Below are 68,323 nucleotides of genomic sequence, written 5' to 3'. Positions count from 1 at the left end.
AATGAGTAGTCATCAAGGATTCTAAATTGCCTTGGGCTGTTTGTGCAAATTCAAGTACTGCGCTATGGAGGTTTTCTATATATTTTGAACGTATTTCTAAAGTGTCCTGGAAGAAAGCTATACTTTTATATGAAAAGCATGTCATTTACTACTTCCACTACTCATAGTACTCTTTCTTGTTGTCTACCAGTTGTGTGTGATGTGTGTGTGTACGTGTTTAAATGAAACACAGAGAGACTAGAAGTTGGTCACAATTTAATTTAGCCTGTTTATGAAAATTTTTATTTCATAGACTACACTTTTATATAATCTAGAACTTCGAAAAGACAGAAAAGGCTATGGCTCTTTCCAAATTCAGTAAATAAAAGAAGAAAGTGCACATACAAGGAAAGATATTTATTCAGCCAGGGGAAAGCTTTTTTGAGTTTTTGAAATTCCCTTGCTGGATGCTGTCAGTTCTCTGTGTGTGTCTCTATGTTTTGACTTGTATCTTTATGCCCTGGCCCCTAGGCTGTTACCAGGTGGAAACTTGAAATCAACATCTGTGAAACATGAGAGGATAACCCTCCCATCCTCCAACCTCCCTCCTTTCCTCCTCTGGCCAACTAAGTACACAATTCTACAGCACATATACTTTTGCTTTTAGCAAACGTTATGAAATTAAATTTTTGAGTACCTAGCTAAGGGAGGGGGAAGGGTGCTATCACACCATACTTTGCCTTGTTTTCCAAGCCTGGTCTCCATAATTTTAACACCCTACCCTACTCCTCTTTCTGGTATTTAATAACCACATGCTCCATTCGTCTGATGGTTTAGAAAAAGGCAAATATTTTTCCTGGATGTTGGTGCAAAATCCATGATCCCCTGACCTGGAATCAATTAATTTTTTTCCCCTTGAACTCCTCTTGTATTTATCTCTTTCTTATAATGTGCAATCACTTCTTCATATTATAGCTACGCATGTACATTTCTCATCCCAAGGAAGAAAGCACATCTTCTTCGTATTTGTAGAATCCCTGCACCGAGCACAGTCAATGTATGTAATAAATTCTCAAGAAACACATGGTGAGCGACTATTGCGTGGGGACAGTCAGTTCATTAGCTATGGATCACACGATGATTATTGTTTTGTTCAAGTCTGGTCCACTCCTTATCAAAACCCAGTCCCATTATAGTGACTGCAGTGTATATGATGAGTAATAGCAGTAATTGTTGGGGGGGAGAGGGAGAAGGGGCATAGGATGCTAAAGGAGAAGAAGAGGAAGTAGGCCAGCAGGAGAAGACACGTTATCTTAATAGGTAGGTCATCTTACTTTGATAAAGTAAAACCATGTGGGGCAAGTTTCCCATCCAGGTTCTTCTCTATGGCCGTAAGCTGTATGAACTCAGCATACATAACCCCTCTGTGCCTTAGTCTCATGATGGTAAAATAGGTAAAAAGTATTACCTAAGTCACACTGTTGGAATAAAGATGAAATGAGGCAAAAGGTATAAGGCATTTAAGTCAGAACACAGCCTGGATAAATTCAGCTCTCTGCAAATGTTAGCCTTTCTTGTTTTCTGGTGTGTATCACAGCAGTCCTTTCAGTTGGGCAAGAGAAATCATTTTTACTACTTCCATTTTACAGATGAGAAAACTGAAGTCCAATGATCTGCCCAAGCTCAGAGAGTGAGTAAGAAGCCCAACAGAAACAAATACCCAAGCCCTCTCCAACCTAATCTAGTTTACCATGACTATACTATAGTATAGGAAAGATCAAACTCTTAAGTTATAGAAAATTAACAATATAAATTCTTGGGTAACACATCTTCGCACACTGGTTTAAAAACCGTGACCAAGTTTTATAATTTTTTGGAAATATCTTTGTACAGGAACAAATAATACTCTCACCTCCAAAACCCAAGGATTTTACCAAATACACCTTATTTAAAATGTGTACCTTTAATCAGATTTATTGCATACGTTGTCATACCCACTTTTAGATAGAAAACATTAAGTCACAACAAAGTTATATACAGCAAATCACCAAGCAGCCTGGGCCTGTCATCAGAATTCAGGTCTCTTGGAATCAAATGGGAAAGACGACAGTTTTGAGGCTAGAAGCCATGCTTGTGCAGGGAAGGCTGAAACTTATCCTGGCTTGGAATGTTCGGGGGTAGGGTTTACAGAAACCTTGGCTGCTGTATAGCTATTTCAAATATTTAAATTCAAAGCACATACCACATCTGCTGTTAAATACCCCTTAAACTGTGATTTCTACTGACAACCCACTAGTTAGCACGGTGACTCTTCTACATGTTGTCCAAGTTCATTTCAAGGCTTGTCACTCTTTCTCACTGACATCAGCAAGTGATTTAAATTGTACCTGAATACTAGGATGTGAAGAATGCCAGAGCTTAGAAAGTTCCCCTTCTAACACCTTTTTATTTTCCAAGAGGTCTGGAAGCAAGTGATTATCTTCACAAACCTGATGGGACTGGTTTCTTCTCAGACTAACTCTTCAAAGGAAGGTCAGGGACTGGAATAGGTTGTCTGGCTCTTTATCTTGCCACCCTGGGCAGATTTTCTCCCTCTGCCAACTTAAAGGCGGCTAGGGTGGAATTCAGGATGGCCTAGAATGCAGGATGGCTACCAAACTTTGGTAGCAGAAAACTATTACCATGGGCGTCATCTTTCTTTCCCATACGCCTCCAGTCTTCCAACCCACTGCCACTGTGTTCAGTGTCCTTGCGCCTTGCGTAAGTAACATGACCTCTGTTTTTCAGTTTTTTAATCTATAAAATGTGTCTACACTTACATTATAGGTTTATACTGAGGTTTACAAAAAGATGACTACATAAAGCATTTAAAACTGCACCTGATACATCTCAAACAACGTATGAGTGTTTCTTGCTGCTTCTGCTGTTGCCACGCTTGTGGAGGTTGTTACAAACATTTCCTTGGACACTCCAGTCAAGGAAGCAGACTGCACTGTGTCCTTGTCTCAGATGCTGCCTGCCTAGCAATGCAAGAAATCACCTCAACAAGGATATAGTTGGAAACACAAGGACGTTGTGATCTAGATTGATAAATATAAATAACCGTTTAGAGTTGTAATACCAGAAAACTTGTACTGTACGGTATAATTCCTTGCCTAAGTGAAGTATGATATAATTAAAGGTAATTGTCTTAGCAAGTCAGGAGAGGAATAGGGGAGAGATCACTTTACACATGGGTAGGTTAGGTAAGTGTTTACGCAGAACACAGTAGTTTGAGCTGAATCCTGAGGGATGAAAAATGTGTGACGGTAAAGGGATAGCTTTTTGGGCGGGAGAGTAGTGCTGCCATAACTTTGGCAATGGGAAAGTAAGCGACAGCAAACAAATCAATTTGGCGTATAAGGACACTTCAAAGAAGCTGTGAGCTCATTTATTATCTCTGAATATTCAACAACTGCCCTAGTGTCTGACATGTGGAAGTCACACAATAAAAGAATGTTCCATGTCTATGGTAATTACTAAAGGGAGATAAGGGAAGAAATGAGGATAGAGTCTGCTTGGGGAAGGATTTGAAAGTCTCCCATGGGGCATTTATTTATTCATTCATTTGTTCAGCCGATATTCATTTCGTGATGAATATGTGCCAAGTTCCTGTGCTAGCAGCTGGATGTCATCAAATGTACTTGAATTGGGTAATAATAGAGAAAGGTTTTAACAAATCAAATCTAGCAAGTATATGCCAGGTGGTGAAACTGGAATCAAAGGAACTAGTTAGGAGGCTATTGCTTTAGTCTTGAAGTATTAATAACTTATAACTTAGTAACAAGAAGATGAGCATGGCAAAAATATAGGGTCGCTATTCTGTGCCAGAGACTGTGGTGTATTCTTTTTTTTTCTTTAAATTTTTTTTTTTTTACTAAAGTATAATTGATTTACAATGTTGTGCCAATTTCTGCTATACAACAAAGTGACCCAGTCATACCTGTATATGACTGGGTCATATTATCACCCATGCGTGTTCTATCCCAAGAGATTGGACACAGTTCCCAGAGTTACACAGTAGGACCTCATTGCCCATCCATTCTAAATGCAACACTTTGCATCTACTAACTACAAACTCCCATCCATCCCACTCCCTCCCCACACCCCCTTGGCAACCACATGTGGTGTGTTCTTTAAATTCATTATCTCAGTTAAGATTCATGATACCGCTATCAGTTAAGCATATCATAATTAATATTCATAATCAACTTTAAAAACCTGGAACTAAGGACTGAAGAAGCTATGTACTTCACCCACTCTTCTCTTTACCGCTCCAATCCACTGCTTTTGTCATGTAAGCAATGGCAAGAAAAGAGTTACTTCTTTGCTTGCATCTTTATCTCCAAGGAGAACATTGTTTAAATGGAAAAGAGCAACAAACAGAAGTGATTAACTAAAGCTCTTGATGGCTGCAAAAATCAAACCAATTAACCATTTTATTGGAGTTTGACTTTTAAGGTACTAAAATAATCTGTAGTCTTGATAATGACTCTAGTGTGCATATGGAGAAAACAAAATCAAAATTATGGAATAAAAAAAGAAAGGGTTTATGCAGAAAATTTCCCTGTAAATTCTCACATGGGAAAAGGCCTGGGTTGAATGAAGGTTTCCTACACTGAATGTTGGCAGAAATGTTGACATTTTACAGAGGAGACCACCTTTGGAGATGTACCTATGGAATGTAAGTGGAAACTACACAAAGGAGAGATAAAAGCCAGACATTATCGGAAAGACCACCTCCTAGATGTGATCTTACCTGTTTATTAGTTAACTAGGGCTGCTAGAAATAAGGCCTGTTGTCATGAGCCCACAAAAGTTTGGCAATGCTAATATTTCACTTTCAAACTAAGAAAAACAACCTGTATGAAGACGGAAGCTGAAGCCAAACAGAAGATGAGATAGAAGAGAATAATGCGCGATGCCTGAATTGTGACTTGAGCACACAGACCTGGGGCTGGAATGCACAGTTTTGATTCTTGGCTCTGCCACTGATTATCTGGGTGACCTCGGGCAGTTTCCCCATTAAGAACCTCACCTTGTTGCACAGAAGGATAGAATGAGTCTGTATTGGCAAATTTAGTTCAACCCCGTCCTATAGGATGAGCTACGTAAACTTAAGTCAGGTTACGCAGACTTCAGAACAAACAGAATTTTAAGAGATTATTTTCTTCTTAGTCTTGCTTTTTTTTTTTTTTTCATACTCTCGCCTGAAAGTTGTGTCCCGTTCAGTTTGGAGCATTCAAATGCAGGTCATGTCGGTGCAGTGTGTATTTACTGCAGGGTACCTATTTGGTCTATAAATATCCCCTTTTCAATTTATTCTGTATCCTAGGAAAAATAAATTCTCTACCACAGAATACAGCCCTCCAGAATTTAAGTAGGCAAATGAAGGAAAAGTTTGGCGTTCATGTCTGTACTGCAAAATAAGGGCTTCGTTTAGGAACTTTTTCTGAAATAGTTATAGCCATTTGAGAACTCTTTGATTTGATTCAGGTTGTCCCTTCAACAGCAATAATTCATCCCTTATAATTTTCCTTGTTGAGGTTATTTCTTTAATAATTCATGAGATGAATTTTTTGATGCAGATAGATATTAATGTGACAAGGTGAATCATGCTTTCCCATTTAAATCTCATGAGTGTTTTTATTTTTGGAAACAATTCTGTATTTTGAATAAATCCACTTTAAATACTTGAGGAAATATTATATTGTTTAGAAATAATTTATGTGCCCTTTTTTTTGGAGAAAGGTGTCTGGGCATATTATTTATAAAAGCATTAAATCACAAATATGCAAGCTTGCTTTATAAATATGAGTCTATGGGTCTATGGGGTAAAAACAGAAAATGGAGGCCTGAGCACATTTGGTGCTTCAGGTTTAAATCTCTTTGGAGTTTTCTTCTTCAAAAGGTTGGCTTCTCATGAAACATCTTCCTTCCTGGAGGCAAGTTTCAATAACTTCTCTGGCATTACTCATGATCTGAGACAATACAAAATCCAACTAGAAACAGTGTATTTAATTCTTCCCACAGGCCAAGAATCATACAAGCTGGTGCTATCAAAACAGCTCTTAGGATTTGTTACCTTCTGAATGATAAGAACATTATGTGCCTGTCTGAGAAGAGTCAAACCATAGTGAAAGCTGCTGAGAGATTATAGGAAATACTGTGAAGATTTTTGTTTGTTTGTTCTTAAATCCATGTAGTTGCAAAATTTCATGGTTGACAGCTGGCAATTAAAATGTAATGGCACCAACATGACCTTTACCAGTACTTAATGATGCCATTGCAAACCTGGTGGTGTCAAGGGCTTTTTTGGGGGGAGGGGGTATTTTTATTATAGTAAAAATATACATGACACCAATTTTAACATTTTACATTTTAAGCATTCAATTTATTGTCATTAAGTCTATCTCCAGTGTTGTCCAACCATCACTACTATCCTTTTCCAGAGCATTTACGTCCTCCCAAACAAAAACTCTGTATCCATTAAACAATAATTCAACATTTCTTTCCACCTTAAGTCCTCAGTAACCTCTTCTCCACTATCTCCTTGAATTTGCTTCCTCTAGATAACGCATATAAAGTGGAATCATACAACAAATTTTTAATTTAGGGAAAAAAAGCTTTCTATTTTTTTTCTTTTCTTTCTTTCTTCTTCTTTCTTTAATATATTAAACAGAAGGAGAGTAGAATGGGAGAAAGTACCAGTGGCAATGAAAGTGCTAGAACCATGTTGCTTCAACATGGTTATTTCAGAAGCAACACCCTGGCCTCAGTCATTAAACTGATAGATGGACCTGGGAGCTCACCATGATCATGTCAAAGATATAATTTGAAAGCATCTAACATTCTGTTATTAAGATCAGCATGAAGCAAAAACATAGTTAAGATTATTAATTTTCTATAAAAAGTAATTCATAGAGTTCCCACTGTGGTGCAATGGGATCTGCAGCATCTCTGCAGCACTCAGACACAGGTTTAATTCCTGGCATGGCATAGGTACAGTGGGATCCAGCATTGCCGCTGCTGCAGTGTTGGTTGCAACTGTGGCTAGGAGCTGATTCCTGGCCTGGGAACTCCATTTTCTGCATGGTGGCCAAAAAGAAAAAGAAAAAAAAAAAAGATAATTCACCAAGGAACTTTCTTATCACCAAATGTTTGTTTATAAATGTTGAAGATGTACAGTGAAGGCCAGCTAATGCATTTGGAATGATGGTACTGACTCCTTACTAGTAGACATGTATTTTCAGTTCTTTGCTCTGTACGGGTAACTGAGCTTTAGAAAAGTATCTGTTTCTTGTCACAGAAGTTCTGTGAAATAAGGAACATAGTGTATGTTTTTTTGACTATAAAGTACACTTAAACTAAAATGGCATAGTCAAAAAAAACCTTTAATCTTGGTCTTATTAGCAATATTTTAATGAAAGTCCTAAAGACAATTTCTTCCTGAAATAATAGCATCTATTTCTGTAAAGTACTTTTAAAATGCCTTTTAAAATATTGAGTTAGTTAAAATTAAAAACAAACCTCTTAAATGTTTAATTCCAAACAACAGAAATAATTTAAGCACTGTGCAAAGATTTTTACAAAAAAGCTACCTTGGGAGAATTGAAGTTACTTTCATTCATAATTTAAAAATCATGGAGTTCCATTTATGGCTCAGTGGGTTAAGAACCCACCTAGTATCCATGAGGATGCAGGTTCAATCCCTGGCCTTTCTCAGTGGATTAAGGATCCAGCATTGCTGCAAGTGCAACATAGGTAGCAGATACAGCTCAGATCTGGCATGGCCATGGCATACGCCAGCAGCTGCAGTTCTGATTCCACCCAGCTGGGAACTTCCATAAGCCACAGGTGTGGCCCTAAAAAGAAAAAAAATCATAATTCACTTTCCTGCAAATTTAATTTATATTTAGGCATCCTAGATGTGGGTACCAGAAAGAAAGTTTTGTCAAAGCAGAGATATTTGCCTACTTGTTTTAGTGCTCTATCTCTTGTGCTTAAAACAGGCATGGTGCATGATGGGCCAAGGTAAATAGCCATTGAATATTAGCCCTGTAGGATCTGAGGTTCCCCAAGTTTAGGGCACACAAGACTCAATTCTTCCATGTTATATCCCTTAAACAACTTGAAGAATCTGTCTTCACTGGTAAAGACCTCTTAGACTGGCACAGAATCAAGTCCAAAGTTTCCCTTTCAGACTGGTCATTTTGGAGATCTCAGTCCTTTTGGTTTTCCTGCCACGTTCCAGAGTTCAGCCTTCACCATCCCAGTCTGCTCTCCAAAGCCCCACATATGATCCCCAGGTGTCTACACACAGCATTGCAAAACCTCCTCTGTTTGAACATCCTAATGTGTCTCTAATTCCATTTCCATATCCCAAGTTTTTTTCACACCACATCCTTTCCATCACAACTGTCACTTTCCCCCATAACTCAGTGATCTTCAAAATTCAGTAAGTTGATTACCAACATCATAACTTTTTATCATCTTCTCTGATTACTTAATGATTATTCATTTTACTTGATGAGTAATTATTTACTGAATGACTATTATCTAAATAAAAATAAAATCTAATAAGGCACATCTCTAGATAGTAGTATATTTTCTGTTACATGTTCAAATAAACAATAATAATAATATAGGAAAAATATTTATCAGTGATCCCCCTAAAATTGCACCACCTACTATCAATGAGAGAGATTATACTTTTTGGAAAATATTTAATAATATCTAACCCAATGCTCTTAAAGCAAAATTCTAATTTCTATATTTAATTTAATGTTAATGATGATTGACCCATAACAGATAACAGGCATATAGATATTTGAGGGCTTCCTACCTGAGGTCCCTTTGGTTTGTTGGGATTGAATCATGTCTGTGAGGGCTTTCAAACCGTTTTCCCAAGTGTCACAGAGATTCCCAACAACAGCAGTCTAAAGGTAACACTAATCTTATTTTCTTTGTGTTAAATCTATTCTGTATGTGTGGAGTTCCTGTCATGGCTCAGTGGTTAACGAATCCAACTGGGAACCATGGGGTTGCAGGTTCGATCCCTGGCCTTGCTCAGTGGGTTGAGGATCTGGTGTTGCCATGAGCTGTTGAGTTTATCTTTGTGTATGGTGTTTGTTAGGAAGTGTTTACTTTCATTCTTTTCCATGTGGCTGTCCAGTTTTCCCAGCACCACTTATTGAAGGGGCTGTCTTTTCTCCATTGTCTATTTCTTGCCTCCTTTGTCATAGATTAGTTGGCTATAGGTGTGTGGGCTTAATTCTGGGCTTTCTATCCTGTTCCACTGATGTCTATTTCTGTCTTTGTGCCATTACCTTACAGTTTTGATGACTGTAGCTTTGTAGTATAGTCTGAAGTGAGGGAGCCTGATTCCTCCAGCTCCATTTTTCTTTCTTAGGATGTCTTTGGCTATTCTGGGTCTTTTGTGCTTCCAAATAAACTTTAAAATATTTTGTTCGAGTTCTGTGAACAATGTCCTTGGTGATTTGGTAGGGATTGCATTGAATCCATAGATTGCCTTGGGTAGTATAGTCATTTTGATAATATTGACTCTTCCAATCCAAGAGCATAGTATGTCTTTCCATCTATTTGTGTCATTTTTTGATTTCTTTCATCAGCCTCTTATAGTTTTCAGAGTACAGGTTTTTGTCTCTTTAGGTAGGTTTATTCCTAAGTATTTTATTCTTTTGGATGTGAGGGTAAATGGGATTGCTTCCCTAATTTCTCTTTCTGATCTTTCATTGTTAGTGTACAGAAATGCCATTAATTTCTGTGTATTAATTTTGTCCTGTGACTTTGCCAAATTCATTGATGAGCTCTGACTGTTTTCTGGTAGCATCTAGGATTCTCTAGGTATAGTATCATATAGGATGATTCTTTTTTTTTTTTTTTTTCGTCTTTTTGCTATTTCTTTGGGCCGCTCCGGCGGCATATGGAGGTTCCCAGGCTAGGGGTCCAATCGGAGCTGTAACCCCCGGCCTACGCCAGAGCCACAGCAACGTGGGATCCGAGCCGCGTCTGCAACCTACACCACAGCTCACGGCAACGCTGGATCGTTAACCCACTGAGCAAGGGCGGGGACCGAACCCGAAACCTCATGGTTCCTAGTCGGATTCGTTAACCACTGCGCCACGACGGGAACTCCCAGGATGATTCTTAATAAATAGCTTCTAACTGATCAAATGAATGAATTTACTCACATATCAGGTTGAGGTACGAGTGTTTAGTATAGAGTTCTGCTCTAGAGTAGAAGTCAGGAAGCTTTTTCTAGGTAAAAGTCCAAGTATTAAATATTTTTGGTTTGTAGGTCATAAATCCCTGTTGTAACTATTCAGCTCTGGCATTGTAGAGCAAAAGCAGCCACAGACATTTGTAAATGAATAGGCATGACTTTACGAAAGTAGGAAGTGTCTGGATTTCAGCCATGCATCCTGGTTTGGCTAACACTACACTAGAGTTAGACATTTGACCTATGCTCTATAATTTTTATTCCTCTTTCTACTGAATATTCCTTCTGAGATGTCCTATAGCCACCTCAATCTCAGCATGTTGAAAACTGAGTTTATCATTATTCACCAACTTAAGTGTTCCCCATATTTTCTGTCTCACGAAATGACAAGACCCTCTCCCCAACTAATCAACAGTCTAAAAATTCTTCGTGTGATGCTGTTCACCATTTCTTCTTTATCTCCACCGGGTGCCCCCTTGATTAAGGTTTTTCTCTTACTATGGCTCCAATAAACTCTTGATATAATTTGCCTTCAATATTACCTTCCTCTAATCCATAATCCAATAAGCTACCAAAGTGATATGTGTAATTCAAGAATCTGATTATGATATTTATTGCTTAAAATTCTTCAAAACCTAATAGAGATCAAAATCTAAATAAGAGGCTAAATTTTGGATATGACCTTCAGTTCAATTATTTTATTCAACTTGTGATTGGAACATCTAGCAATGTTGGATCATGTATTTCTTTGCATAATTGAAAATGGTTCTCTCACTTTTTATATACACATATATATGTATATGTATGTGTATGTATAAATATTAGGCCAGCATCATTTATTTTTCAGTATATGTCTGAACACTGTAGACAATGAAACTGGGATTCCTATCCTAAATGATACAGGCTATCCAAGAGAACTTTCTGTAATGACAGAGAGACTTATATCTGAACTCTCCCAAATAGTAGCCACTAGACATGGTGTCTGTTTGGCACTTGATATGTGACTAAGTGACTTTGAAATTTAATTAATTTATTTATTTTTTGCCTTTTCCAGGGCTGCTCCCCACGGCATATGGAAGTTCCCAGGCTAGGGGTCTAATCGGAGCTGTAGCCACCAGCCTACACCAGAGCCACAGCAACATGGGATCCGAGCCAAGTCTGCAACCTACACCACAGTTCAGGGCAAGGCCGGACCCTTAACCCACTGAGCAAGGCCAGGGATCGAACCCGCAACCTCATTGTTCCTACTTGGATTCGTTAACCACTGAACCACGACAGGAACTCCAGAAATTTAATTTTTAATTATATTTAATTAATTAAATGGCCATATGTGGCTAGTGGTTATCTCATTGGACAATACAGAAACAAACCACACCACCTTGAATATGAGATGAATGTCAGGTTGTTGCTGAGGTCTCCAGCCTCATATCTTAACATGTTCCCCCATGCCCCATGTGAATAGCAGTCACACTGAACAACCTGGAGAACTCCAGACACAACTCAGTGTTTCATACCTTCGGCTAATTGCTTATGCTTTGTTTTCCCTTCCATCTATTAGTGGAATACGCTTAAGTTTCAATACATATTTAAAATATAACTTCTTTAGAAAGTCTACCTTGATCTTTGCCATTTTTCTGATCCTTAGAAGTGGTTATTAGTTCACTGTCATTCACATTATCATGTACTTAGAACAGACTTTTCTCAAATTAGCATTTAATTGTGCTTGTTTATGTTTCTCTGCCCTTATAAGACAGTGCATTTAGTATAGTTCTTGATAATGATGATATTGCATCATCATTTTTAGTACCTAGCACTGTGGGTACTATATATATGCTAAGTAAATATTTGTTGAATGAATGAATAAATATGTAGATGTTTAGGATTATGATCCTAACCGAGTTAAGAAAATGGACTATATGATTTTATAAATAGCTATTCTGAAAAAATTATCATCTACTAAATAAAAGCCATATTATCAGAGTCTCTAAGACTTTGATAGAAACCAATATCCATTTCATCTTGTGGGATAACATTTCATAAATTAAAATGTATGAAAATAGGATTTAAAATCCGTTGTGTTTTTAAAGACATGATCATGGTTTCCTTTAAATTCCATCAGTAGATTTCTATGGCAGTGCACATCTATCACTCTATCTGGAGATGGAATCAAAAGTCAAAATTTGGAAAGCTGTGAATATTGAATCTAGACCCTTGTGGTCCAACTATATACTTTGTCCCCATGATAAGCTTTGATTTTTATATGTGAAAACATAGAAGGGATATATTTATTCATGTATATGTAAAATTCATAGTATGAAACTTTTATGATTTTTCAGTGAGTGAACACAAAAACTGATTTATAATTCTGTTTTGAGCATAATACATGTTATTTAAACTGTTAATGCAAGATTTCCAAATTTATTACCAATTTTCTTTTTTCTCCTCATTGCTTTATTTTGTAAGTAATTATTGACCAAACCTGATTGTTCTCTAAAAGAAATTCATTTCTCCATAATGTTTGTGTGGACTTCCGGGCTATGAATCATAGGAACACAAAATTTATGTATTTGGAGGGATGCAATCCTGCATGTTTTCACTTACTAATAAATTATACCCTGAACACAACAGTAAATATTAACTCAGCTGCTTTCATTAACATGCAGAGTTCCTTGATCTATGGATGCAGATTTGAATTGAAAAGTTATTTTTTATTCTTAAAAAAGAACATTAGCTTGCAGGAAGTAATTCACTTGTTTTAGGATAATTTCTATTTATGAACAAAAAAATTGCAGTAGCCATAAAATAGCTCTGCCAGACACTTAATTAACTTTACTGTTTTAGAGATTAATTTATTTAAGTCATCATTACTCTCACATTCATGCCAGTAAAGCAGAATCTGTTGACAGCTACATATTTTATGTGATATGGACATTATCAATGAGGGTAATGGTCCTTAATCACTTAGATTACTTGATATGATCTCATATCTGTTTCCCCACTCTGTTCTTATCAACACAAATATATGTCCATTGGTTTTTCATGACTAATGGGAGGGAATTTCTTCTGTTTCAGCAAATATTCCATAGGAAAACTCTTCATTGGGAGAGGCAGTTCCAAGAATTAAGCTACTGCTGTAAACAGACAAACAAAAACCCTCTAATATTTGGAGCTTAGTGGAAGGCAAGAAAATTAGTTTAAAAAGAGACTCAAAAATGGAAAGGAAAATAATACAGGCAGCTGGAAAAACTCATAGTAAAAATGTGCTGCTGTAACTGAAGTGATAGTAAATAGACCTAGTTAACTTATAGGTTTGGGCAAGATGGTCTCCAGGAAAAATGTTGAAACTGGAGCCACTTGCTTTTAACAACTTATATGATAAGTTACTACAAGAACGATGGTCTTTGTATTAGTCAGACTTGTATATTAATCATAGCTTCACTGTTTCATGGTTTTTAAATTATGGGTGAGTTTGCCGTTCTGAGATTTTATTTGTAAAATCATGTTTAACATAAAGATCATCATCATCCCAACCTCAAAGAGCTGTTGTGGTCCTTTCATTTTTAGATAAGATGTGCCATGTGCTTGCCACAACACCTGGAATATTATAATTAATAGATACCCAAACCCCATAATATTAAAATTAATAAGTATGCTTTAAGACAATTGCATATGACTTTTTGCAATGGAATATAATAGAGTCCATCAAGCACCATCAAAACCCCCATCCACTAGAATGAAAGTTCCATGAGGGATGGAAATTTGCCTATCTTGTACATTGTTTTACCCCATCCTCAAAACAATGCACATAGTAGACACTCAATAAATATCTGTACATTAGGAGAGAGATTAAAGCAAATGCTAACTTCTATATGGGTGAGAAGAGGGAATTGCTTAAAGCTTACTGACTTAAGTGCATTTGTCTATGTTGATTTAGTGGTAGAGATTGTTTGTGTCCCACTGAAAGGGCACGCAACTTTTCTGAAAGGGTCACTAGTACTCACTTCCAACAGTCCAATGCCATTTTAGAATATCATGGGTGAAATCTGAATTTTTATATACAGTTTACCAATTTAAATTTACCAATTTTTCTGAATTTCTTTTGGAATACTCTCAAGTCTAAACAAACACAATGGTAGGAACACACATCCCAAAATCCAGTTGTTTGCCCTGTTTGAGCTTTACCTTTGACTACTGCTTTATATTACAGTCATTATATCTTCAACATGGTACATGTATTACAAATGTGCGTACATTGTACTTTAGAGTGTGGATCTGAAAAAATGAGAAAACAACAACTCCCTCCCTCATTTGTTATGATCATATAATGAAATAATGACTCCCTAGAGGGAAAGTTTCTTTAGAAATGATACTGTGGTCCAAAGGTATATCTGATGATTTGTGTTATTCCATAGCCCTTAAGGAACCCTAAATTTCACTTAGACTACTATCACTTATCTCTAAGTAATTACTGTGGTTTTTGTAGTTTCTCATTCTCAAAATCACTTGATATTTATTCATCCTTTCAATGGGATATAGACTGACTGGTCTATAATAATTCCTTTTTGCAAGAGAACAAGGAAGATACTTCAAAAAATCCTTTCAGAAGTCAAAGTAAAGAGATTAGCTATTGAGGGAATACTTTTTATAAGGCTTCTGGGTGCCTTTGGGTAGTTTAAGTACTGGTTTAGAGTACAAACTAATGGGTATAAGTGAGGACTTAAATCCAGCCTTTAATCAGTTAATATTTGTCTAAAGGGTAGTCCTTCTCCCAATCCAGCTGCCTTAAAAAAACACAGCATTTGATTCCTATCAATTCATCCCTCATAAAGCCTTATGTTAGTATTAAAAGCAATACTTTTCTAATTCCATAAAGGCAACTTATCACTCTATTGAAAAAAAAAAGACCTGGGGTTTTCAGGTATGTCTTGAAAAAATTGGGGATAGTATTTCATTATTAAAATGAAAGAAAACCTCATTCTGAGATAAATAACTCTTGGCATTCTTCATTTATCTGAGTTAGTTATTATAAAAGATTTCAGAATGGTATTGGGGAGAATGATGTTCTCTGATACAAGGCATTAAAAGATATAAAGGGTTACTTGCCGGTAGAACTGTTGATTAGTTTAAGAAAAGTACACTTTACCTCTGTGTATGGACAGAGAGGGATTTAATTTGTATAGAAGGAAATTTGTAAATTTAGGATTTTAAAACGTAAAATTCATATTACAAGACCTAAAAATACCTGGGTGCCCGATCTGGAGTCGCGTTCGTTCCTGGAGTTAGGGGACCACCCATATTCAAATTATGGTTCTCCAGAAATAGCTGTAAATTTGTGAAAACAACATCTCCCATTTATTAATACCACCTTTATTTACAATGTGTGTATTTTTCCTGGATGATCACTCAAGATTTTGCAAGTTAGTCTGTAAATGAATACATAAGAAAATATTATCACTGATCATATGTACTCACTTCAGGGAATTTCCATTTCATAGATGAGTGTTTTCCAGATGTGTTTTATAAGTTGCTTCTTCTAGACACATTCGTAGAGAAAGAAAACTCAAATCCTTAAATTGCCATCCCAGAACTCCATGTTTTGTTTGAGAGCAGAAGTGGTGGTCTTAGGGGGCAGAAGCCCTTAGAAATTCTTTCCAAATTTGAGCCTCCAGACACTATGGGGAGGCAGTAGTGGTCAGGAAAGGGTAAGTGAGCAAAACAAAATATGATCTGAGGATCCAGAATTCTGGATCATGCATAGCCAAACATCTTCCACAAACTGGTTCATAAGAAACAATGAAAAAAATGATGCACAGATAAACTGTTGTTAAGTTCTGAAGCATTACTATAAATTGCTACAACAAGACCAAGGTTGATTATTATAATTTACAATTTCCTAATGCTAGCACACCTCAAGCCCATGGCATTTCATGACCTCTGGTTGGCATTGGTTCCTTTCCAGGTAGAACCCAAATAACATGTCCAATTTCAACTCAGTGGAATGCTCATAAGGCAACTCTACTTCAAAAGGGCAACTTATATCTAAAAACCATAATTAACCTAAACTATTAATAGCCATTTTTACTAGTTTCTAAAATAGAACAATTTCATCTTACTGTTGGATTTTTCTCAAAATGTTTTGGTTTAGTGCTAGATTAAAAGGTAGAGTTAAATGGACATGATACATTGTTTTGGAGTTCTTTTACTTTGGAGTAATCTGTATTTTGGTAACCAGTTTTTACTGACAGAGCCACAGAATGACAGTGTGGTTTAAAATTGCCTGTCGAGCACAATGTGATCATGAAAAAAAAGTTATAGAAAAAAATGGTCTATCTTTGCTATCTTATTCAGTGTCTCCAAAAAAGGACACGTCATTGAGGTAAAAGTGTTGACTCTTTGATACTCTTTTTACCAAAACCTCCTATATAGAATTTTTCAAAGGATATTTATTAGTGGCAAATAACCCATTTACACCAAAATATCTTTCTTGCCATTTCTACACAACATCTGGAATTCATGCCACCTCACCTCTAACCCAGCCCTTAGATCTCAGGCTTTAATTCAATCCTTGTCCAATCAGGACTGGGGAAAAAGTGGTGTGGGGAAGGATTTGCTTTTTCAGATTGTGTTAGTGCCCTTTTGCTGCTGTAACAATCTACCCCAAATTGAGTGGCTTGAAACAACACACATTCATTGTCTTACACTTCTGGAGGTCAGAAATCTGAACTGGTCTTGCTGGTCTAAAATGAAGATGTCAGTAGGGCCGCATTCATTTCTGGAGATTCCAGACTAGAAGAGAAAAATCAGAACCTTGTAGCAATGTATCAGTGCTTTGTGGCAATGATAACTATCATTTTTTTAAGTGTTACATGCTGTGCCTGACTTTCAGTTCATAGGCGCAGGGGAGTGCTTCTCTACTCATTCTCCTTTTTTCCATTTTCATTCCAGAACTGTGAGTGGTAGCAGTTATTGCTAAGTGATTTTCCCCTCAGGAGACCTCAAGTTTTCCTTCAGTGGGCTATTCTAATGTCTGAAGTGGGGTCGAGGGTAGGTATAAAGAACAGAGAATATTCCCACATCTATTTGGCCATTAGCCTAAGTCACATATTCCAATATAGGTTTTATTGGCAATAAAGTTGACATATCCATCCTATCACTCAATATCCTATGCACAAAATGAATTTTATCTGTGATAACCTAAAAATTCAATATCTCTTCTAGGCAGAAATTTGGATCTATTCATATCACCAGCTGGGACTCAAACACAGATCTAATATCTAAGGCCTTATTCTCAATCATTACTCATCTTTGTTTACATGCTACAATTATTTTAAAGTTTAAATAATTTCATTAGCCATAGCTCACACATAAAAGATGTTCAGTAACTCTGCACTGTCTCCCACTGCTTGATGTGTACAGGGATAATTAAGTAAACTAGAAACTTTTAAATAATGCATGAGGTAATATTTATATTAATCTGCTCTCAACATGTGGGGCAAATGATTTTCAATCTAATGGTTGGTTTGTTCATTCATTAATTGGTCCTTTCCTTCATACATTCAGGTAACTTTTAATTCTTAGAGAAAAACATAAGGAAAAATGAGTAAGACTGAATTTTTTTTTTTTTATCTTTTTGCCATTTCTTGGGCCACTCCCATGGCATATGGAGGTTCCCAGGCTAGGGGTCTAATTGGAGCTGTAGCCACCAGCCTACGCCAGAGCCACAGCAACATGGGATCTGAGCTGCGTCTGCAACCCACACCACAGCTCACGGCAACGCCAGATCCTTAACCCACTGAGTGAAGGCGGGGATCGAACCCGCAACCTCATGATTCCTAGTCAGATTCGTTAACCACTGTGCCACGACGGGAACTCCTGAATTTAGTTTTAAGCACAGCATTCATGTTTTTAAATGAACAATTTAGAGAAATGGAATCCAACTGTGTCCCTGTAACTGTCAAAGCTAATAGAGGATAACATGACCAAAGATGAACTGCCTGGAACTTACAATAAATAATACCAATTCAGCTGTGTAGCCATAGTTTTTACTTTTGTGACCCCAGCATTACTTCATCCCTATGTCTTCTGACAGTAACATACTTTGGCATATGTAACATACTCTAACAGACACTGTCTGAGTATCACGCCTCTTACAATAATAAATAGGTAAGGTTAAAACAAAATTGTACTTGATTTAAAAAAAATGTGGACAGGATATTCTCCAGTATTACTAGGCTTCCCTGGAGAAGCTAACTACTAACACTTGCTAAGCAACTAATGACAGATTTTCTCTGTTGCAGCTGGTGATAAGTTTTATAGATCAGTAGATATTTCTCAGGACATCAAATGAAGGATGAGATCAGCCTGTCTCTGTGGGATTAGGCTGCACAGCTATTGGTGTTCTTGAGGAAAAACAGTGACAGATGTTGTATCATTCACTTTTGTTGTTGGGCAGATTTATATAGGCGCTGCACTACCACGTAGCTAATGTCAAAACCAGAATTTCCACATGTGAAAATATACACTGTTGGTTTAGGAAGTATGAATACCTGCTGTATCATCTTATGCTGTAATAGTCAAATAGAATGCGGAAATTTTACCCTTTTGGAAATGTAATTTGGAAAGCCAGACTTCATTTGATTTTCCCAACTATGAATTTTTCTAAGCCCTTTTATACATAGACTCTTTTGATATCTGCTTGAGGGTGTGATGATTTCCAATGTAGGATCACATAATAAATAAAACACTAAACTCTGGAGTCAGAAAATCAGAGCTTGAGTCATAGTTCATCCATTTAAGATGTATTGCCTTGGGGAAATCACTCAACTTTTCTAACATTTATCTGTAAAGAATATATATCAGCCTCAGACGTTTACTGATAGATTTTATAAGCCACTTTCACTTCTAAATATACTGTTTGACATTTAGTAATACTTGTAGCTATTATGATTACTTTATATTATGATTTGAGCAGAATCAACACAAAATATTGAACTGAAAACACTTTAATTAAGGGGCTATACAGGGGGTGTGTTCAGGTGATAAAGAAGGCAGAGAGAATGGTTGATTATCCAGGAGCAAGCAATAGTTGCAAACATTGACCATTGCTGGAGGGAAAAGGGAAGGGGCTGGCGTTATCAGAATCCAGGGAAATCTGTAGCCTTGGGAGGTTGGGGGTCACTGAATAAGCAGAATCAGAGGTACACAGCTACCCACACAATCACAGCTGGTGGGGAGGGAGGTGAGGCAAATCAATTCTCTCCCTGCCTTGCATTTACTTTCCTTTGTCAGACCTCATGGAAGCTGGAGATTAAAGAAACACCATAATGAGGCTCACTGAGGTCAGCCCTCTGGGGCAGAGGACAGGGCAGGGATGATACACAGAGAAAAGCCAGCATGGCCTTAAATCTAACAGTTCCCTCCTGAGGTTCCTTATCTCCTTCTGCATGAATTGGGACAACCTGCGCTGCTTGCTGAGCAAGCCCTTGCTCTGTCCCAACCAGGAGACAGGCGTGGCCTCCTTGGAGCCCACTGCTCTGGACGCCAGTTACTCTCTCTCAACCATGTGGAATTCTTCTTTCAAATCCAGGGTCTTGAGGTCACAAGTCCAAAGAACTTCCCTGTGCTGGAAGCCTTCTCAGTTTGGCCTCATAGTGGAAAACCATTATCAAAGGTGCTTTGATGTAAAGACAAAGTGAGGGCATATTTGGTTGATTCTCTTGAGTCATTTCCAATACAAATACCTCTGAGATGAGTGGCTGGATCATCTCCATATTATTCTCTCCCAAAGACTCAATTTTGAATACAAGTCCTATTTAATCTCTCTCTGAATAGAATAGGGTAATGTATTAAATATAAGATACTTGTCAAGAGTTACCTTTATATCAGTATATTTAATTTAGGAACTTGCTTTCATGTGAAATGGTGGGTACTTTTAAACTGTTTCATCCACAACAGTATTTCAGGGGAATAAGATACTGGCATGGTGTGTGATTAATAAAAAATACGTTTTCATGATGTCTTTTATTTCGATTGCTTTAAAGGAGCTAGACCTAACTTCAAGCAGAAGATGGAGGTAAATTTCTGACTCCACTCTCTCAGAGAGCTCTCATTACCTCACTGGGTGGCCATGCTTTCATCTGTGACATTAGGATATGAATATTTGCCCTGCTCTACAGTAGAAATCACACAACAGATATGAGAGTCTTTATGTAAATTATGACTGATTTGAGAAACTTATTCTTTTTCTTTTCTCTTTTTCTGTGTCTCTGACTCTCATTGTCTCTCTTTCCTTTTCTGGTACTGTGAACTCTGCTAACCTCTAACTCAGGGAAAGCCTGGGGCTTTGGTCAAGAGTTATATAATGACTAGCTTTGAGACTTTGAAGAAGTCATATAATGCTAAACAGATAATAGACACTTTTAAAGATATTTTAAAAGCCTACAGAATAAGATATATTTAATTTTATTTTTAATTCCCAACTTTAACTGTACAAAGTTATTTAAATATGATCACATTCAAATATTATTTTTTGAGATATAGTTGGTTTTGCAGTTCCTTGCTAAGTTAATAAAGAATAATGCTATTTGAAATAATTTGATTGATAATGTTTAATGTAGTTATGCTGTTAGTATAACTTTAAAAAATGCTTACCCTCATCATAGAATTGGAATGATATAATATACCAGATGGAAATCAACTTACTCCTTAGGGGTAAGGAATGCAAATAAAATAACTATGTAATAATATGGTCCAGCTGCACTTTTGGATTTAGCAGAGGCCCCAGTTGTGATATGACATCTGAAAGATTTTTCACAACATATTTTTCCAGCTGAAATTTGTCATGTCCAGATACAGGATTTGCCAAATTATAAAAATCTACACAGCTGCTGGATTTTAAAAAAGAAGGGATTTAGACAAGTTAGGAATTTTTCAGTAACTTCTCCTCTTCCTCTCATCTCCTAATATGCAAAATGCCATCCAACAACTCAAAAAAATTTTTCCATGAATCCATAAAATAAGCAGGTTCTACCCTGCTCTGAATTTATTTCTTTATATGGAACACATCAAAAGTCCCTGACAGAGGGTTTGGTGTATACCAGTGTGTTTGTGTGTGCATTTGTATGCCCGCATATGTGGATGTGAGTGCTTTCAAAATATAGAGCATTATTAGAAAATGAAAAGCGCATAGGAAATGTGCCCTTACATTTTCACTGCTGTTCAAAAGACCTCGTACTTTGGTCTGCATCCTTGACCCTTCCACTCTACTGTCAGTTGGTATAATGAAAAATGTCATAAGTCAAGTGAACTGAGTCCAAATCCAGGTTCTCCTATTTGCATGTTTGTGGCCATGGCAACAGTCATTGAACTTTCTGAACTCAAGGTTCTAAAATGAATAAACATGGTTAAATTAGAGAATCTCCAGTTTCCCTCTGAATTCAGAAATGTATAGGAATATGCTTCTAGTTTTAGAACTCAGTTATCCATGACATACTGCCCAAAAATGGCCTCTAAATATATGTTTTATTTTGAATTTTAGTCAATTTTTTAAGAGCAGTTTTAGGTTTTCAGAAAAAATGTTCAGAAAAAACAAGGAATGCCTGTATACTTCTTGCTCTCTTCTCACAATTTCCCCTATGATTAACACCTTGTATTAGTGTGGTGCCTTTGTTAGAACTATTGAACCATTATTGGTACATTAACTAAAGTCCATATTTGCATTAGGGTTCACCCTTTATGTAGCATAGTTTTTACTATGCATAATGTTATGTGTCCACTATTGTCGTATCATACAGGATAATTTCAACAACCCTAAAATGCCCTGGGCTCCACCTATTCATCCCTGTTTCCCTCCTCCTGAACTTGGGAAACTAGTGATTTTTTTTTTTTTCGTCTATAGTTTTGCCTTTTTCAGAATGACATATGGTTAGAATCATACAGTGTGTAGCTTTTTCAAGTTGGCTGTTTTCTCTTGACAACGTGCATTTAAAGTTTCTCCATGTCTTTTTGTGGCTCGATAGTTTATTTTTTATCACAGAATAATATTCTGTCACACAATTGTTTTACTGTTTACCCATTATCCTATTGAAATATACTTGTTTCTAATCTTTGGCAATTTTGAATGAAACTGCTATAAACATTTGTGGGCAGGTTTTCTTGTGGATATAAAATTTAACTCATTTGGGTAAATACCTAGGAGCATGATTGCTGGCTGTATGATAAGACTATGTTTAACCTTGTAAGAGATTGCCAAACTGTCTTACAAAGTTGTATCAGTTTTGTATTTCTACCAGCAAAGAATGAGGTTTGCTATAAACAAATATTTTTATTTTAAGAAATACAATTTAAATAGTCAGTCCAAAGAACTCCTGAGTATGAATAATTTAATAAATAAACATCAATTAGCTTATACTTCATATCATAGGAGTTCTTGTTTTTATAAGATAAAAATAATTTGATATATGTCTAATAATGTTGTTTTACAGACTTTACCAACCATTAAAATATATGTCTAATATATTCCATATACATGAAAAAAATGTGGTTTTCAGTCATTGAAAACAAAGTTACCAAAGGTAATAGTGGGTGGTGGGGAGGGAAGGTAAATTAGGAGTTTGGGATTAACATATGCATACAACTATATATAAAATGAACAAGAACCTACTGTATAGCACAAGGAACTAAATACCTTGTAATAACTTACAATGGAAAAAAATCTGAAAAAGAAAATATATATGTTGAATGTCTGTGTGTGTATATATATATATATATATATATATACACACACATATATATATATCTGAAATACTTTACTACACACTTGAAACTAAGATGACCTTGTAAATTCACTATATTTCAACAAAAAAAAAAAGGTTAAAAATGTGTCTTTGCATAAGATCATTTAACCCTTTTGGGCACATGTGATGATGTTTATTATATTTCATGTGTATTTATGTTACTTCAAGTTAGGTATAACTGCAAAGTTGTAGAATTGATGACTCCCAGGAATTTCTACAATGCTTATTTTTTTATGAATTCTCAATGGCATACATTTTTAAAATTACTCAATTTTATTACATTTATAGTTGTACAACAGTCATCACAACCAAATTTTATAGCATTTCCATCCCAAATCCTCACTGCATCCCCCAATACCCCAAACTGTCTCAATTGGAAACCATGAGTTTTCTTAGCATAATAATTTCTAGGTCCATCCATGTTGCTGCAAATGCTGTTATTTCCTTCCTTTTAATGGCTGAGTAATATTCCATTGTGTATGTACCACATCTTCTTGATACACTCCTCTGTTGATGGACATTTAGGTTGTTTCCATGTCTTGGCTATTGCATACAGTGCTGCAGTGAACAGTGGAGTACATGTGTCTTTTCGTGTCATGGTTTTCTCTGGATAGATGCCCAGGAGTGGAACTGCTGGATCATGTGGTAGTTCTACTTTTAGTTTTCTGAGGCATCTCCATAATGTTTTCCACAGTGGGTGCACCAACTTATATTCCCACACAGTGTACTAGTGTTCCTTTTTCTCCTCACCCTCTCCAGCACTTATTGTTTGTTGACTTTTTGATGATGGCCATTCTGGCTGGTGTAAAGTGGTACCTCATCGTGGTTTTGATTTGCATTTCTCTAATAATGAGTGATGTTGAACATCTTTTCATGTGTTTTTTGGCCAGCCGTATGTCTTCTTTGGAGAACTGTCTGTTTAGACTTTCTGCCCATTTTTTGATGGGGTTGTTTGGTTTTTTGATATTGAGCTATAGGAGGTGTTGATAAATTTTGGAGATTAATCCCTTGTCAGTCACGTCATTTGCAAAGATTTTCTCCCATTCTGTGGGTTGTCTTTTCGTGTTGTTTAGGGTTGCCTTTGCTGCACAGAGACTTTTAAGTTTAATTAAGTCCCATTTGTTTATTTTTGTTTTCATTGTCATTACTCTAAGAGTTGGATCTGAGAAGATGTTGCTTTTGTTTATGTCAGAGAGTGTTTGGCCTGTGTTTTCCTCTAAGAGTTTTATAGTGTCTGGTCCTATATCTAGGTCTTTACTCCGGTTTGAGTTTATTTTTGTGTATGGTGTTAGGAAGTGTTTACTTTCATTCTTTTCCATGTGGCTGTCCAGTTTTCCCAGCACCACTTGTTGAAGGGGCTGTCTTTTCTCCATTGTCTATTTCTTGCCTCCTTTGTCATAGATTAGTTGGCTGTAGGTGTGTGGGCTTAATTCTGGGCTTTCTATCCTGTTCCACTGATGTCTATTTCTGTCTTTGTGCCAGTACCTTACAGTTTTTATGACTGTAGCTTTGTAGTATAGTCTGAAGTGAGGGAGCCTGATTCCTCCAGCTCCATTTTTCTTTCTGAGGATGTCTTTGGCTATTCTGGGTCTTTTGTGCTTCCAAATAAACTTTAAAATATTTTGTTCGAGTTCTGTGAACAATGTTCTTTGTAATTTAATAGGATTGCATTCAGTCTGTATGCTGTCTTGGGTAGTATAATCATTTTGATAATATTGACTCTTCCAATCCAAGAGCATGGTATGTCTTTCCATCTGTTTGTGTCATTTTTGATTTCTTTCATCAGTGTCTTACAGTTTTCAGAGTACAGGTTTTTGTCTCTTTAGGTAGGTTTATTCCTAAGTATTTTATTCTTTTGGATGCGAGGGTAAATGGGATTGCTTCCCTAATTTCTCTTTCTGATCTTTCATTGTTAGTATATAGAAATGAAGTCAAATTCTGTGTATTGATTTTGTCCTGTGACTTTGCCAAATACATTGATGAGCTCTAACAGTTTTCTGGTAGAATCTTCAGGATTCTGCAGGTATAGTATCATGTCATCTGCAAATAGTGATAGTTTTACTTCTTCTGTTCCAGTTTGGATTCCTTTTATTTCTTTTACTTCTCTGATTGCCATGGGTAGGACTTCCAAAACTATGTTGAGTAGTAGTGTCAAGAGGGGACAGTCTTGACTATTCATGATCTCAGCAGTAATTCTTTTAGCTTTTCACCATTGAGAATGATGTTAACTCTGGGTTTGTCATATATGGCCTTTATTATGTTGAGGTAGGTTCCCATTATGCTCACTTTCTGAAGGGTTTTTATCAGAAATTGGTGTTGGATTTTGTCAAAGGTTTTTTCTGCATCTATTGAGTGGGCCATGTGGTTTTTATTCTACAGTTTGTTAATGTGGTGTATCACACTGATTGCTTTGTGGATACTGAAGAATACTTGCATCTCTGGGATAAATCCCACTTGGTCATTATGTACAATTCTACAATACTTCTGAGGTAATCACAAGTCATGTTGGTTTTATTGAATCTTAGTTCCTTGGCCTCTACTTGATGCAGATATTTTCTGGTGATCAGCAACGTCTTGGTAAGATCCAAGGTTATAACACTTAGAATCCTGGAGTTCCCCTCGTGGTGCAGTGGTTAACGAATCCGACTAGGAACCATGAGGTTGCGGGTTCGATCCCTGCCCTTGCTCAGTGGGTCAAGGTTCCAGCGTTGCCATGAGCTGTGGTGTAGGTCGGAGATGCGGCTTGGATCCTGTGTTGCTGTGGCTCTGGTGTAGGCTGGCAGCTACAGCTCTGATTCGACCCCTAGCCCAGGAACCTCCATATGCCGCAGGAGCGGCCCAAGCAATGGGAAAAAGACAAAAAAAAAAAAAAAGAGTATGTAGAATCCTATTGTATAAGAAATTAGGCACAGGATTAAGATGGCAGAATAAAAGGACTGGAGCTCAACTTCTCTCCTAAAAACAACAAAATTCATAACTAAAGACTGAGCACTCTTCACCCAAATGGACTGGCAACCTTAAAAAAGATATCCTACTCCAGAAGAAAAAAAGGAGGACACATCAAGAGGTAGGAGGGGCGATTTCATGATATAATCAACCCCATACCTCCCTGGTGGGAAGCTCCACAGACTGAAAACTAACTGGTTCACAGAGATTCACCTACAGGAGTGAGAGTTCTGAGCCCCACATCAAACTTTCACATGTGGGTATCTGGCATGGGGAGAAAGAGCCCTGGAGCATCCGGCATTGAAGGCCAGTGGGGCTTGTGTGCAGGAGCTCCACGGGACTGGGTGAAATGGAGACCCCATTCTTAAAAGGCACACACAGACTTTCATGTGCACTGGGTCCCAAGGCAAAGCAAAGTCTCCATGGGAATCTGGGTCAAACCTGACTGCAGTTCTTGGAGGACATCCTGGGAAAACAGGGGTGAACCATGGCTTGTTGTGAGGGAAGGACATTGAAAGCAAAGCTCTCTGGAATATTCAACAGCATGCCTTTCTCTGGAGGTGGCCATTTTGGGAAAATCTGGCCCCACCCGTCAGTCAGAGGCTGAGAAGCCCCAGGGCAAACAACAACCCAGGTGAGATCACAGCCCCACCCCTCAGTAAACAGGCTACCTAAAGACCCCTCAGGCACACAGCTGCCTCTAATCCCATCCAGAGACTAAGCCCCACCCACCAGAGGGATTAGAATCGGCTCCACCTACCAGTGGGCAGGCATCAGCCCCTCCCATCAGGAAGCCTACAGCAAGCCCCCCATACCGACTTCAGCCACAAGGGGGGCAGACACCAGAAGTAAGAGAGGCTACAGCTCTATCATCTATAAAAAGGTCACCACACCAAAAACCTATAAAAATGAAAAGACAGAGAACTATAACTCAGATGAGGGAGAAAGGAAAAACCCCAGAAAAACAGCTAAGCGAGGAAGAGATTCTTAGCCTCCAGGAAAAAGACTTTAGACTTTTGATGCTGAAGATGATGCAAGACATTGGAAATAAGCTGGAGACAAAGATGGATAATTTACAGGAAACACTGAGCAAAGAGATACAAGATATAAAACTTAAACAAGAAGAGATGCAAAATACAATAACTGAAACAAAAAATTCACTAGAAGCAGACAACAGCAGAATACAGGAGGCAGAAGAACAAATAAGCGAGGTGGAGGACAGATTAGTGGAAATTACGGATGAGGAACAGAAAAGAGAAAAAAGATTGAAAACAAATGAAGAGAGTCTCAGAGAACTCTGGGACAATGTTAAACGCACCAACATCCGTATTATAGGGGTGCCAGAAGGAGAAGAGAGAGAGAAGGAGACAGAAAAAAATATTCCAAGAGATCATAGCCGAAAAGTTCCCTAACATGGGGAAGGAATCACTCACTCAAATCCAGGAAGCACAAAGAGTACCATATAAAATAAACCCAAGGAGGAACACCCCAAGACACATATTAATCAAACTGACCAAAATTAAAGACAAAGAGAAAATCTTGAAAGCGGCTAGGGAAAAGAAACAAATAACATACAAGGGAACCCCAATAAGGTTATCGATAGATTTTTCAACAGAAACTCTGCAGGCCAGAAGGGAGTGGCATGATATACTTAACGTGATGAAAGGAAAAAACGTCCAACCAAGATTACTCTACCCAACAAGGCTCTCGTTCAGATTTGAAGGAGAAGTCAAAACCTTCACAGATAAGCAAAAGCTGAGAGAATTCAGCAACACTAAACCAGCCTTACAACAAATACTAAAGGAACTTCTAAAGGCAGAAAAGAACAAGAGAAGAAGGGAAGAAAAAAGAGCAGCAAAAACAAATCCAAAGTGATTAATAAAATGGCAATAAGAACACACATATCAATAATTACCTTAAATGTGAATGGACTAAACGCCCCAACCAGAAGACATAGACTGGCTGAATGGATACAAAAACAAGACCCATATATATGCTGTCTTCAAGAGAGAGACCCACTTCACTTCTAGGGACACATACAAATTGAAAGTGAGAGGATGGAAGAAAATATTTCATGCAAACGGGGATCAAAAGAAAGCTGGAGTAGCAATACCCCTATCAGACAAAATAGACTTTAAAATGAAGAATATTTTAAGGGACAAAGAAGGACATTACCTAATGATCAAAGGATCAATCCAAGAAGATGATATAACAATTTTAAATATCTACTCACCCAACACAGATTCACCACAATATATAAGGCAACTGCTAACAACCTTAAAAGGAAAAATCGACAATTTTCCTTTAACACCCCACTTACAGCAATGGACAGATCAACCAGACAGAAAATCAATAAGGAAACACAGACCCTGAATGACGCATTAAACCAGATGGACTTAATAGATATTTATAGGTCATTTCATCCAAAAGCAACAGAATACACATTCTTCTCAAGTGCACATGGAACATGCTCTAAGATTGATCACATCCTGGGCTACAAGTCCAACCTCAGTAACTTTAAGAAAATTGAAATCATATCAAGTATCTTTTCCGACCACAACGCTATATGACTGGAAATCAACAACAAGAAAAAAACTGCAAAAAACACAAACACGTGGACACTCAACAACATGCTACTAAACAACCAATGGATCACTGAAGAAATCAAAGAGGAAATTAAAAAATACCTAGCAGCAAATGACAACGAAGACATGACACTCCAAAACCTATGGGATGCAGCAAAAGCCATTCTAAGAGGAAAGTTTATAGCAATACAAGCCCACCTCTGGAAACAAGAAAAAGCTCAAATAAACAAGCTAACCTTACATCTAAAGCAGCTCGAGAGAGAAGAACAGACAAGACCTAAAGTTAGTAGAAGGAAAGAAATCATAAAGATCAGAGCAGAAATCAATGAAATAGAAACAAAGGAAACCATAGAAAAGATCAATGAAATGAAAAGCTGGTTCTTTGAAAAGATCAACAAAATTGATAAACCCCTAGCCAGACTTATCAAGCAAAAAAGAGAGAGGACTCAAATCAATAAAATTAGAAATGAGAAAGGAGAAGTTACAATGGACATCACAGAAATACAAATGATCATGAGACTACTATATGCAACTATATGCCAATAAAACGGAAAACCTAGAAGAAATGGACAAATTCTTAGAAAAGTGCAATCTTCCTAGACTAAACCAAGATGAACTATAAAAGATAAATGGACCCATCACAAGAACTGAAATTGAAACTGTGATTAAAAAATTGCCAACAAACAAAACTGGTTCATCAGGACCAGATGGCTTCACAGGCGAATTCTATCAAACATTTAGAGAAGAGGTAACACCTATCCTTCTGAAACTATTTCAAAAAATTGCAAAGGAAGGGGTACTCCCAAACTCATTCTATGAGGCCACCATCACCCTGATACCAAAACTGGACAAAGATACCACAAAAAAAGAAAACTACAGGCCAATTTCACTGATGAACATTGATGCAAAAATCCTCAACAAAATACTAGCAAACTGTATCCAACAATACATTAAAAGGATTGTACATCATGATCAAGTGGGATTTATCCTAGGAATGCAAGGGTTCTTCAATATCCGCAAATCCATCAGTGTGATACACCACATTAACGAACTGAAGAATCAAAACCATACGGTCCTCTCAATAGACACAGAAAAAGCCTTTGACAAAATCCAACACCCATTCTGACAAAAACCCTTCAGAAAGTGGGCATAACGGGAATCTACCTCAACATGATAAAGGCCATATACCACAAACCCACAGCGAACATCATTCTCAATGGTGAAAAGCGGAAGAATTCCTGTGGAGATCATGAACAAGACAAGCAATCCCACTCCTGGGCATCTACCCAGGGAAAACCATGACTCGCAAAGACACATGTACTCCAATGTTCATTGCAGCGCTAATTACAATAGCCAAGACAGGAAACAACCTAAGTGTCCATCGACAGAAGAGTGGATCAAGAGGATGTGGTACACATACACAATGGAATATTACTCAGCCATTAGAAAGAACAAAATACCAGCATTTTTAGCAACATGGATGGACCTAGAAACTATCATGCTAAGTGAAGTCAGCTGTACAATGAGACACCAACATCAAATGCTATTACTGACATGTGGAATCTGAAAAAAGGACAGACTGAACTTCTTTGCAGAACAGATGCTGACTCACAGACATTGAAAAACTTGGGCTGTGGGATGGAAATCCTGTGAAATCAGATTGTTTTGATCATTATACAACTACAGATGCGATAAATTCATTTGAGTAATAAAAAAATTAAATTTTCAGGCCTAAAATCTCATTTTTAGAGCATGAGATTCTTTTATAATATAGCCACTGATTTCCTCTCTACTTTCACTTATTTCCACTCCTGCTCTTATCCAAAGCTCCAGATATAAAGAAATATTTGAAATGAAAATGTTGTAGTCCCCACATTCTGGAAGCCAGCAGTAGATATTGGATTCAGGCGCAGATTCTATAATCAAAATGTTGGTTCAGTTCTCAGATCTGCAGCTTCTTGGCTATTTGAAAATGTGTTGTTGTTTAACTTTTATCATCCTTGTTTATATAAAGTATGTACCTCATAGAGTTATTGCAGGGATTAAATGAGACAATATCTGCAAATATTTGAGCATAGCAGTGAGATAGCAGGCAAGAAATGTTAATAGGTAATATCATTAAGATATTTGGACTTATTTCTTTTATGGGGGTGGGGAAATCAACCCATTTATTGAGGGGCTTCAGGGGACGGTTGAAGGGCTGGGAGAACAATGAGATCTGATGTGCTTCTCCCAGTCAGAATTTCCCAGCTTCACAGTCACTGAAAAACTGGACTTATTTATTTTGACTGAGTGTTCTTCCCTTTCTCTGCCTCACTTATTTATAAACTTCAGGGATCATCTCCAAGAAACCTTCCTTGGCAGCCTGTCACAGTCCCCCACCAACAAGCTGTGAGTTCTTTTTGCTAAACGGACCATCCTCTTTCTCTTTATCCTAAAATGTATCCCTCTATCTAGTTCATTATTTTTCGGTTTGTTACTAACACATAAATCCCTTGAGGTCATAACCTCTGCGTTACCCCTTTCTTATTACCAGTACCAGGCAGAGAGTCGTTGTATTCCTTAGGAATCCTTTAGTTAAAGTAACAGAAAACTTGACTCAAATTCAAGTTTAAACAACAGGGGAACTTAATAGGCTAAGGAACTGAAGGCCAGAGGTATGTCTAATTTAGGCAAGGTTTGATCCAGTTTTCCTGATGAAATCACAGAGGTCTGTTTTCATGCCTCCTTGGCACCTTACTCAATGCTATTTCAACCTAAGGCTGCTTTTCCTCAGGGTTACAAGATGGCTGCCAGGATCTGCTAGCAGCTACAAGTGACTCATTTACAGTGAGCAGACAGAGAAAAGACTGGTCTCAGAAGTATGCTTCTTTCTCAGAAGCCCTCAAAAACATCTCCTCCCATTACATTGACCCAAATTGGATCATGTGCTCATCCTTGAAGGGTAACAGCTTGGGTTGTGCCTATTGACTTAGTTTAGGTAGGTCCTACCTGGCACTGAGTTTGGTCTTATTTTTCCCCCATTCACATAAGCTGCATAAAGAACGAGGGAAGTAGCATAAAACTAATATGTTTTACCAAGAAAAAAGGGGGCATGGATGTGATAAACACCAGAATTACACCCTTCCTTTTCAAAGGCACAAAACTAGATCAGAAAATATCTTGTGATCTTTAATGCTATGGTATCTACAAAAGAAAGTGATATGCCTAAGTTTGATTTCCCCAATGTCTACCTCTTTGAAATAAAATTCAAATTATGTGTATGGAAGCTAACCTCCAATATTAGGTGCATATATTATTTGAAATTTAATATGAGCTTCATGAGAGTGGGATCCTGGTTAATTTCATTTACTAAGAAACCTGCAAGTCATAGAACAGTGCCTGACACATGGTAGACATACAATAAATATTGCTATGTTAATTCATTCAATTAGTTAATATTTCTAGTGTTTGAGGTTCACCAACATGAAGACCATAAATGCAGATGTTGTAGTACAAAAATTCACATCTGTTCTCTCTAGATTAAGGTGTCTAGATCTCTTCATTAGTGACTAATTTACATGGCATCGGAAAAAAAGGAGTAAATGAAAACCATATTTCCAAAGAACTTGTTCAAATCATGTGAGCAACTACATCATAAGATGAGTGATGAAGAAATTCAAGGCAAGAAGGCAAGGACTTGTATGCTGAGGGATAGGAGTGTTAACCCATTCCAGGTTTTTCTCAGTGCGACAATCTGAGTAAGGTATTAAAATCTAATTGACAACATAGTGTAGAACTCTTTATAAAAGCCTACACTGGCTCTGTATTTCCATTAAAAAAATCAGCCAAAAAATTTAAAGACCTATGAGACTTCAGAAACAACCCCCTCCATCAAACACCATTACAATTTCTCAGAATTAACTTGTGATACTCTCTCCTTCACTCACTCTCCTCCCACCTTTGTTAACACCTTGCTATTGCTCAAATTATCCAGGAAGTCTCTTGTGTTAGGGCTTTTGACTAGTAATCCCCTTTGCCTGAAAAATTCTTCCCTTACATTGTACAACTCAGCTCAGAGTTACCTCTCTATAATACCTAACATGGTGCCCTATTTACTGCTGTATCTGATTCCTCCTTTATACCTGACACTAAATCCCCATACCATGCTCTACTTTTATTATTTCCATAGCATGTATTACCTTCTCACCTGCAATGTATTTTTATCATTATTATTCATTTTTTATTTCCTCCATCAGAAGGTAGTGATGGATAGTGATTATTGCTTCGTTCACTGATTGATTCTGAGGCATAGAATAAGACTTGACACAGAGTGTGTATATATTTACTAAATAAATTATTGGATGAACTTATACTGTATGAACCACATATTCAAGTCAGTAGTTTAGGCTTATCCTGTATAGAAAAGTACCCCCAAAGGGCAAATTGAGTGTCTGTCTGTATTTTCCAATATTCTATTATTTATCTAGGCCTCTTCTTTGTTAGAAAATATTCTTGCCAAAAAAATTTGTTTCTTTTTCTTGGCTGTGCCCTTGACATATGAAAGTTCCCAAGCCAGGGGTCGAATCCCAGTTGCAGCTACTACCTATGGCACAGCTGCAGCAATGCTGGATGCTTAACCATCTCTGCCTGGGTAGAGATCCAACCCATGTCTCAGCAGCAACCCAACTGCTGCAGAGACAATGATGAATCTTAATCTGCTGTACCGCATCAGAAATTCCAACAAAATGTATTTTAAGCATATTTAATACTCTGAATTTTTCTGCATTTTAATAAAACCCAACTGTCAAATGAAACTAAACAATGATATAAAAGGCATAACAGTGACTAGTTCACAGCCAATTTGGGGTTTCTGAACACTTGACCAAGGTCTAAGTATATAGCAAAATTTTGAGCAGAAACTCAAATACATGCTTTATTGATTTATTGTGTGACCCATCATGGTTGAAACTTGAGTTTTTCCAGTGGGACACTGCTAGGTGTGAGGATTGTATGGCACATATCATTATCTAAAGAAGAGAAATTTCTAAAGAAAATTATGATCCTACATTTAAACTTTTTTTAAAAAGAGTTAGCCAATAGATCATCTCTATTTTAGTGAAATCTTAACTGTACAGAAACAAAAACATATATAAGAGAGTTAAGTCCTCCTTGGTACCTTTTTTTTTTTTTCCCTGATTGGAATCTTTCTTTCTAAACTTTATTGATACTAAGATGTCTTTTTACTTGGAAAACAGTCAAATGTTTTTATGGACACGATTGTCTCAGTTCATTCATACTGTTATAACAAAAAGTCCATAGACAGGGTGGCTTATAAGCATTTATTTCTCACAGTCTGGAGATTGGAAAGTCCAAGATCACGGCACCTGCATATTCAGTGTCTGGTGAGAGCTCTTTCTCATTGACAGCTGCCTTCTCACTGTGTGTGCCTTCCACAAAGAGGAAGGAGTGAGGGGGCTCTGGGACCTCTTTTATAGGAGCACTAGCCCCATTCATAAGAGAGCCACCCCCTTGACCAATCACCTCCCAAAGGACTTGCCTTTTTTTTTTCTTTCTTTTATGGTTGCACCCGTGGCATATGGAAGTTCCCAGGCCAGGGATCAAATCTAAATCCAAGCCACAGCTGTGGCAACACTGGATCCTTAACCTACTGCATCGGGCCTGAGACTGAACCTGTGCAGCCACAGGGACAACACCAGCTGCACCACAGCAGGAACTCCAGGACTTACTTTCAATACCATTACTCTGAGAGTTAAAATGTTAACATATTAATTTTTAAATGATACAAACACTCAATCTATAGCAGTGATTGTTTAGCACTATTTTTTTTTCTTAGTCAAGTTGATAATAGAACTTTTTTTTCTTTGTTTGCTTTTTAGGCCACACCCACAGTTCCCAGGCTAGGGGTGGAATCACCGTTACACCACAGCCACCACGTGGGATCTGAACCATGTGTGTGACCTACACCACACCTTATGGCAATGCCAGATACTTAACCCACTGAACAAGGCCAGGGATCCAGCCCGCATCCTCAAGGATAATAGTCGGATTCATTGCTGCTGTGCCACAATGGGAAGTCCAGATAATAGAACAATGTAATGAGTGATTCTTTGGCCAAGTTTCATTCCTTGAAGATGTTAGGTTTTTTGTTTTTTGATTTTGTTTTTCTCTTTTAGAATTTTTGCTTCAGAATTCCCTGTTGGACTAGTGGTTAAGGACTCTGCGTTGTCACTACTTTGCTGAGGGTTCAATCCCTGACCAGGGAATTCCACATGCCATGGGTACAGCCAAAAAAAAAAAAAAAAGTAGTTTTTACTTCATTTTTTGAATCTGTTTACTGTAATATTGAGAAGGAATAATGCCTAAAATCTCAAATAGTATACCTTTAGACTGTTTAGATAGCCTGATTTCTTTAGATTGGGCCACGTATCTTCCTTGCATCAGGCTCTCTGACAGCCTCTTATCTTCTCTATTACATCCAACATCTCAGAAATCTCTCACCAGAGTTCATCCCATATTTGCTCTCCAAAATTGGAAAGCTTTCACTGTCTTATGCCAGTCTTCTACTTAATTCTTCTTCTCTTTAGTCAACCCCAATTTTTTCTCATTCCTTATAAAAATTATAATTATCCGGTGCTTGTATAATTATAATTATCCATTCCTGGAGTTTCTGTCATGGCTCAGTGGAAACAAATCTGAATAGTATCCATGAGGATGCAGGTTCGACTCCTAGCCTTGCTCAGTGGGTTAAGGATCTGGCGTTGCCGTGAGCTGTGGTGTAGGTCGCAGATGCAGCTCAGATCTGGCATTGCTGTGGCTGTGGTGTAGGCCAGCAGCTACAGCTCCAATTGGTCCCCTAGCCTGGGAACCTCTATATGCCCCAGGTGCGGCCTAAAAAGACAAATAAAAAAAAAAATTACCCAGTTCTTTACTCAGTCACTTCCATATATACCATTGGCCCCTAGTCAGGCACTGGTCTAAAGAAAGGAAATGCAGTGGCGGACAATACAGACAAGTTCTTTGCCTTCACAGAACTACGGAGTGTGACCTCTTTCCCCAATATCCATGACTCCTTAGATCCCCACTCTTGTGTAGACTGTCTCCCTAAATCTGAGTTTTTCCTGTGAACTGCTTTAACCAGTAGAATGCTGAGAAAGTCATGCTATGCAAGTGCGGCTTAAAGGTTAAGAAGGATGGGGGGCTCAGGGATTACAATCTGGAGAAAGCTCCCTGCAATGCAAGGCTCTGACTACCCTGAAACCAGCATGCTGAGGAAGAGAATCTTGTTAAATAACGAGGCCGTGTGACTGACACCATCTTGGCAGTGGATACTCAGTTGGTGTCCCCCTGATGAACAGCCCTAGTTAAAATCACATTGACCAGAAAGAAACCTCACTGACTCTGGCCCATGTACCAAATTGTGATCAAATAAACAAAATAATTGATCTTTTAAGCCACTGAGTATTGAGGTAGGTTGTAATTTGGCAATAGATAACCAAAGCACAAGGTATTTTCAGCTAAGGTTGGGAAGCTCTACTTCAGACTATTTCGCCCCACTCCCCAAAGTCACATTCCTAAAAACCCCAGGACCCACAACTTATTTGCTTATAAAACATGGATTTTGAAATAAGATAGACTTTATTTCCAAATATACACCTACAATGTCCTACTCATGTGTCTTTGAACAAGTCACTTAACAGTTTTGAGTGATCTCTTTCTGCATCTTAGGAAAATTGGGCAGTAACATTTATTTCATGCAGACGTTGCAAGGATATAATGAGACAACCATAAAAATAAGCTCTATTGTCCTCTCTGCTCACCAGATGTATTTGAATATGTCTAGAAATCATCTCAATGAGTGTAAACCAAATAACCAAATATGCATGATTCATGTGTTAGAATACACTGTTTAGAAATTTATTTATGTACTCATTTTTTTGTGCTATGTACTTTGCTAGGCACTGAGGAGACAGCAGTGAACAGGACAGACTAGGTTTGTGACATTATAGAATGAAGGACAAGCAAACAATGGCAAGACATGACATGGGGTCAATTCTACTTCACTGATTTAATCGTTGCATGAATTCCTCATGTGTAAGCAATTTTGTCAGATTAACTGCAACCTAACTGCATTGAAATAAATTTAAGAACATTTCGTTCTACTACTGAGACAAAACTATTTCATTTATAATTTTAGGCTGTTTTTGAAATTCCATCAGCCTATTTCAGAATGTTTTATTTTTACAATACATTTATGATGTTATCAGTTTTGCATATTCAAGATACATTAGGCCTCTGCCTATACTTTGGTACATGAGCCTTTTTTAAGAGTTGACATCATTGGGAGTTCCACTGTGGCTCAGCAGAAACGAATCCGACTAGTTTCATGAGGATGTGGGTTCAATCCCGGGCCTCGCTCAGTAGGTTAAGGATCTGGCATTGCGGTGGCTATGGCATAGGCAAGTGGCTATATCTCTGATTCGACTCCTAGCCTGGGAACTTCTATATGCTGTGGGTACAACCCTAAAAAGACCAGGAAAAAAAAAAAAACATAGATACACACACACACACACACACACACACAAACACTTGACATCATTATAATGGTTGAATAGTTATGGTTAAAAGAACTATTCCCTTGTAAGTTCTATTTTCTTTTTTAAGTTGGTTATAATTTTGCCTTTGTGGTATAGGTAGATTACATCCCAGTATCTATTTAGAAAGAGAAAGGTCACTGAAGGTGCAGGGTGCATTCAGTGAACTATAGGCCACTACAGCCTTGTATAAAACAAGATTGTGAGGAAAGCTTAAAATATTTGGTTACATAAAGTCTCATGTTGTAAGTGAGTTATGGAAAAAGTAGAGGTTTCTGAGGGTAGAGCAAAGACTTAGATCCAGATTTTTTTGTCTTCTATTCAATGGTGTTTCTACCATTCTGAAATTTCACGCTTATACTAGGAATGTTTTTGCTAGGGAAAGTATAGAGGAAACAAGATCATCTGTGTCCTAGTCCTACATCATAGGTTCATGGGATCCATCATGGTATTCTCACTTTTACCTTTGATTGAAATCTTCCATATAAGTAGTTTAAAAGTAAGTAGAAAGAGCTCATCTCTAATTCAGTATGTTATTATAATTTATAATGCAAAGGTAACTGAATATTATGTAATTTATGAGGAAAGTAAGTACGGTTTGCAAAATATTCGCCACTTTTGGGGCACATACCCACATATAATCATTCTAGCAAGAAGGAACTACAAGCTATTCTAGGAAATAATTATGCTATAGTGTCACCATTTCTCCTTTGGTAGAAAGTTGCTTGTTTTTGTTTTCATGTTGAATAAAGTTGAGACCTGTTGATAGTTTCTGTGATATCCAAAATGTGAACACTTGTGACATCTTATATACCATGTTGGTTCATTTTATACTCAACCTATTAAAACATTAATGCAACAGAATTCAACTAATACAGGACCCTATATTAACATCTTGTCCAGTCATCTGGACAAGAGTAGAGTGAACACAAATATACTGATAGAGAATTTATTGAAAAATTAATTCTAGGATGTATCTTGTGATTTCTACATTTGGTACAATCTCAGAAAAACTTTTGGAGTTCCCGTCGTGGCGCAGTGGTTAACGAATCCGACTAGGAACCATGAGGTTGCGGTTCGGTTCTTGCCCTTGCTCAGTGGGTTAACGATCCGGCGTTGCCGTGAGCTGTGGTGTAGGTTGCAGATGCGGCTCGCATCCCGCGTTGCTGTGGCTCTGGCGTAGGCCGGTGGCTCCGATTCAACCCCTTGCCTGGGAACCTCCATATGCCGCGGGAGCGGCCCAAGAAATAGCAACAACAACAACAACAAAAAGACAAAAGACAAAAAAAAGAAAAAAGAAAAACTTCTAAGTTATTATTGCAAGTTAGATGGTTCTAAGTTACATAAAGATACTACATCTCTAAAGGTATATTGGATATTAGTTATGCTAAATGAACTCCAGACACAAAGTATGCTAATTTATTTTAGAAAGTTGCTAAAACAAGGATAAAAAAGGGGAAAAAAAGAGTTTTCCTTTGTACATTTTTCACTAACTAGAAAATTTAATACAGAGAATTTGACATATTCTATGAATTAGTGTTATTCAGTGAGTTTCAGAGTAGTAATATTGTAGAATAAAATGCATAACTCAAACAAATGCAGTTCTGATAACAGTCTTGAGTGTCAAAAATGCTCGCAGAATTTTCTTCATTGCTTATCTGATGTTAATGGCAAAGAATGAGGGAATGGAAAAGTTTTGCCAACAGCTCTAAGGACAGTGGATTGCTAAACTGTCTTTTTTTCCCAGAATCAGGACTATTCTTGTTGTTTAAGACACCACAATTCATATTCTTTTAATTACTCATTCTTAAGAGCCTGTCGTGTCACAAAAGTTGTGGCTGTAACTTTGAAGATCTTTTTCCAGAGTTTACAAAATGAGAAAAAAATATTATAGTATGCTACTAAACTTTCCAGACTTCTTCAGAACCACAAACAGCCAGTCCTCTGTATGTCATCTGAAATGATTCAAAGATTGCTCACTCAGTGTACATCCCCAAAACCTAAGCTTGAGCAAGCACAGACACTTGATGAGGAGCCAAACCCAGAACAGCATGCCTGTACTTTTTTGCACATGGAATTGTTTAGAATTAAGACTAATTTGATTCACGGAACTTACACCAGGTAACAATTCTTTCACTCTTTGAGCTCTGCCACATACAGGAGGGCTATTGTATTCAGTCATTTATTCATTCATTTGTTCAATTGTTCATTCTTTTATCAAATACTCATTGATAAAAATCACAGCATCTTGTCCCCATGAAACTTGTATTCTGGTGGGTGTGACAGACAATAGTATGTGAACAAATAAATGAACAACATGATTGCAGTAGCGATAGATGAAAATTTAACCCCAGCTCCTTTCTTCTTAACAGTTGTGTGAACCTGGTAATGTTTCTTAACTTTTTTAGTATATTAATTTTTAAGATCTTAATGAATAACATTTTCCCTAGACTTTGAAGATTAAATTAGATTATACAGCAAACTGCTTGGAAAATAACATATGCTTCATTTGCATAGGATATATACTAGGTTGTCTGCAGTGCTATTTGTCATGGGAAAAATGGAAACAAGCCAAATTCCTCAGAGGGAAATGGAACGGTTAAATAATATGTGTCATATTCATATAGTGCAATGCTGCCCAGCTGTTGAAAGGCATGTAGTACTCAAATGAAAAAAAAAAAACAGAGCTTAAAACATAATTTGAGTAAAAAGTATGGCAGAAAATATATATAAAATATATAAATATATAAAACATTCATGAACATATATGTATGTGGCAACATTTTAAAAGGACAATGAAATAGACATATCAAATTCATGATGATAAATGCAGTGAAAAAGAAGGAAAGAACACTATAACTAGGAAGAAGATAGGAGAATTTGGAGTTCTTATATATTATATATTCTTTATTTTAAAAATCAAGTACATGATAAATTGCATGAAAAATAGTAAGAGGCAATATGGTGGGGGGAGATAAAGTCCATTGTATGAATAACTGAGATATTATATGAAAAAAAAAATGGTCCCCTAAGAGGAAAGGGCTTTGCATATTTGTGGCCATCCTTTCTTCAGGACAGTTACGATAAGTCTAAAAATTCATTTTCCCCTGACTTAGCAAGGTTTTGTGAAATGAATGTGCTATTGGTCTTTGGGTTGGCTCCCTTTTTCAGGTAAAACATATTTACTTAGGATAATTAAGATTTTTTTTTCAGTATTTCATTTATTATTATTATCATTACTTACTTAATGCTTTGTTTAACACTGTTTTTAGCCAGGGACTTCATTACATCTTGGTGACGGCATAACATTCCCGCTGTTTTTGAGTTTTAAATAAAAAAGTCAGGGTGTTTCAGTGCATTGTCACAAAAATAGTTGGCCCACAATTTCTCCTGCCCTACATATTACAGAGATTTTATTGACTTGTATAGACTCCAAGTGGTCCTTCTTCATGGCCTCTTTATATTACTGAGTATACACACTTATCTACCGTTGCCAGCCTAAATTCTTTCCAGCTCTGATGGCTTTCAACTTTCACTGAGTACTAACAGTCCTTGCACATAGTCACGAAATGAGGTTGTTGAGTTTCCATTTTCCATCTCACATAAATAGCTACTCAGGCAGATGTGGACTGGGATGGGTACTCCCTAAACCAAAGCTATTTGGCAAAGATTTGTCTTTCCTTAAACAGGGGAAAGGGTTTTGGTTCCTAACATCTTCATTCACTGTATTCACTGCATGAAAACCAGAATATACTTAATAAAGGAGTTGCTGTTGTGGTAGCTCTTTGAAGGACTAATGAATAAGGTATTCATTTCATTGCAATGCCTTTTCCTTAATTGTTTCTTAATAGGATCCAATGGAATATATTTTTCTGTTTTCTTTAAAGACATATCGCTTGCTTGACTTTGGTATATTTGACAAGATTTGATGACAAATAAGAAAGTGCATTCATTTAATGAAGCAAGTTTATAAGAATCCAGCTAAGAGGGGTGAAAAGCTGTAAACTTCTCTTAATTTTCAATGTCCAGATGATAACTTCAGATTCCTGACTCTGCAGTTCTTTTTAAAAGAAGGTTAGTTTTACTTGCTTGCATGATTTTTTTTAAACTTGCCTTATTGAGTCACAGTGTCCATGCCACACCCACATTCTGGACTTAAGCTTGTAACAATGTCAAGAAATGTGGCTGAGACTTCCAGAATGCCAGCAATACATTCATCATTGAAATAGATTAATTAGTTCTTGGAAAATAAGCAAGACTTTCTCAACTCCTAGAACTTTTTTAATAAAATGTTTCTATTGAATGCTTAGACCTGAGGATCTGACCCCATGTTTTGTTAACCGTAATATGACTTCTCTGATTAGAGCAAACCATGTTAGTCTGTCCTGCCCTTTGATTCTCCTGATGCCTCTCACCATTTTGTGCCATTAACCCTGTGGAATCCTGTCTTCATATTTTTTCAGAAATCCTGATTCAAGGGAGTGTTCCAAACTCACTTTCTGATAAGAAACTTGTTTAATTCTTTCTCAGTTCTCCACTCAATTCTATGTTTTATATTCCCTTAGCACTTTATATATACAGGTGTCACCATATTATCTGATATTTCTTCATTTTATCCTTAATAATTCCTTTGTAGCTTAATAAAAGTATGTTTGATCCCACCCCTCAAACCCTCACTGTCACCACAAACCTGAAACTGATGCCGTGTCTTTTTCCTCTGTGTCTTGCCTTTCCAATCTCAGTTATTGAACCTGACAGTGTGTGGGAGAGTCAAAGGAATAACATAGGGTATAATCATCAAGAACTTAAAATCTTCAGGATAATCAAGGAAATGATAAAATGGCAAAATATTTTAATAATCTCTGACAATTATAGGAGACATACACAGTGTTGCCAGACCTCCTAGAAAATATTTTTTGGGAGACTCAAGATAGGGAGAAATTACATCTAGGTGAAGATAAAAACTACTTGTGTGATGAGAGGAGAATTTGATTTGAAATTTTAATTCATTCATTTAGCATATTTTTTCAAGTAGCTAAAGTCATTGTGATGAACACTGGGCTGGATAGAGTTTTGCTAGGTGAAGAGACAGGGATACAGGTTTATGAGAGAGGAGTAGTACAAGGATGCTTGAGCAATAGTGATGGGCCATTTTGGTGTTTATCTGTCAATATATTCAGCAAACATTTACATTACTTCTATGTACTTGATACTGGGTTAAGTTCTGGGAATGCAGAAATGACAGAGAACAACACTACCCTTTTCCAAGAATTCAAAATATGGTGAGACAAGTAAAGAGTTTGCAGAAAAAAAAGTGATAATCAGTGTAACAGACACACATAAGTAAGCCATGCTCCCAGAACGAAGCATCACTAAATGATAAGATAAAGCTCCTGGCCTTTGTAAGAGACAGTCAAGTAGCATAATTGCTAGAATAAATATTGAGATTAAGAATATACACAGGCACTTTGTGTTTTAGGGATTTTGCAAAAATGTTGGAAATTAGGAGAAAGACAGTGTGGCTAAATTTTGGATTAAAGAAAAATGTGTGGTCCAGGTCAGTGAGGCCTAGGGAATATGAACCAAGTTATAACCAATGGGAATCTTTGAGGAAATTTAGTCAGAGATGTGGTCAGAATGCTCAGCTTCAATGGTCAGCTCTACCCTTGATGTAAAGAAAAAGAAAGATGAGACTATTAGAAATCTAGAATTCCAAGTTTTGTTTTGTTTTGTTTTTAATGAGGTACAAACAGTAGAATAAGGAGGGGAATCAACCAAAACTTGATGAATAAGTGGTTCAACAACCCCTTCTTGGTTTTTTGCCTGAGAGAAGAAAAGCATGAAACTTGGAAGATTACACTTTTGTGTCTAAATCCAAATTCCAGTGACAGCAGGCAGGAAAGGCTCTGGGCCATGCCACATGGGCCACGGCTGTGTGCAAATTTGTGTCCATCTGGTCACAGGGGAAATTGGTTGGCCTGAGGCAAATTTAAATGGGCCCAAGGACCATTTATTTAGAATTAAGTAACAATTTTCTTTTGGGAAATTCACCTGTTATTACAAGTAAAAAGTAAATTTCCACACACAGTGGCTCATAGTTTCACAGTGGGAAGATCTGCTTAACATTCCAGAAAGTTCTGCCTTACCTCTCCCGTTCCTCTCTTACTGAAAGTATTTGGGGGTAATTGAGAGTTGGAAAGTCTGCATTCTGAAATTCCCTCTCCTATGACTTTCTGTGAAAACATTGGCCTATCAAACTCTGTGATCCTTTCTTCATTTGAAAAATATCTCAATGCTCCTTTTTTTAAGGCTGCACCTGTGGCACATGGAAGTTCCCAGACTAGGGGTCAAATTGGAGCTGTAGCTTCAGGCCTACGCCATAGACACAGCAACACTGGATCCGAGCCACATCTATGCCTCAGCTTGCAGCAACGGTGGATCCTTAATCCTCTGAGTGAGGCCAGGGATCAAACGCGCATCCTCAAGGAGATTATGCCATGTTCCTAACCCGCTGAGCCACAGTGGAAACTGGCGTTTTAATTTTAATATGTTATAAATCTCTTACGATCTATGACAACCGTTTTATTTGAGAAATTGAGTAATCCCAAGTACTTTGAACATCTCTTTTGAGTTCTTACTATTTCATCATCTTGACTTCATTCAGCTTAACTGGTCTTTTTATTTATTGGACTCCTAACTTCGACCGTCTTCTTGTTTCTTTTGTTTTGCTTTGTTTTTCTAATACTAACTTCCCTTCATCATTGACAAACTTTTCTAGTAACTTTTAATATATCATACCTTAGGCCCCAAATTATTACTTTCTTGTTTTAGTGTAATTTTATCCTATTAAGTAGGTCATCTTTACTTTTTGTATGGTCATGTAAAACTATCTACCAAAACATTCCATCTGAATTCATTCAAACTGAATGAGTTAGTTAGGCTAAATGTATTATGGAATTAATCATATACTCAAAGCTACACACACACACACCTATGACACATTAGTACTCATTGGTCTTGTTTACCTATTGCACTATTGAATGTTTGAAGATAGAGATCCATCTAACCTAATTCTATTAAAATAACATAACACTAACATAGACCCACACTTCTTGTAGATGTGAACAGGGGGGAAATGATAATGTCATACTTTGTTACAAGATGTATGCCCAATTATCAGAGTTATTGAACAGACTTAGGTTTTGCCAAATTTCTTATTTAAATATGAATAAGTGGATCTACACTTTTAGAGGAAACATGTAAACCCAAAGAAATAAATATAAGCATACAAAAGACTATTCTCATAACCCTATGCCATTTTTTTCTGAGAATCATATAATTTTAAGGGAATATCTGAAGAATACACAATGAATGAGATGAAAACATGAAATTAAACATTTACATACAGATATTATAGCACTAAAGAGCTGTATAAAATTCTAATTATAATATTCATTTAAGAAAAAAATGGATTTTGTTGTTCCTTATTAATGTCTTGAGGGAGTTGATACATATATATCTGCAGGATGGGGGATAAATATTAAAATTTTGTACTAAAACCAAAGTTTTTCACTAACAATGTGTCAGTAGAACTCTTTTGACATGTCAGCAAGTATCCCCAACCACAGATTCCATTCATTTTATCTGACTCTCTTTTTGTTTGTTTGGAATATGAGGTTGTTCTTTGTACTGAGATAAGTATACATTATTGGGGCTTGGTTTATCCAAAACAGCATATGCTACTATGCTAAGTAGAGGTTTAAACTTGAAAATGATGTTGAAATGCTACTTTGGTTGTAGACACATGAGAGGAAAAAAAAAAGAATTTGTCTTTCCTTTGCCAATGTCTTCCACATCAAGGGGACTGAGCCAGATATGTCACTCTTGTGTTTCCTTTTTTATTTTGCCCCTCAGAACCCTTTCTCTCTTCCTCTCCCTAGTCATGAGAAGGGTCAAAGGGCCACCAACATTTACCATTTTAGACTAAGTAATCATGGGCTTCTTTTTCAAGTCAAGGAAAAGATGCAGTATCTGTAGAAACTCTCTGCTTAGCTCTGACTTACTAATGAGTATCACTGGAGAGTCACAGGTTAATCTTCTGAGACAGCAAATTATGTTTTGTTCCTGCTTCGTAGTCCCTCAATTTGAAGACGACAGGCAGACACTTTGTACCTCTTTACCCCAGGAAAGTCTGTGTAGTGTATTCTGCCTCAAATTTTGTCTATCTTTCTTTCTTAGAAAATTTAAGCTGCCTGAAAATAAGCTTATAGAGATAAGAGGAAAGAGGGAGAAGTGGTCAAAGTGGAGACCAGTTTGCCTTATTCCAAAGTTGGGGCCAGAGGTTCACTAGCTCTGCCGACAGTGCAGAACAAAACCTTGAAGCACCCAGGGAAATGGGAGGAAGACATCTTACAGAAAGTACACACAATTTCTAGCCTGATCAAATTATCCTTTGCTTAAAAAACACAGAAATATAGCATTGCTGCTCAGCACTGTACCTTGAGATCTTGGACAATGGATATCTAAGTAGTAATCCAGTGAGAACAGAAGGCCCTTGGAGCTTAAATAATCTGAATGGGAAACAGATAATAAGTTAGGGACTCAAATCTAAGGGTTTTTTTTTTTCCCCTGGCTTTAAGAGACAGAGACTCATTGTCAGATTTACTACCATTTAAAGGGGAAAATGTGCATATTTCTTACGTCTAATTTGTGAAGGAAGTGTCACATCAGGTATAATACCTAGGGTATGCCTGGATGATGGATGATCCTGTTGTTAAAATCTAGATACTTCTGTCTGTTGGTGAAGAGTAAAATAATCATTCATACAAATTCTAATGTAAATTCCATTTGTCCCATGTCAAGGTAGACAATGCACCTATGGTGGGCATATTGAATATGCACCAGTTCAATATGTGCCCTGCTTTATAGCAGGTAGTCCATGCAAGTTTTCCTGGCAAAATTATTAACAGTATGCACTTTCACAATCAAGAGTATCCCAATTTGAATGATAGATGATTTTGTCAGGCTACCCTTGAAACAATTTGACTTTGAGATAATCACTAATTCATTTTCATTATCCTGTACATATGCAGTTGCTGAAGCTTCTAAATAGTATATAGTTAGTGTTTTGTAATTTCTCATTATGTAGGAAATGTGGAGTAATCTGTTATTAATAAATTTAAGTATTTATCAGAATACTAAAAAAAAAAAAACCAGCCAGAATAGAAAGATCGAAAGATTATTATAAATTTCTTAGCCTACCTTTAAATTTAATGGGATTTAATCTTATGAATCTTCAGGGAAACACAGAAGAAATTAATAATAAACTTCAGTGTGACACATTTTCTAATTCTGTGCAAAATGAGAAAAGTCTAAATACCATTTGATACTGTACATGAATTAGTACAAGACAGTATACAAATTATTTGTATTTCTCAAATAGTATACAACTTTTGATCACTTAAACAAAAAGAAATAAGAGAGAGAGGTGGCAGTTGATGTCAGTGCAAAAAATGTTGGGATACATGGTATTCTGAATTTGTATTGTTAAGAATGAATATGCTAAATACCTATTTAACCAGAATGCAGCCATGCTCATAAAGCCTTGTGAAAAAGATAAAAATATGCAGTCATCAATGGGGAAATCACTTTTTAAAAATCCTGTAAGAAAGAGTTTTACAAAATAAAACATTAACAATAATAAAAGATACAAAAACATTTTATCAAGGAGTGTTGAAACAGCAAATAATTTTTAAAAATTACTGTTACCACCAGAATGTGTTCCATTATCAACTATGAAGTTAAAAAGAATCACATCAACAAATGTGTCATTTCCAGCTGGATTCACAGTCCTACTTATTGCAGAATGTGTATCTATACTAAGAAAACAGTTAGATCTAATGTTTTTGGATTGTAAGACTTAATACTGTTAAAATGGCCACATTAGTCAAAGCAATCTATGGATTTAATGTAATCTGTATCAAATTACCCATGACATTTTTCACAGAACTGGAACAAATAATCCTAAAATTTACATGTAACCATAAAAGACCAGGATTCCTAAAGAAATCCTGAAGGAAAATATCAAAGCAGGAAGCATAACTCTACCTGGCTTCAGACAGTACTACAAAGCTACAGTAATCAAAACAGTGTGGTATTGGCATAAAAACAGACATATGAATCTATAGACCAGAATAAAGAACACAGAAATAAACCAACCACCTACAGATAATTAATCTTTGACAAAGAAGACAAGAATATGCAATTGGAAAAATACAGTTTCTTCAGCAAATGGTGCTGGGAAAGTTGGACAGCCATATGTAAATCAACGAAGTTCAAACACACTATTATACCATGCACAAAAATAAACTCAAAATAGCTAAAGACTTAAACATAAGACATAACAGCATAAAACTAGAAGAGATCATTGGCAAAACATTCCCTGACATAAATCATACCAATGTTTTCTTAGGTCATTCTCTCAAGGCAATAGAAATAAAAACAAAAATAAGCAGATGGGACCTAATCAAACTTACAAGCTTTTGGAGAGTAAAGGAACCCACTAAAGAAAATGAAAAGACAACCTATTGAATGGGTGAAAATATCTGCAAAAGATGCAACAGACAAGGGCTTAATTTCCAAAACATACAAATAGCTCATACAACTCAACAACAACCAAAAAAAAACAAACAAATTGAAAAATTGGGCAGAAGATCTAAATAAACCTTTCTCCAAAGAAGACATACAGATAGCCATTAGGCACATGAAAAGATGTTCAGTATCACTTATTATTAGAGAAATGCAAATCAAAACTACAATGAGATACTACCTCCCACTGGTCAGAATGGCCATCATTAAAATGTCTACAAATAACAAATGCTGGAGAGGGTGTGGAGAAAAGGGAACATTTTACATGGTTTAGAATGTTACATTTTACAACATTCTACACTTGATGGGAATGGAAGTTGATACAACCACTATGGAAAACAGTACAGAGGTTCCTCAAAAAGCTAAAAATAGAATTACCATATGACCCAGCAATCCAACTCCTGGCTATGTATCTGGACAAAAGTATAATTCAAAAGGATACATGCACCCCAATGTTCATGGAAGCACTACTCACAATAGCCAACACATGGAAACAGCCTAAATGTCAGTCTACAGATGAATGGATAAAGCAGATGCAGTTAGTATATACAATGGAACATTGCTCAGGTTTAAAAATTAACAAAATCATGCCATTTTCAAGAACATGGATGGAACTACAGATTATCATACTAAGTGAAGTAAATCAGAAAGAGAAAGACAAATACCATATGATATCACTTATATGTGGAATCTAAGGTATAACACAAATGAACCTATCTATGACACAGAAACAAACTCAAGACTTGTGGTTGCTAAGGGGGAGGGATGGACTGGGAGTTTGGGGTTGGTAGATGCAGACTATTACAAATGGAAGGCATAAGCAACAAGGTCCTACTGTATAGCACAAGGAACTATATACAATATGCTGAGATAAATCATAATGGAAAAGAATATAAAAAATGTATATATATATGTATAACTGAATCACTTTGCTGTGCAGCAGAAATTAATGCAACATTGTAAATCAACTTATTACTTCAATTAAAAAAAGGAAAACATGTTTTGAGGCAAAGGTTTGAAATGAAATATTAATTATCACTGATGAAATTTCAACTGCTCTACACAATAATGTTTTAATAATTTATTTAAAACTTAAAAATTCATGATTTGGAATACTGTTTAATGGATTTGTTGAATTTGTGAATTAGAAGAAGCAGTATTTGGACTAATATATCAAACAACTTTTTAAAAATGTTGTCTGATAAAACAGAATTATAGCAAAACCTCATTGGAATTTGTAGAGGAAAATCTATGAAGGAAGTCTGGATCTTTTTTGAATTTTTGAAAAATACTCTTGATGCTTTAATTTGGCATTGACAAAATAACTGCATTCTCAATTACCTTGGAATAATGCAATAAAGATGTAAATCAAGTAAATTACATTAACTCCTTTTTAGTTCAATGAAAAAAAGGTTGTATATATATTTACTATTATACATCAAATAAACATCAGGGAAGTGAAATAATATATCTGAGAAGATGGGAACTGAAATAATGAAAATTGGAAAAAATATTAAAATCTCACCCTGATGATCTCTTGTTCTCCTGAACTGTGCAGATTGCTGTTTATTTGCTACTATCACTTACTACCTTGCATAATGCAAAATGCATAATGTCTTTGCTCATTTTATTTCTCAATGCCAGTGGGGTAAAGTACAATTTACAATAGAAAGTGTCCCCTTATCTCCTCTATGTAATATTTTTTATGCTGTACCAAGGGCCTCGCATAATAAGTGTACTAAACGTGACTTTAACTCAGAAGATGAGAGTCATCAAACATCCTGGAAATAATCATCTAGAAAATATATATTTCATGTAGATTTTTTTTCTGCTTGGTAGCAAATGAGGAGAAACTCTTCAAAGATAGTCACAATGTCATCTATAATATTTAATAGAAATTGGAGACCACATTTTCAACAGCAGGGTTTGGTTAAAGTAAATTATGATTGGAGTTCCCACTGTGGCTCAGTGGTTAATGAATTTGACTAGGAAACATGAGGTTGTGGGTTCGCCTCACTCAGTGGGTTAATGATCTGGTGTTGCCATGAGCTGTGGTGTAGGTCACAGACGTGGCTTGGATCCTGCATTGCTGTGGCTGTGGTGTAGGCCGGTGGCTACAGCTCCCATCGGACCCCCAGCCTGGGAACCTCCATATGCCGAGGGTAAGGCCCTAAAAAAGACAAAAAAATACACACAAAAAAAGAGTAAATTATGATAAATCTATGCCATAGAATATTTAACATGTAATGAAAATATTTTATAGAAGTTTTAATGATGTGAGGAGTTCCCATTGTGGCACAGTGTAAACGAATCCAACTAGAAACCATGAGGATGCAAGTTCGATCCCTGGCCTTGCTCAGTGGATTAAGGATCCAGCATTGCCAAGAGCTGTGGTGTAGGTCACAGACGCGGCTCAGTTCTGGTTGCTGTGGCTGTGGCTTAGGCTGATGGCTATATCTCTGATTAGACCCCCAGCCTGGGAACCTCCATAGGCCATGGGTATGACCCTAAAAAGCAAAAAAAACAAAACAAAAAAAAAAGTTTTAATGACATGAGAAAATATTATGACTCTTGTTACTCTATAACGTTAAGTAAAAGATACAAAACAAATATACGCATATATATACAATATGAAGTTAATTATATGTATATATGTGTATGTACATTTTACACATGTATAGATAAAAAGATTAAAATGTTAGTTGTGGTTGACTATAATTTGTCATTATCAATAATTAGAATATTTTTCTATTATATTCGCCTTTATTTTCTACATTTTCTACAATGTGTACATATAATTTCTAATTATAAAAAATGCATTAAATGATTATGGACTCTTTCACATACTTATTCACAATACTGGAAAATGAGATATGATAGGCTACTCCAGGAAAATCCAACCAATAGAACAAGTTTATACTTAGGAACAGAGTTAAAAACACTCTACCAACCATTAGCATCAATCAGTACTCTATTACCAATAAAGAAAAATATTTGATCTAGTTCTAAAGGTCTTCATAGGATCTGGGAGATCAACTCTGCATTCTCAAAGGTCAGGATGTATTTTTATTACTAGTGATAATTACTGATGACTGGAATCATACCCTATATATTTGGTAATTAACATAGCATTAAGGGTGTTCAAAAATTAAGTAAGATAATGTAAGAAATAAACATTGCCAGTGGCTGCCTTGTGGTCGGTAGTTAGCTAATATTTGTTTGTAGCTTCTGACATAATTGCAGAAAGTTTTCTGATCTTTTAAAGGACTATGTTCTGGGCCTTAAATAATATATTAAATACATTGTACATTTCCATTAATACGACTTTGGAGTTCCACTGATAGTAAATGTCAAGCCTGAATGCTGGCTAATAGCCTTGAAAATTTGTCTATAAAGTGTATTTTAGCACAAACCTCCCAGATTACAGATCTTCTGGGGACTACTGAGTAACAGAATTTCCAAGTAACCTCTATAGAGAAAGGCAAAATGTAGGCAAAAGTTGAAGTAAAACTTCTAGCAAAACAGCATATCAGCCTGCACAATTATGGACTGTGAAAATCAAATACCCATAGCATACCCCAGCTCTTCATTTGTCATTAATTAATCTTAGTTTATTTAATCATTAATTAAACATCAATGTAATAAGTCCCTATTAAAGGACTGGAACATGTGTAATATATTACTGAACAAAAGAGTCAGTATTTCTGACCTTGTGGAGTTTATAGTCTAGGAGGCAAGTTATCAAGAGTTAGATAATTTTCTGGAATAACTCTAAGAACATTTAATTGCTAATCCCAGGTCTAATTAGAAATGGCAACCTGTGAAGTAGCAAGGGAGAGCCTGGTCTATTCTGAATAATATATGGTTGTTTGGAATTGGACTTTTGAGCTATAACCACATGCATATAAAATATTTAACATTAATTCTACACATATTTATTAGACCCTGATAGACAATGTGCTAGCTGTTGCAAACACAAATAAGAAAAGACAGCATCTCTGCAATACAGATATAACTGTCTCATGAGATAAACGTAATTGTCACCATTAGTTTTGAAGATCAAGAAAAAAGATGGTGTAGGAAAGAAAGGAAAAGAAAGAAAAATAGGGAAGCCCTTATTTAGGGATTACAGATTACTTCACTTAATATGTAACAGCCAAAAAGTGTATTACCATTCCATATTCATGATGAGAAAGCTGGGGCTCAGAGGGTATGTGAATTGCTAAAAGCTATTCATTTAATTAGTGGGAAAGATAGATAGAATTTGAAATGCAATCATTATTATTATCTCACCGATATCTTAAATCATAGCAAGAGTACCATTTACTGTGTGTCTTAAAAATATTTTAAAACGTCTACTAAGGATATGGTAACAAATCAGGTACAATGTGAAATCCATGGGTGAAAACTGCCCATAGATATTCATTCTCAAAACACTATCTAGGAAATATAAGATCTGCTGTAAATGAATGAATCATACATACATACGTACATACGTACATGCATACACACATACATAAATTGATCCAGAAATTTAGGCAATTAAAAAATATCTCAGCATCTTCCAGCTTAATTTTATAGATTTTCCAGTTTTCACATAATTTCATGTTGCAGTAAGGCATAATTTAAAAAATTTATATAATTTATTTCAGGGCAAATTAAGTATTACTTAATGAACAAGGAGAGAGTTATATTTTAAAACCTGAATAAATACAGACATTTTTTGTTATCATTTTCCTTAGGGGAAAGGAAATCATGTTAATTTCAATACGAATAAAATAGTGAGTTTTCATGTTTTACTTTTTCTAGTATTTTGAGTCTTTAACTGGATATATGAAAGTGTGTCAGCATTTGCAAGCTTGAAAAAAAATTTAAAATCTTAGAGTCTCTTGTTAGCTTAGGCAGAGAGCAATGCAAAATACTTTTCACTTCTGGCAAAAACAACAGGAAAAAAGCATTAGTCTCTCCAGGGTGATTTGGTACTTCCTACTCTAGGGTAGTCCAGAAACACAAAATGAGATCAGGCTTTTTCACTAATTTCTGGCCTTCTCTTTCTCTCCATTCTGGCAACGAAATGTGGAAAACATATTTGTTCAAGGGCAATGTGAACTCTTCCTGAACCTCTCAAGACATCCAAGCTTAGTCACAGAAAAACAGAATTTTTTGGTTCTTTCTTAACTTCAACTTCTGAAGCCACTAATGAATCATACAATGGCTTCTCCCAGTCTCCATCCAATCAGAATTAATTTTCCTTCCTTTACTTATCACATTATAAGTAATATTATGCCAGAGTGTGGATTTACAGAATGCTTGATCAAAGACATGCAGTCAGTTTTGTGGTCAGAGTGAAATAGCCCGTATTCTTAAAAATGTCCCCTTTATGCCTCCCAAGCTGTTTAAGCCAAAACTACTATTGAAATAGAATGATGGTTAAATGACTGAGTAGGATGATTTTTTTTTTAAAGGTCAGAGTCTATTACCATGTTTATCTTTATTAGTCTCCAGAGTTATTTGTTCATTTGAGGGTGGCCAGAGAAAGAAGTTAGTTTAGAGATTATTTCATTTTATGAATGGAAAAAATAATTGCTATCAAGATAGGAGGCATTATCTGTTTTAGCAACTGTTACATTATATTTGCCAAAGTCCCAAGAGTTTTTCAGATAATAAATGCTTCTAATACAGTGATTCTCAAAGACTAGTTTGATTAATAAAAATGGGAATCTGCCCAATGTCAAATTGCAAAAGAATTTACCCACATATAAACTAAAGAGTAGGAACCCTTTAGGAAAAGAGAACTAAGCTAAAGGGGAGTCAGCAGCATCTCTGAAATGAAGAAAAAGGCAAAAAAATAAAGAGGAATTACCTTCCCATCCATCTTTCCCCAAACTGTCTGCTTCACTGCTTGAAGGGGGTGTTGAGCAACTTTCAGGGATTGCTATTATGACTGCTCAGCTGAAGATATCATTATGGGTTGTGAAAGACAGCCTTAGATATTAAAAACTTTTACTTCCTTTCACTCATTTCTTTTGTAGAACTCTTCAGTATTTTAAGAAAATAATGCACTGATAGTGTTACTGTTAATATATTTATTTTGAATTCTTTTTCAGAAACACCAACCTGAGGTTTATATTTTTGTTTGACCTTTTAAACGTCAATTTGGAGTTTAACACTATAGCGCATAAAAGCTATGTGATTTGGGCACACACTGATCCAGACCACATTTTCTACCCAGTTTAAATATCATGTTCATTGCTGTTTCCATTTTGCTGTGATTTGAGAAACATCAGGTTTCCATTTCAATGTTCTTATATATTCTTCATGACTTAAAAGTAAAAGAACAATAACTTTAGAGATTCTTTGAAAAACTGTTTAGTTTGCTTTTCTTAATTTCAAGGAATTTCTAAATTCATGTTTCTCATGAGAGAGCATATATTCTGGATTACAATACATCAAAGAAGAAAGTCTTTACTACATGGGGTGCCCTTGGGTAGCCAGTAAACTCTGTAAAAATGTTTTAAGCTTTGCAGTCCACAGTCTCTGTTGCAACTAGTCAACTATTTGCACTTCATGCAACTTTCACTTACCATGGATTTATTGTTTTGATTTTTAAATTTCAAGTGGTTAAAAATGGAAAAATTATTCTTAGGCTGTAGGCTATACAAAACTAGGCTGAGGCTGGATTTGTCCATGGGTTGTAGTTTGCTGACCTCTGATTGGTACACTGGTTAGAAACTTGAATCTTGAAGTTAGCCAGTCCTGAGCAGAACTAAAATTCTATCATGTGTTTTGCAGCCTTTGCAAAGTACCAACCCTCTCAGTATCTCCATTTTTATTGGGACAATTTCTATATAATAACATAATGATTAAGTACAGTTAAGTTCTTATTGTGTACTCATTAAAGTAGCTCCATTATTGGGGCTATAACTTTTTCAAGTAGAGAAGTAAACCTGCCTCACCCTGCTTCAACCTCTATGTAAACAAACAATAGTCAACTATTCTCATTGGTAGAATAACATTTGCCAAACTTGAAGCTTCTTTGTGTCATTCTCTTTCCTGCTTCGAACAATGCTGATTCCTTCAGCTTTAATTTTGAGGTGTTTTTCTTCCAATTCCTTACTCATGTTCTGAAATTATTTTAAATACTCTGAAATGATTCATAATCCTCTGAAACTCTGACACCAAGAATAGACTGAATTTTAAGACTAAGTATGCAGCCATGTTCAAAGTCTTTGCATAACCACATGAAACATTTCCAGAACTGCTGGTTGGGATTTTCTGAAAATTTAAGCATCATATCCAGTGTTTTTTTTTTACAGAAAGAATATTTTATGCAGCAGTATTTTCTATTTTTATATGAATTCAAAATCCTGTTGATACTTCAAAGGATATCCTGTTTGATTTCTTACTTCAACTAGTCACCTCAGTAGTAAGAATTGTCTTTTTACCTTTATTTCCTCTTTATTTTTAAAACTATATCTATAAATTATCTTTGCAAGGATATCTCAGATTGTACTTACATAATAACAGCTACCTTCTCCTACCCCCCGGCAGCCACAATGTCTAACATGTACTAATCTTTTCTTTGTCTCTATAATTTTGTCAAGTCAAGAATGTTATGTAAATGGAATCATACAATATGTAACTTTTTCTCATTTCCTTTTATTGAGTATAATTCCTGTGAGATTTATCTGAGTTATGGATAACTCAGATAAATGGTGTGGTGTGGCATGTTGCTTTTTTATTGCTAGATAGAGTTCCAAGGTATGGATGTACCACAGTTTATCCATATGGTTGAAGAACATCTAAATTGTTTCTAATTTTGAGCTATTACGAATAAAGCTACTGTGAACATTTATATATAGGTTTTTTGTGAACATTACTTCTCATTTCTCTAGGATATGTGCCCAAGAATTCAACTGCTGAGTTATAAAATAATTGCATGTTTAGTTTTATACGAAATTGCTAAATGTTCTCCATAGTAGCTGTATCACTTCACATTCCCACCAGCAACATATGAGTGATCAACTTTCCTCTCAGCCTATCAGCATTTGACTTTTCTCACTATTTTCTAATTTTAGCCATTTTGATACTTGCATAGATAATATCTCATTGTAGTTTTAAATTTAATTTCTCTAATAGCTCATGATATTGAATATTTTTCATGTGCTTATTTGCTATCTGTAATATCATCATCAATTATGAATTCAATTTCTTTAATGGTTATAGGGCTATACAAATGATCAATTTCATTTTTTGAGGAGTTTTGTACTTTTTTTGGCTTATAATAAATTGGTCCATTTACAATCTAAGTTGAATTTATGACCATAAGTTATTCATAGTATTCCTTTCTTATTTTTTTATTGGCTATAGGAACAGTAGTTACATCCCATATATGTGTAATTTGTTTCTTATTTTTATTAATCCTGCTAGAAATCCATCAATTTTATTTTCAAAGAAGCAACTTTTTTGTTTCATTGTTTTTCTCTATTATTTTCTGATTTTCAATATCATTGATTTCTTCTCTTTTCCTCATTACTTTTTGACTGCTTTGCATTTATTTAACTCTTAGATTTCTAATTTTTTGAGTTTAGAATTTAGATGATTTGAGAGCTTTGTATTTTTTTAACATAAATATTTTGTGCTATAAATTTTTATCTCAGAACAGTTTTATCTGCATCACACATATCCTGACACCTAGGGTTAGCGAACACTTCTATCACATCACATAATTATCATTTCTTTTTTGTGGTGAGAACATTTAAGATCTAGTCTCTGGGCATCTTTGAAATATGTAATATAATACTGTTGACCGTAATCACAACACTGTACAATAGAGCTCCAGAAGACTGTGATCTTGAAAATTCTTCTTTTACTACTGCAAATATCTTCCTCAGAAACTGAAGACAAAATAAAAAAAATATGATGTATTACACACAGCTAGTGACAAAACACACAAATCTGGCATTGTTCAAAAGTATCAAATTTTGGAGTACCCTTCATGGTTCAGTGGTTAAGGAACCCAACTAGGATCTATGAGGATGCGGGTTTGATCCCTGGCCTTGCTCAGTGGATTAAGGATCCGTCATTGCCATGAGCTGTGGTGTAGGTTGCAGATGTGGCTCGGATCCTGCCTTGCTGTGGCGTAGGCCAGTGGCTATAGCTCCAATTTGACCCCTAGCCTAGGAACTTCCTTATGCCATGGATGGCCTGAAAAAGAAAAAAAATCAAAAAATCTAAGAAAATAAAAGTATCAAATTTTAACCAGTCAGTCTCTAGGAATCCAAGCAAATGCTGAAGAATTAAGTCCTGTGTAGTTCTTCTGCTCCTCTATAATATGCATGTATTTTATGAAAATTGCATAGCATTTCATAATAGACAAAGTTGTCCTGATGTTTTGTGCTAAGTAAATACTGAGTAATAGTAGTCATACTAGGGCATATATCAAAGCAATCACTAACAAAGTTGTGAATGGAACCTGGTTTATCTAACTTTTGGACTCTGTTTAATAGACTCATTCACCTTATATATATGTAAGTCTACTTTACCATCTCATTACAGAGACTTCTATTAAATTTCAAATGAGAAGGCTCTTTTCTTAGTTTGGGCCTTGGGGTTCTACAGCCACTAAAAGCTTATAACTAAAGGAAAACTTAAGGGCAGTCTTCCTAGTAGTGCTATTATCTAATGAATCACAGCTGATTTTGTTGGCTGAATAGTCTCAGAAGAAAGTTTTATAATGTGTCCAGGGTTCAATGATTGCTGATTCAGTACATCTTTATATAATAGGAAAATAAGAAAACTCTGCAGTAAGCATGTTGAACAAGGTTTTAATTAAAAGCAGTCCTACAGCTGGCAGCAGACTCTGTCCTGTGTTTTTATAAAATTCTTCAAAATATTTTAATCTCTACCTTTACTTATTATTAGGGTAGTTACATTTTTCTGATTGATATGAATAAGAATCATTTTCAGCTCATATAATTAATAGAGTAACACATTTACTTATATAGTATAGTCAGCCAGCAATGGGTGTGTGTATGAAATAAAAAGCCCACCCCTATCTCCCTAGTGTATGACCTCAACTTTGGAGAAGATAATAGAAATGGCTTATGTAAGAGATTAGTTCCTGATGTTTATGGAATTAAAATCCACAGAATGTGCCCTTTGTTTAAAGGCAGAGATGGGAGCTTGCTCTTGTAGTCAGTGCCTTATTTACGTGTACACATGTGTCATGTTTTTAAATATGTCCTCAAGTATAAATTCTATTAGTAGATTCCAGCTTCCATCTCATTGTTGTCTTAGGACATTTTCGTTCTCATATTCCCTTACTATTTATGGCAAGTGGAAATCTGACATTATAAAGAAGAGGCTGATGCAAAAAGTCTGAAGCTTTTTCAATTTTCAAAAAGAAAGCAATATGTCTGCAGTTTTGTAAACTATGTTCAGTGTTCTCAGTTCTCCACTGACTTTGATAAATTACTTTAAAGGGATTTGTTATAAAGAAACAAATCCCCAGGATATATATTTCTCTCATTGCCTCATCTCTTTATTTTTCACATGATTGTCCTGGGAATCTTTGAGAACATCTGGGAGAGCTCTGATTACAAAATCTGAAGTGTTTTGAGCATAGAGCAGTTTGTAATTCTGATTTTCTTTGTTTGTAATGCTGAATCTTGTGTTTCCACCCCTTCTTCACTCTTTTTAAATAGATACCATGTTCCAAGATCTCTTATAAATGGGTTAAGTAAACGAGGTCCATGGAGTTAGGATTTCTCATCACTTAAGGGAAATCTGATATAACAGTTTTCATTATATCTCAATTGATATCATGTAGGGTGAGGCAATTTCATATAAAGAGGGACAAGGGATATACTACAGGGATCTCAGGTTGCAAAACCAGTTTCTTAATTTCAGTATTATAGCACCAGATGTAGCTGCTGTAGGAATTGGTTCATACACGTATTAGGACCTTTTACTCAAAATGTCGACTTTAAATTCACTGAAGTTAGAGACTGGATTACGTTTTATTTCTGTGTGTACCCCCAGTGTTTAACACAGAGACTAGCACACAATATTCAGTAAATGCTTCTTGAATTGAGTTTGTATTATACAATTGATAAACAAGTAAGAAAACAGATTAACCGATAAATAATTATGTTTTAGATTGTGGGTTCCATTACCATTTTAAAGATATTTAGTAAAATTCGAAGAATCGAAAGGTAAATTGATAGGCATAATTTTTAAGAATCTGTTTTTGTCTATTACATGTGATACTACCATTATCAGCTTGATATACTGCAGCCTTATATCAAATAGTATAATACTCATCATAACTATCACTTACTTGGTTTTGTTCTGTGTTGAGGATTTTACAACCATTATTTAATAACTTCAAAACAACTATAAGTTAAGTTCTTATTATTTCATTATGTAAGAAAATAATTAAAAATGAAATTTTTAAATAATTTTCCCCAAACTTTATGACTGAGAATTGAATTCAGATATACTTGACTGTAAAACCTGAATTCTTAACCATTTAGTGATGGAACTAGCACTGGATTAAGAATAAGATCAAATTTTATACTAAGCTTTGATAATAGCTCTGTGTCACCTTGGGCAAGTGATTTAAAATTCTTTGACCTCTTGCTCATTCTGGAAATGAAAATAGAGTGAGCTAATGTATAAAGTCCTTTTTCATTTTAAATGTAATTATCCAGTAATCACAGATAGTTGTTCATTTCAGTCACTCTTACTTCTTTTATACCAAGGACAGCAGAGGTGTCCTTCTTTAATTTTGTTGAAGATAAATAAATAAAAACTATCTAACATTAAATGAATTTGTTATCAATAGTTATTTACATTCTTAATTTCTGAAATGTGTACCTATAAAGCCTAATCAAATCTGATAAAATTACTTTTTATTTTGCTTGCCACTCCTTCATTTAGAGACATATATTAAGCCACAATTAGGCAAAATGGGGGACAAAATTACATAAAATTAGAAGTTTCACATTTTAGTATTTTTCCACTCTCAGTTCAATGTTGATTGATTGAGTCAAAATGCCATTAAAAAGGCATGAGGCAAAAAAAACAAGCAGGAGGAATAACTCTCCCAGACGTAAGGCAATATTACAAAGCTACAGTAACCAAGGTTTGAACTGGTACAAAAACAGACATACAGACTAATGGAACTGAGTAGAGAACCCAGAAATAAACCCAGACACCTATGGTCAATTAATCTTTGACAAAGAAAGCAAGAATATAAAATGGGAAAAAAAGTCTTTTCAGCAAGTGGTGCTGGGAAAACTGGACAGCTGCATTTAAATCAATGAAACTAGAAAACACCCTCACACCGTGCACAAAAATGAACTAAAAATGGCTTAAAGACTTAAACATAAGATACTATAAAACTCCTGGAAGAGAACATAGGCAAAACATTGTCTGACATCAACCGTACAAGTGTTTTCTCAGGTCAGTCTCCCAAAGCAACAGAAATAAAAGCAAAAATAAACCAGTGGGACCTAATCAAAATGACAAGCTTTTGCACAGCAAAGGAAACCATAAAAAAAAAAGACAAACTGCAGTATGGGAGAAAATAGTTTCAAATGATGCAACTGACAAGGACTTAATCTCTAAAATATATAACTTATACAACTCAACAGCAAAAAATAAAAAACAACAACACAATTGAAAAATGGGCAGAAGACCTGAACAGACACTTCTCCAGAGAAGGTATACCGATGGCCAACAGGCACATGAAAAAATGCTCAACATCCATAATTTTTAGAGAAATGTAAATCAAAACTATAATGAGATGCCATCTTGCACTGGTCAGAATGCCCATCATTAACAAGTCAACAAATAGCAAATGCAGGAGAAGGTATAGAAAAAAAAGAACCCTCCTACACTGTTGGTAGGAATATAAATTGGTACAACCACTGTGGAAAACAGTATGGAGGCACCCCAGAAAACTAAATATAGAACTACCATATGATCTAGCAGTCCCACTCCTGGGCATGTATCTGGACAAAACTTTCCTTGAAAAAGATACATGTACCCCCATGTTCACTGCAGCACTATTCACAATAGCCAACGCATGGAAACAATCTAAATGTCCTTTGACAGATGAACGCATTAAGAAGTCACACACACACACACACACACACACACACACACAATGGAACACTACTCAGCCATATAAAAGAAAAATAATGTCATTTACAGCAACATGGATGGATCTAGAGACTCTCATACTAAGTTAAATAAGTCAGAAAGAGAAAGACAAACACCTATGATATCACTTATATCTGGAATCTAATATATGGCACAAATGAATCTATCTACAGAAATGAAACAAATTCATGGACTTGGAGAACAGACTTGTGGTTACAAGGGGGGAGGAAGAGGAAGTGGGATGGGCTGGGAGTTTGAGGTTAGTAGATACAAACTATTGCATTTGGAATGGGTAAGCAATGAGATCCTGCTTTATAGCACAGGGAACTATATCCAGTCACTTGTGATGAAACATGATGGAGGATAATGTGAGAAAAACTATATATACACACACACACACACACACAAACATGCATATATGTGTATGACTGGGTCACTTTGCTCTACAGCAGAATTGACAGAAAATTGTAAATCAACTATAATATAAAAAATAAAAATCTTAAAAAAAGGGCATGTGAAATGGACAAAAAAAAGACATGATAATCATATTAGTAATTTCTTTCTATGGTTGACAACAATCATGTTAATAATTATACCTTTGAATTTATATGGTTTATATCAACTAAGGGAGAAGGAACATGGATAACCTTTTTGTCATAATCCACTATGTGAAAATTAATATGAAGAAAAAAACCAAGATATTGTACCCCTTGTAATTATGCAGCCTGCAAAAGTGTATTAATAAGTGTTAATTATATTATTAATTACTGATTGTATTTATAAATCCACAATATTCATAAATAATGAACAGGAATAAATAATGAACAAATATATATATGATTACAAGGAATCTTGGAAATATGAAAAATTGACTAAATTTTTTTTTTTTTTTGCACCTGTGGCATATGGAAGTTTCTAGGCCAGGGGTCCAGTCAGAGCTAAATCTGCTGGCCTAAGTCACAGCCACAGCAACATGGGACCTGAGCCTTATCTCTGACCCACACCAAAGCTCATGGCAACAATAGATCCCCTACCCACAGAGTGAGGTCAGGGATCAAACCCCGTATGCTCATGGATACTACTTGGGTTTATCACTGAACCATGATAAGAACTCCTCAAATTGCCTAAATTTAAAAATGGACATACTCAGTGTATAGTGTCACTTTATGAGAAACCATCATATTTTTTTTTCCCCAAAGGACTCACTGTAAGTGCATAAAAGTGTCAGTTATTGGTATCACCAGCTTTTTAAATTCACCACTATTATGGGTTTGGAGTGTTTTATATAATTGAATTTTAATTTGTATTTTCGTGATAAAGTATGATGTTGGCCATACTTTCATGGCTTATTTTTTACTCATATATCTTATTTGGCCATATATCTGTTTAATTCTTTTCCCTAAAAATCTTATTACTGTATTTTAAGAGTTCCTCATATATTTTGGACCAAAGTTTTTTGTTTTTATTATTTTTTGTTATAAATACATTTTGCTAACACTCTCCTAGTTTTTTGGTGTGTCTTTTCATTTTCTTAACAGTGTCTTTTAAAGAACAAATTATTTTAAAATTTTATGAAGTCAAATTTATTATTTACAGTGGTCCACCTCTAGAGGTCTACTCAAGAGTTTAGAAAATATGCATTCTTACACTAACTTAAACCTAAATGTTTGTAGCAGTTTTATTCATATTAGCCCCAAAATGGAAACAACTCAGATGTATATTGACTAGTAAATTCATAAACAAAATATTGCAAATATATATACAATGTACTACTACCTAGCAATAAAAGAAATGATACACATAATGACATAATAGCATAAATGAATCTCAAATGAATTATGCTAAATGAAAAAATGCCCAATAGGAAAGACTACATGATTCTTTATATGAAATCCTACAAAACTATGCAACAAAAAGCAGATCACTGTTCTTAGAGTTCTGGTGGGGAGGGTAAGAGGAGTGACTACAAAAAAGGCACAAAGGAACTTTTTGAAGAGATGCAAATATTCAATATCATGACTGTGGAGATTATTAAATGAATGTATGTATCTGTCAAAACCTACTGAATTTTATACTTAAAACTGGTGAATTATATTGTTTATAAATTACAATTCACTTTTTAAAAAGTGAAAAAACTAGTATGATTTACAACATGGCTTTTTTTTTTTTTTTTTTACAAAAGCTGATGTAAAAGTCTTAAGAAATATTTCTTCCAATAGATTTTCTTTCATCAAAGAACTAATAAATAGGGTTAATTGGTGAAAGTAAATGTGTAATGAAGAGAAGTCAAAATCATTAAAAAAAGAAAGAAATCACTTCTATCATTCTACTTTACCGTAACTAAATTTAAAGTATTTCTAAGGCCATAGTGCCCAGAGGAGAAATGTATTTAACATAAAAGAAAAGTCCTATATCAATTGATTAAGAAGACTTCATCAACACCCACTCTTCTTATAGGTCCATTAGTGTTCTAGAGGATTTTATGTCCTGGAGCAAGACGAGGATAGATGAGTGACAAAAACTGTCAAAAGTTCTTTTTACTAAAATCTCTTGTTGGGCATTGGGTTCATAGGATGTCATTGCCTCTTAATAAAGTGGAGCTCAACTGGAGGGGAAGACTGCTTTCCTCCGGAGGTGAAGTATCATGGCCTGAGAGGTGATTCCTAATGGCTTTCATCTAAATTGAAGAGTGAGAAAGAGTACAAAAGCCTTTAGAATCTACATAAAGTGAGGAGAAGGAGAGGAATGTTTCAATAAAACACTCTTGCCAGTCTTCAAAAACTGGACAAGAAGATGTTTGAAAGAGCAAAGCTCACAATATTGGGAAGGACAGAAATAGAGAAATCTTTAAAGGAGAAAAATGTCCCTCCCAACATCATTGAGAAAGATGGAGAAATTTCAAACTATGCTTATACTCCTTACATCTGTTTGTTGCACATTTTCAGGACATAAATATTCCTTTCCAGGTTGAGTCTTTCTCAGTTGAAGAGCCTGAAGGGTAAGGTTGTTTATAGTTAACCTGTTCTGAATCCCTCTTTTGTTCATTTATTTTGTGAGAACAATCACTTCATGTTGGTGAGGTCTGCTCCTCCTTATCCAAGGTTTGCATCTGCATCTTCTCCTCAGTTCCTCACTTATAACCTTGCATTAGCTCAACTGAATTTGAATTAAATAGTTGCTTTCTAATTTGTTTTTATTTTAATAAAATTAATGAAGAGTTTAATAAAGATTTACTAAACATCTAAAATGTATATGACTCTAGGCTAGCTATTGTCCCAGGTATAAAATAAATAAGATGAAATTCTAATCTTTAAGAGGACATCTAGTAAGAGATGGAGGAGATATATCAAAAATAATTCAAGCACAATGCATAATGTAATGTTTGTAGTAAGAGAGATATAAAATGCTATGCAAGCACCTGAGAGAAAGGCATTATAGAATAAATATATTTTAGATATAACAGGGACCTTGGAGATCATCTAGTGTAGTGGTTCTTAAACCTTAGCAGGGATTAGAATTACATAGAATCAGTGTTAAGACACAGTTGCTTGGTCCTATCTCCAGAATTCCTGATTTTTAAAGCTGGGGTTGGTACGAAGAATTTACATTTCTAACAAGTTCCCAGGTGATATTGATGCTGCTGGTCCAGGGATCACACTGAGGATTACTCCTCCAGTTCATATATGAGTAATTTACAGATGCGAAAACTGAGTCTGAGAGAGGTGAAAACTAGCCAAAATGTGCATAGCTCATTAGCGCACAACTGGGATTATGATCCAAGTCTCCTGGTTAAAGCTGAGTTTTCCTTTTTTAATGCATGCTTATGTGAGTGCAAGATGTGATAGGAGGGGAAGGATTTCTACAGATTAAGATAATAAGAAAGGCTTCCCCCATCTGAGCAGGGACCCAGGGAAAAGCTATAGCAAGCACAAAACTTCATTTTGGCTAAAGCTAGTGAATTGGCTATTGCCTGAACTGTGATAGAACTGTTCGTTTAAGTAGTTATGTATTGAGTGGACTGAGGGAGAAGCCCAAAGGACAGTAGGATGATGTAAAATCTAGCTGAGAGGTAAAAAGGGCCACAACGAACACTAAGGGAGTAACAGTGAAGTAACGAATTGTCTATTTATGGTTTAGAAGGTAATCAGTTATCTCCCTTTTTGAACTAGAAAGTATCCCTAATAATAAATTCAGAGTAACAAGCTGAATTCAGAAGACTCTGAGGGTAGGAAAAATCATAGCCAACTGAATTTTAAATATCGGTATTAACTTTTTAATGTTGCATCAGAAGTATACTCTGAATATTCAGCTTTGTAAGTAGTTGGAATAACCAATAATTTGAAAAGAAACATTAATTTCTTAAGCCAGCTCTAAAATATTTTTATTAATAACTCAAAATAGATAGAAATTATCTTCATGTCGTCTGGCTCCTGCTATCCATTTTAATAATTTAAAATGAAATAAAATAAGTGGAAAAGATAAGGAAATTTAATAAATTCTAAGTTTAAAGATCTAAAATATTCTGTTTAAGGGACTGAAAATTTTAAACTTTAGAGGCTGTTTTTAGTGAATATGTTTCTCAAGATTATACTTTGTTCAAAACTACATGGAGGATTTTATTTGAGGGGATATTAAAGGAGGATTTAGCTCAAGAATTTAATTTCCTAAATTCCTAAATCTGATTTTTATTCCCCCCCCCCTTTTTTTTTTTACTCACAGACGGTCAGCACAAAATTTTACAATTAGACTCGGCATAATTTTCTGCAAAAAGACTAAAAGCTAAAGGATTTAATGGATAACTAAAAGCCTATTTATTTGTTGGTGTTAAAATTCATGCCTGTGGGATGGTATCTTAATATTCTACCCAGTATTTTGAGAGAGACCAAGAAGCAAGGGACAATTATGAACCTGGAATAAGTATCTCTGACGTTCCTTGAATTAATGGATTCTTTTCAACTCTTCTGAAAAATGAGGAAAATTAGTGCCATTTCCACTTCTTCCAAGAATTAGACTGTGCAGTCAGCCATCCATCTGATGCTTTGTCAGGACAGCTGCTTCTACATGTTCTGGTATGTGATGCAATTCATACTGTGTGAGTCCCATGGTTACTCCTGTACCCACTTTGCTGTGAAGTGGGTCCCTTGGTCAAATGCTATTATATGTATGTCCTTGTTTGTAGATCTGGCGCTATAGAAGCCCCTGAATAGTCAGGCTCTTTGCGGTCCTGTGGAGGGAAAAAGCAAAGTGATATCTGGAATATGTATACATTCCCGTGAAGATAAATACTGGCCCTTCTAGAAAGAAGAGGGCCCAAAGCAGATGACTTGACATTGGTACCAGTTGGTCTCCTGGAGAGATAATGCCACACTAAGGTCCCAGCAATCATTTCTGTGGCTGCTGGGATGGACATTCAGAGTTGTCTGTAGTCTTACTAAATGGCAGCCCACTGGCTAATGCCTAGTTTCCGTCTCGCCACCATGGCTACTCTGTCCATGTGCCTATTGTGTCAGCTCTGGGACTGCTGAATACAAAGGCTGACTGAATCATTTTGTCGACTCCGTCTTCATTTCCTCTCCAGGTGAATGTTTTCTGGTGGATATTAATATGCAATGACAAAAATCTTCACACCAGTCCCATTTCCTTATGTTCATTCATGTGTCTCCAGTCCAGACATCCCTTGCCTCTGCTCCTCTAGTCCTCTTCCTTCCAGTTTGCCTGTAACTGTAACACTGCCCTTGTGCATTTGTGGTTTGCACCCATGTATCATGCTGATCCCTGCACAAACCAAACTTAGGCTTTTTACTTCTCTTTGATCTGGATGGACAAGACCCTCACATGGCCATGGGTGAAATGAAAACTGAAGGAAGGTCACAGAAGCAACTGTGGTGGGTGACATGGGGATTTGGGCCATATATGTTATGCAGGCCCTATAATCCTGCTCAAACTCAATTCCATTTTCTTCTTATGATGGGTTAGCTCAGGTCCTTCTGACACTGTGCTTGACAGGTTTGACAGAACTTAGCTTAGAAAGAGTCATTTCAGAGATATGTTACTTGGTGCCCCATGGAAATTCTATATATCTTCTGGTGCTCAGTAACTTATAAGAAACTGTTTCTTAAAAGAAGTATAATTCTTCTCTGCTGTTAGTATGGCTATAGTCCAGAACCCCAGTGGCCTATGTTAGGATTCTCCTTCTGAGGTTTTTCATAAGGCCACACTGCCACTCTTTTAACCATTTATCTTCAAATACAACTGGGAAGGATCATCTGGCCCAAGTGGCAGAACTATTTGACTGCAGCCTAAGTTTTCTGCAGAACCCTTTACTGCACTTGGCTCTGCTCAGAGGTGGGTAGCCTTTTGTGACACCTGGTATATCACCCATAAAAGTAGACCTCCATGTAAAATGTGCTGCTTCTAGAACCCAACAATGTATCCAAGCATTGCATTTCCTTCTTTGTGATAAGTGATCAAGACACAGGGATTTACTTTTTATTTTACATGGGATATATCAGCATACCCCTTACCATAGGTCCTTTTAAAATTGTGCTGAAGTGTCATGTTCTTGAATCCACATGCCTCTGGAGTGCATGTGTTTTACCAAAGCCTCCAGAATCTTAGTAAACTCTTGCTCACTCTGATTAAACTGAAAAATACCATTAATGTAATGAATCAATATTCATTCATTATTGGGGTACGTCTCTCACATGGTCTCTGTCTCTTCAAATTACATTGTAACTGTGGTTACCAGAGTTAACATATTTCTGGGGCAAAACTATAAATGAATATTGTTATTTTCTACTGTGAAAGTGTACAGTTTCTGTTGTTCTTTATTAATTGGATAGAAAAGAATGCATGTGCCAAAAAGAATGGCCACATACCTTACACCTGAGACTTCTATAGTCATCTCTTGCAAGGATACCATGTTCAACACAACAGCTTTGATCAAGGCTTTGTGTAGACTACAGTTATTCTCAAGATCTGTCTAGTTTGCAAGGGACCAGAAGCATACTAAATGAATATATGAAGAGAACTATCACCACTGCATCCTTGAAGATCCTATGTCTTATTCCACAGGCTTAAGGCTTTATATTGGATCACCCCAATTGCCATTATGGCAATTCCCATTATTCAGTGACCAGGAAAATGAACTCAGTGGTCCTATTGAAAGCCGGATTTTATCAGGACTCTCCATTTATTATCTGGCTTATACATCACCCTTTTCATGAGGAGGTCCAATGATGATTCAGGTTTCTAGGTATCATATCCACTCATACCAAATGTCCAATAATCTTTGAAATATCTGAATAGTATATTTACTACAATGTA

General features: G+C 36.1%; 1 long non-coding RNA gene across 1 annotated transcript; it reads right to left on the bottom strand.

Annotated features, from left to right (window-relative positions):
* Positions 1–15,742: 15,742 nt before the first annotated feature.
* LOC125131554 (uncharacterized) lies at positions 15,743–53,785 on the bottom strand. The gene is made up of 3 exons (XR_007135969.1): positions 53,691–53,785; positions 16,961–17,047; positions 15,743–15,933 (listed from the first exon to the last, which is right to left on the bottom strand). It is a non-coding gene; the product is annotated as an uncharacterized LOC125131554 (long non-coding RNA).
* Between the last annotated feature and the right edge of the window lie 14,538 nt (positions 53,786–68,323).

This window comes from Phacochoerus africanus, chromosome 7 (assembly GCF_016906955.1).
Source record: "Phacochoerus africanus isolate WHEZ1 chromosome 7, ROS_Pafr_v1, whole genome shotgun sequence".
NCBI classification, from domain to species: Eukaryota; Metazoa; Chordata; class Mammalia; order Artiodactyla; family Suidae; genus Phacochoerus; species Phacochoerus africanus.
This window is presented reverse-complemented; position numbering and strand designations above follow the sequence as displayed.